Below are 70928 nucleotides of genomic sequence, written 5' to 3'. Positions count from 1 at the left end.
ATAGTGTACCAAGAGGTTACCCTTCGCTTACGGCCATACCAGCCTGAATGCGCATTTCCTGATTGGAGAAGTGACGACAGGTGCGAGTGTCTGAGCTGTGAGTGAGTGTTTGCTGGAGAGTGTTTGCTCGAGAGATATTTTTGTTAATTAATTGGTTTTTGCAATATAATTTATTATTTTCTTCAGTTGAATAGTTTAAAGTTTGGTTAGTCTTCCCCCTTGCAGTTTTTCTGCTTGGGGGAGAGTTTTTTTGGATTCATTTTTTACTATGACGGACAACATGGAAAAGACAAACGGAATGGACAAAGACAACGAAAAGGCGCAACGGAAGAAAAATGAAGATAAAGAAGGAATGAAATATGGAAAAGAATACACGGTGGCAATTGAGTTGGAAGGAGAAGACAAAGTGACGACAATGGAACTACTACGAGCAATTAAGGAGGTGTGTGGAGAGGTGGTGGGATGCCGAATGAAAGGAGAAAAGAAGTATGAAGTTACGATGAGGAATGAAAAAGGAAAAGAACGGCTAATGGATGGAATACGGATAAAGGACACCAAGATACTGGCGAGAGATATTAATGTGAAGGAAGTGGTGGTGTCGTTCATGAATCTCCCAGTATATGTAGAAGACGGTGTGATACTGGGCAAGCTGAGTAGCTGGGGAGTGGCGGCTGTCTCGGAGATAAGGAGGAGAGTTTGGCCAGGAACGGAGGTGGTTGACGGGACACGTTTCTGCAAGGTCAAGTTCACAGAAAAAGTGACATCATTACCTTATTCTACAAGAATTGAGACGTTGGAGGGAGCAGAATATTTCAGAGTCATTCATGACAAACAGGTCAGAGTGTGTCGTATGTGTATTCAACCCGGGCACATAGTTAAAGACTGCCCGGAATTTAAGTGTTTTAAGTGTGGCAATCAAGGACACTATGCGAGAGAATGTGATGGAGAGAAGGAAAGGAATTTTTGTGGTGGATGCAGAAAGAGATTGGCGGAGTGCAACTGTGGAGAGGTTAGGGCTGAAGAGGGGAGACAAACAATATTCGAGGAAGCAGTGGTATTGTCGCAAGAAGGAGAAGAAGATGGAGGAGAGGACGTGGTGGAAGGTGGAGAGACGGAGGAAGGAAGAAGGAAGAAGGACCAGAAGATAAATGAAATTGGGAGCAGTATGGACTCAGAAATAAGAAGAGGGAGTTTTCAGGAGGAGGGGGGGAGTGGACTGGGGGGAAGCAAGGGGGACTCACAGGTTTTGGGGGAAAGCACAGCACTAACAAGTAGCTCGGGGGGTGAAGAAATGGAGGGGGTTATGGAGTTGATGACAATACCAGAGACGGCGATGAGCACGGGGAGCACAACGGATGTGGATGTCAAGAAGGGGAGTTGGCTGGAAAACATGGACTTGGAAGAGATATCGGATACGGATGATGGAGAAAAGATTGAAAGAACGAGGGAAGGATACAGGAAGAGGAAAGCGGGGGGAAGAGGGGGAGAGAAAGGGTGGAAGATTGGACATTCAACAAATAAATGCAACAAAGACTCTGGCTTCATCATACACACATCACATTCCCGCCGTACATCGCGGTTTATCTGATGTAAAATAATATTTGTTGATATCACAAGTTTACTGGAGAACTGAGACGAAGTAGAGACTCTGGACAGGGTGGATATTCGTATAATAAAAAGCAGTTTATTCAGAGGTAAAGATATCTGATACAAGCGTGCACGGACTCGTTCATTCAGCTCGTAAGGAACCTGCAGACAGAGCCCCGAAACATAGTGCAAATGTATTTTATACAGGTAATAAAGTAGGTTGAGTCTGGTAGATCTGGTCTTCTGGTTGCTTCCCTGCCCTGCCCTGATCAAATAAAATAATGGACAGTGCGTTTCCCTCAAAATGTAGGCAGTACATTCAGCATTTGTTTTTAGGCTAGGAGACTGTCAATGTCTGTAGTCCGTTAGGGCCCTGTAAAATCCCTTCAATGTTTTGCCTGACCCCCCCCCCCAAACTCCCCCTTTTCTCCATTTACTTTTCCCCGTTTGTCCCTGTTTCTGCAGGTTTTCGCTCTCAAAATAAACCTTTTTTATTAATAGAAAAACAACACGATTGGATGTCCATGACAATGTTTAAACCCTATCAGGAGACCACTTTTGTAGTTACCCTTAAACGCAAGTGTGCGCCAGGAAGAGACCTTAGTTTGGTTAATTAAAACCTCTAACGCCTCACAAACCCGGATCCGGGATCCCCCCCATCAAAAAAGCTGACTAGCATAGCCTAGCCTAAAGCCACAGGGATATCATATAATAAAATGTTCATGAAATCACAAGTCCAAGACACCAAATGAAAGATACACATCTTGTGAATCCAGCCATCATTTCTGATTTTTAAAATGTTTTACAGGGAAGACACAATATGTAAATCTATTAGCTAACCACGTTAGCAAAAGACACCACTTTTTTACTCCACCCTTTTTTTACTCCATCAGTAGCTATCACAAATTCGACCAAATAAAGATATAAATAGCCACTAACCAAGAAACAACTTCATCAGATGACAGTCTGATAACATATTTATTGTATAGCATATGTTTTGTTAGAAAAATGTGCATATTTCAGGTATAAATCATAGTTTACCATTGCAGCCACCATCACAACTCTCACCAAAGCGACTAGAATAACTACAGAGACCATCGTGTATTACCTAATTACTCATCATAAAACATTTCTTAAAAATACACAGCGTACAGCAAATGAAAGACACAGATCTTGTCCAGCCAATATTTCAGATTTTCTAAGTGTTTTACAGCGAAAACACAATATAGCGTTATATTAGCTTACCACAATAGCAAACATCACAACAGCATTGATTCAAGCCAAAAATAGCGATAACGTATAAACCACCAAAATATATTAATTTTTTCACTAACCTTCTCAGAATTCTTCAGATGACAGTCCTATAACATCATATTACACAATGCATATAGAGTTTGTTCGAAAATGTGCATATTTAGCGGCACAAATCGTGGTTATACAATGAGAAAAGTTGCCAAGCTGCAAAGAAAATGTCAGGAGAAATCTTTGGAGAGGCACCTATTCTAATCAATAAATAATCATAAACTTGACAAAAAAATACAGTTTGGACAGCAAATGAAAGACAAATTAGTTCTTAATGCAATCGCTGTGTTAGATTTTTAAAATTAACGTTACTGCGCAATACAGCGTGCGCTAAAGCGAGGCTACACTGAAATTAATGGCGGCTTATGCATTTAACATTTTTCAACAGAACAACGAATTATCAGCATAAATAGTTCTTACTTTTTGATGAACTCCCATCAGAATCTTGGGAAAGGTGTCCTTTGTCCAAAAGAATCGTTGCTCGGTTGTAGAATGTCGTCTTCAACGTTGCAATTAGCAGTAAACATTAGCGTGTAAGCCAGAGATACCCAACTCCCTAGAACGTCACAAAAATAAATACCCGAAAATCGCAATATACTGACATAAACTGATATAATTCGGTTTAAAATAACAACATTATGATGTCTTTAACACCTATATCGAATAAAAACACAGCCGGATATTTCTAAGAGTTATAACCGAAAGTTCTAGTACGATATGCCAAGCTCCTTCCTGCGCCAGAGCGAAGAGGGAAAAGACCGGTACTTGTCTTTCCAAGCCATTTATAAACTTTCAGATCTGCCTAGAGACTCCATTTCAAGTCTCTCTATTCGCTAACAACCAGGGGAAGGCGTATGCAGTGCATCTCAACCAATAGAAGACAGGCAGATTTATAAACAGATCTGAGAACAGCCAGCAAAATGTTGCATTCTCACATCCACATAGGAAAATTGCTCTAAGTCCAGTTCTGTTTCACTCACAGATATAATTCAAACGGTTTTAGAAACTAGAGAGTGTTTCTATCCAATAGTAATAATAATATGCATATTGTACGAGCAAGAATTGAGTACGAGGCAGTTTAATTTGGGAACGTGTAATAAATACCATTTAAAATAACACAAGCATATTGCTATTACGTTGTTATAACTAACTTCTTTCAAAACAGGGTTTCTCACAAACTCATAAGCAGATACTGAGACCCACACACACCCAAGGACAGAGGGCTGGCACAGACCTTTCATAAACACTGATAAGGCCGGAAAGGCCTTGATCAAAAGGGTGCTTGGGTCTGCATTTCACGAGATACTGAGACACACACACACCCAAGGACAGAGGGCTGACGTAAACCTTTCATAAACACTGATTAAAACAGGAACATCTACGCACACACAAAATCTCCTGTTTTAGCTGAACATTTCTGAAGAAAAAGAACTCTACTTAGAGCCAATGGGACAGTGATATTAGCCTGAAGTGGACCTCGCCCAACTCATCAGGACCAACCAGAAGACCAGATCTACCAGACTCAACCTACTTTATTACCTGTATAAAATACATTTGCACTATGTTTCGGGGCTCTGTCTGCAGGTTCCTTACGAGCTGAATGAACGAGTCCGTGCACGCTTGTATCAGATATCTTTACCTCTGAATAAACTGCTTTTTATTATACGAATATCCACCCTGTCCAGAGTCTCTACTTCGTCTCAGTTCTCCAGTAAACTTGTGATATCAACAAATTGGTAGCAGAGGATGGTTTTCTTCTCTGAATTCGGTCCATAAAAGTTGATAGAGAAGGGAGACAAGTGAGAGACGGATCAGAAAGGAAGGGTGACCTGTCCGAAGGAGCAGCCGGGAATCCAGCTCGCCTCAGGAAACTGATCTAGACGGCCGTCAAAACAAAGGTAAGCAGTACCTGTTAAATCAAAAATCTGCATATTGTATATTAGGAAAATCCAAATTAAAGATCAGAAGTACTGAGGTTGAGTATGGGTTACTGTTAAATTTGTGATAAATGTCTATTGTAAATGTAAAAGTAAACATGTAAAGATATCTGAGATATAGAGAGTCACATAGTCGGGTAGAAGCCGTGAGACTCAGAGTCACATAGTCGGGTAGAAGCCGTGAGACTCTAAAGTAATTAAAAAGAGATTCACATAGTCGGGTAGAAGCCGTGAGAATCCAAATAACTTATAGAGAGTCACATAGTCGGGTAGAAGCCGTGAGACTCAGATTCACATAGTCGGGTAGAAGCCGTGAGAATCCAAGAAATTGTGTTATAATTGTAACTGACTTGATAAAAAGATTCAGATAGTCGGGTTGAGTGAGAATTCCGTGAGAATCCAAGTCTAGAAAAGGTTCCCCAGACTTAACAACATTTGATTGGTTAAAACACTTGGAAGTTACCTAGGGGGAATCAACAAAATAAAAATAAAAATACAAGTTCAGATAGCGGGCAATGGTTGACTTGGCACTTAACTAGATGCACTGTGAAGAACTTAACCTGCGATCAATGTATTAATGTTGTTATGTAATAAAATACAAATGTGGAAATGTTAATTTGAATGTTGTGTAAGATTGGCCTTTTCACGAGACTCACTAGTTGATAACTTTAGGGAGGACAGCTGAGTCTTCTTTTGGCCCGTGGTACAGCCGCCGAGCTGAAAACTGACTTGTATTTTTCCTCTATTGTGATGTTGGTATTTCCATAATTCCTAAAATTGAATTGATAATTATTATAGAAGCGCTTGAGTTTGTTAATATATTGTTCCGGAAGGGCGATTCTGATACCTTCTGGGAAAATATATAACAACTCGAAAAACTGAAAAACGATAATAACTTTTGCAAAATAATTCCTAAAATTGAATTGATAATTATTTTAGAAGCGCTTGAGTTTGTTAATATATTGTTCCGGAAGGGCGATTCTGACACCTTCTGGGAAAATATATAACAACTCGAAAAACTGAAAAACGATAATAACTTTTGCAAAATAATTCCTAAAATTGAATTGATAATTATTTTAGAAGCGCTTGAGTTTGTTAATATATTGTTCCGGAAGGGCGATTCTGACACCTTCTGGGAAAATATATAACAACTCGAAAAACTGAAAAACGATAATAACTTTTGCAAAATAATTCCTAAAATTGAATTGATAATTATTTTAGAAGCGCTTGAGTTTGTTAATATATTGTTCCGGAAGGGCGATTCTGACACCTTCTGGGAAAATATATAACAACTCGAAAAACTGAAAAACGATAATAACTTTTGCAAAATAATTCCTAAAATTGAATTGATAATTATTTTAGAAGCGCTTGAGTTTGTTAATATATTGTTCCGGAAGGGCGATTCTGACACCTTCTGGGAAAATATATAACAACTCGAAAAACTGAAAAACGATAATAACTTTTGCAAAATAATTCCTAAAATTGAATTGATAATTATTTTAGAAGCGCTTGAGTTTGTTAATATATTGTTCCGGAAGGGCGATTCTGACACCTTCTGGGAAAATATATAACAACTCGAAAAACTGAAAAACGATAATAACTTTTGCAAAATAATTCCTAAAATTGAATTGATAATTATTTTAGAAGCGCTTGAGTTTGTTAATATATTGTTCCGGAAGGGCGATTCTGACACCTTCTGGGAAAATATATAACAACTCGAAAAACTGAAAAACGATAATAACTTTTGCAAAATAATTCCTAAAATTGAATTGATAATTATTTTAGAAGCGATTGAGTTTGTTAATATATTGTTCCGGAAGGGCGATTCTGACACCTTCTGGGAAAATATATAACAACTCGAAAAACTGAAAAACGATAATAACTTTTGCAAAATAATTCCTAAAATTGAATTGATAATTATTTTAGAAGCGCTTGAGTTTGTTAATATATTGTTCCGGAAGGGCGATTCTGATACCTTCTGGGAAAATATATAACAACTCGAAAAACTGAAAAACGATAATAACTTTTGCAAAATAATTCCTAAAATTGAATTGATAATTATTTTAGAAGCGCTTGAGTTTGTTAATATATTGTTCCGGAAGGGCGATTCTGATACCTTCTGGGAAAATATATAACAGCTCGAAAAACTGAAAAACGATAATAACTTTTGCAAAATAATTCCTAAAATTGAATTGATAATTATTTTAGAAGCGATTGAGTTTGTTAATATATTGTTCCGGAAGGGCGATTCTGACACCTTCTGGGAAAATATATAACAACTCGAAAAACTGAAAAACGATAATAACTTTTGCAAAATAATTCCTAAAATTGAATTGATAATTATTTTAGAAGCGCTTGAGTTTGTTAATATATTGTTCCGGAAGGGCGATTCTGATACCTTCTGGGAAAATATATAACAACTCGAAAAACTGAAAAACGATAATAACTTTTGCAAAATAATTCCTAAAATTGAATTGATAATTATTTTAGAAGCGCTTGAGTTTGTTAATATATTGTTCCGGAAGGGCGATTCTGATACCTTCTGGGAAAATATATAACAGCTCGAAAAACTGATTAACAGTAATAACTGCTGTAAATAATTCTTTGTGTACGAGTGTGGGGCACCAGAGATAAGTCGGTGTCAGCGCCGAGAATACATTGCTGGCCTCGGCCAGTGACGGGCTAAGTGCACTAAGATAGTCAAACCTGATCCTGAAATTTACCATGGCTGCCGCTAATGCCCCAAAACTAAAGTTCAATGAATACCTAGACAAAAAAAATACAAGACAGGGCAGGGGGTAAAGAACAGTATAAAACAATAAAAAAGGTGTGGGAGGGAGTCAAGCTGAAATGGACACAGGCAGGTTACCTTAGTGGAGGTGCCCCGTCAAAAGGGCAACTCACCACTATGGAGAAAGAGCTAGAGGAGGCAGTAAAGGAAGGAATAGAAAGAGAGGTGGAAAAGAACAAGTCTCACTTATTTAAGAAGGAAGGAACTAAACACAGAGAGAGAGCAGAGGCTGAGCTAAAGATAGGAATGTGGGCAATGGAGGAAACACGACGAGCCCACCCATACAGGAAACCAGACATGATGGGGGTGGTGACTGAATCCACCACTGAAACTACACCAGCAGTGTCCATGAGTGCCACACCAGCGCCAGCTGCCCCAGCACCCACAGCACCACTGTATCCGACCCTGCCACAGGAAGTGAAGAGCACACCACCCGCATATACACCCACTCCTCCAACTAACCCGTATAACCCATTCCTAACTCCTGCAGTTGTTCAAGCACCAGTGTTCGTGGTGCAAGGAGGACATCTGAAGGGTAACATGGCATTGACCCTGGGGGGGGGAGTGATTCAATGTGAAGAAGCTCAACAACAACGACAGGACCCAGGCTATACTACACACACCAGACAGGGACCTTCACCAACAGGGGGAGGTTCCGACCCTGCATCACTGATAAGGAGAACCCCTCCCCCTCAATTGTACGACAGAACATCAACGCAGAGACGAGACGGGGCGGGAGCGACAAGACTCTCGGAATGGTTTTCTAACAACCCGGAAGAGAGCCGGGAAGGAGATGAAGGGGGTAGTGGTCCATGGACGTCGATAGGATCCGGTGCGTGTAGCTCAGTAGGGTCCAGACGCTGCCAACCAAGTGAAAATGAGGAAACCGGAAATTTGATTGGATTTGACGAAGAATGGGATGCCGTTCAGGCAGAGGCCTCTCAAAACTTGGCAATCATAAAGGAAGCAGAAGGGGGAGGAACCTTTCAAATCAGAGGGGTGATGATGGGTGATGTGGTGAATCTGAACGGCCCTGTCCGAGCATCTCAAAGACTCAGAGAAAAGCAAGAAAGAAAAAACAGGGAAGAAGGAAGCAACAATCAACGACACACAACACATGCACAAATGCCACTGAGACCAAACCAGAGGGGAACTCAGGAGGAATATCGACCCTGGAAAATGACAGACTTAACTACTCTAATGGACCAACTGCCGAGTCTCCATGGTGGAGCATCTGCGTGGCTGTTGCAACTACAAACCCTTACATCTGGATTTAGGCTTGCTCTGGCAGACATGAAGGCACTCTTGGCCAGGGCTACGGATCACACCACCATGACAGTACTGATAAGGGATGCAGGTATGGAAAAACACCCAGGTGTGACGCCACCGGAAGATTACAGAACTGTGTTATGGGGAGTTCTGAGAAGGGCATATCCTACCGAACGAAACCATGCAACACTAACCTCGTTTACCATCGCCCCTGGGGAACAGCCAGCTGCCTACCTGGACAGGGCCAAAACCACCTGGAGAACGGTCCATGATGAACCATATGATCACTCCGACACCACCTGCAGCATGTGGAAAGAGATGGTGGTGAGCGGGACCCCGAGCGAAGTTCGAACCAAACTGAGGGGAACAGTGGGACTAATGGCACTCCCCAGGACGCAGTTCAACTCTCATGTCCACCATCACATCACCCAATACCACAAAGACGAAGGAGGGGCAGAAACTCAGGTCCAATCTCTACAGGTGCAGCTTCTTAAACTACAACTCAAGGAGGCGCAGAAGGGAGATAAACCTAAGAAACAGATGGTGACTGAAGACCAACCTGACATCTCTCAAATCATTGAAGAAACTGTCTCACAAATGATACAAACACAGCAGCCGACTCAAACAACACCCTCAACTCCGCCTGGGATATTAGTACCTCAACCATACCAACCGCCAGTCCCACCATACCAACCGCCAGTCCCACCATACCAACCGCCAGTCCCACCATACCAAGCACCAGTCCCACCATACCAAGCACCAGTCCCACAATACCAAGCACCAGTCCCACCATACCAAGCACCAGTCCCACCATACCAAGCACCAGTCCCACCATACCAAGCACCAGTCCCACCATACCAAGCACCAGTGCCACCATATCAGTCACCGGTGCCACCATTCCAGACTCAATGGGGACAGCCAAGGCAACAAGGTAATGGGGGGGCCTGTTACAATTGTCATCAACATGGGCATGCGGCCAGATGGTGTCCGTCACCACCCACTCCACAACAACAACACTGGATGGCGAACAGAGGTAGAGGATATGCTTTCCGAGCAAGAGGAGGCCCAAGACCGATGTACCAGCCGCGTGCTGCCCTACCAGCATATAACCACCCACAACAAGACCCTAACCAACAGCCCAACCAGCAGCCGGCTCCCACCTTCCAGGGCATGTCAGACGAATATCCTCCCTGGCCCTGAAGCTGCCCACCACCACAGAACGGGAATGGGGGTCAGCATTTTCCACTCCACACCGAACCAACTGTCATGTGTGAAGTGGAGGGAGTTACCCACCAATTTTTGGTAGATACAGGATGTACGTACTCTGCCATAAGATCTCGTCAACCACTCTCTTCGGAATCAATACAGGTGGTGGGGGTATCAGGAACACCCGAAGCACAAAACAAGACCATACCATTGCTTTTCCAATGGGGCCCTTCCAATTTGAAGCATCAATTCCTATATTGTCCCAACTGTCCAATCAACCTATTAGGAAGGGACCTACTGTGCAAACTGAAATGTTCAATCTACCTCACCGAAAAGGGTGTGGAGGTTTCCATTGATCCCATTTCCTCCACACCAGTTCATCCAGTTAGGGTGCTGATGCTACCCATCATCCCAACCCCAGTGCTCTCCCTGACCCAGGAAATATACTGGTTGAAGTGCATCGAATCCGGCCAAGGAACCCCAGAGGTTCAATTCAAGTTCAACCAGCTGAGACAACTCATTTACACTTTTCACCCATACAAGACTCCTCAAGCTGAAATCCACTGTACACTTAATGTGACTGACAATGATGTTAACCCATATACCGATGACTGGGATGAAAACATGATGCACCTTACACCAACAATCAGATGTTGTACCATTGTGTGTGGACAGGAAGGAGTGGCCGCTCCGGTTATCCTACCTCCCCATTTGAAATCTTGGTACCTACTGGGCGAAGAATCTGCTCCCCATGTTACACTAGCAGTGGGAAACGGTTTTGAAGCAAGGAGCCTTGGGCCTATGATCAGACGAGCATCCAAACTCCAGTGGGAACCCACCCAAACTCCAGGAATAACCAAAGCCACCACTGAGAACATGTGGAGGTTTATGACAGTTGACACAGAGGAACATTGCCTTCCTGAACGTCTGACTCTCCCCAGACACCATGGTAAACCTTACACCGACCATCCCTCATCACAAGCACTGCTCTCCACCATTGATGAAGGTATATGGACACACACCCCATTCGATGTTGGACAACTACAGGTGGCACCAGTTACCATCACCTTACTTAACCCTGAACAAATTCCTATCTACCGAACACAGTACCGTCTGAAACCTGAACAGACCATGGGGATCAAACCAACCATAAATGGGTTGTTGGGAGCTCGAGTCATTTATCGCACCGTGTCTCCATGGAACACACCAATCCTACCAGTCCTAAAAGCAGGAGGTGAAACATACCGGATGGTACAAGACTTCCGAGCAGTGAATGACGTCACTGCACCAATTGACCTACCTGTCCCTGACCCTCACATCACTCTGAGCAATCTGTCCCCAAAACACCAATATTTCACCGTTGTGGATCTGGCTAATGCCTTCTTTAGCATTCCACTGGATGAGGCTTCACAGCCTCTCTTTGCTTTCACGTATGAACATCAACAATACACGTATTCGGTTCTGCCCCAGGGTTACAGGTGTTCTCCCGGAATCTTCAATCATATCCTGAAGACACACCTGGCCGAATTGAAAATCCCTGAAGGAGTGATACTCATCCAATATGTAGACGACCTTTTGCTGGGGGCTCCCACATCTGATCTCTGTCTACAAATGACAAAAACCCTACTTGACTTCCTGGCTGTCAAAGGCTACAAGGTCAAAATGAGCAAAGTCCAGGCTTGTCGCAGAACTGTCCTTTTCCTTGGCAGAGAAATCTCAGGAGAAGGTGCTGGTCTCTCGAAATCCCACCGAGATTCCATACTCCATCATCCACATCCCATCACAGTGTCAGGCATGTTGTCCTTCCTGGGGTTGACAGGGTACAGCCGTACCCACATCCCTGACTACACATCCAGGACTGAACCACTGAGAGAAATAGTTAGAGAAGTAGGACCAAGAAACTTACACTCCTCACTCACCTGGACACCTGAAGCATCAACAGCATTTGCTCTTTTGAAAACTGATCTCTCGGTGGCAGCAGCTCTGACAGCACCTGACTACAAAAACAAATTTCATCTTGATGTTTCTGAAAAGGAGGGATTCACTTCATCCATCCTATTTCAGAAACAAGAGGGGGAGAGAAGAGTACTGATGTATCATTCCTCCAAGTTGGACCATATTGAAGCAGGTCAGACAACATGTTCCAGGTACGTGGCTGCAGTAGCAAAAGCTATTGAAAAAACCGCCCACCTGGTAATGTGCCACAAATTGGAAATCCATACTCACCATGGGGTTGCAGCATATCTGATGAGCAAGGAATTCACGTTCAGCGCTGAAAGAAAGAACAAAATCCAGAATAAATGCACCCAATCACACATTACTTTTGTCAACACCGACAAAAACATGGCAGACGCACTCAATGCAGAAGAAGGGTTGGCACACTCTTGCGAAGAGAGGGCGGCACAGGAACTAAAACTGCGACCAGACTTGGGAAACGAACCCCTTACCAATCCTGACCTATGGTTGTACACCGATGGATGCTGCTATAGAGGGGAAGAAGGGAACATAGCAGCATATGCAGTGGTACAGCAGCTTCCAGATGGGTCACACGTGACCCTGGAATCAGACATCATCCCACAACCTGCCTCAGCCCAACTAGCTGAGATCATAGGGTTGACTCAAGCCCTGGAAAAGGCTGAAGGAAAGACTGTGAACATTTACACTGATTCAGCATATGCTCATGGAGCAGTCCATACAGATGGACCACAATGGGTCAGACGTAACTTCACCACAACAGGAAACCTTCCGATCAAACACAAGGCACAAATGGAAAGACTGATAAAAGCAGTCTCACTACCAGAGAAAGTGGCCATCATGAAGTGCAAAGGACATCAGCAACTCAAGAACAAAGTCAACGAGGGAAATGACGCAGCTGATAAGGCAGCCAAGAAAGCTGGTGGGTACACTCCGAGACAGATGGTACTACAGACTCAGCCAGCCCGGACTGAACTCACAGACCATCACATAAAAGAACTTCAACTCACCGCAGGCCCCTATGAGCACTCAGTATGGGGACAGAAAGGAGCCACCAAAGGACCGGATGAACTATGGAGATGCCATGATGGCAGGTTGGTGGCCCCGGCAAATCTGTGTCCTGAACTGATACGAGAGGCTCATGGGCCCACCCATGAAGGGAAACTAAAAACTTTGCAGAAGGTTTCCCACATCTGGTGGCACCCTCACATGAAAGACATGACAGATTTGTTTTGTGACGAGTGTAGCATTTGTGGTAGCCACAACCCAAAGAAACCATATCAAACACCCATGGGTTCGTACCCAGTCCCCAATGCATGTTTTCAGGATATTAGCATAGACTATACCGATATGGGGCCAGATAATGTAACACACGGGAAAAGATACCTATTGGTAATGGTAGACAGATTTTCCAAATGGGTTGAGGCAATACCAACAGCACGTGAGGACGCCAGGTCAGTCATTAAGTGGCTGCAGACTGAACTCATACCAAGGTATGGAGTTCCAAGACAAATCCGATCCGACAACGGGTCCCATTTCAGTAACCAGCACCTGAGACAGGTGGAGGAAAGGTTCGGCATTGTGCACAAGTTTGGGTCAGTGTACAGGCCGCAATCTCAAGGCCTCGTGGAACGCGCCAATCAAACTTTGAAGGCTAAGATAGCCAAGGTATGTGCAGGTTCGAAGTTGACATGGGTTGAAGCCCTGCCCCTGGCGTTGATGGCCATGAGAGCCTCTCCAGGTGCAGGCACCCATCTCTCTCCTCATGAGATAATGACTGGAAGAGTCATGCCTGGTCCACCAAGGGAGGGAGGTCATATGCCCGCCCTTGATGTACAACAAATTGTAATGTCTGACTATGTGAGAAAACTGACGGAACTTTCTGCAGCTCTCTCCAAACAGATTCACAAGGTCCAAGAGGGGGAGCTGACGGGAGATCCGGCACCACTGAAGGTAAAAGTTGGTGACTGGGTGAGGGTGAAAGTCCACAAGAGAAAGTGGCTAGAACCCAGGTGGACTGGACCGTACGAAGTGAAGGAGGTTACTTCACACTCAGTCCAGGTCAAAGGTAAATCGGGCGCACCTTGGCACCACCTTACACATTGCACTCCAGCCCCAATCCCTTCTAGAACACTGACAGAAGTCAGAGCTGATTTAAACAGCCTAAATTCGATTCCAAATGAAGACACTCCTGACTCAGGTGATGCGGCATCAAACTCCGCCTCCCCTGAAAAAGGAACCTCGCCCAGTTAGAGGGACATTTCTCCCTCCCTGGGCAAGGCTAGGGATATCTGGCCCATTATTTGTGATATTCCTACTAATATTTGGGGTGTCCATGGGCACTTTCACATGGTTGATAGAACACTTATCACACCCTACCACATCACGCATACATACCCCTACCCATATCCCAACCACCGTCCCTGATATCACTCCCTCCAATTACTCCCGTCCCAAACGAAGTATGGCACGCAGCACTGCACCCACAGACCAACAATGCACTCCAACAAAGGTCAGAAGCACCACCTTATGTGTACCCTCTAATGCGACCACCACCATTACACTGTCTTGGGGGGCATTGGGAAAAGCTAGGAATGGCCTGGGAGGGCATAGTCTGGAGTACACCAGATTCAACTGGTACATGACAAGAGGGGGGTTTCAGGAGTGGTCATGGAAGAACCTGGTCGCTGAGACTGGTCCTGACTGGTCCAGATATTCATCAGGGCAAGAAGTTCTTATCTGGCGACAAAGATTGTCGCTGACTAGGACTGGATTGCATAATTGGGGATTATCACTAATTATCCGACCAGGTACTGGGACGGGTTGTCAGGATTTTATACTAGCACCATATGAAGATTCTAGCAAGGATCTACTCTACTGGCCATTGAAAATCTGCATTACACAGCAGGCTCAGCCCTCTGCTATTTCTGACCGGTTTACTGTTTTAACATCTAAGGGGAAGGGTGATTGGGGTCCTATTATTATGGTCACCACTCCTACCACCCCTGATGATACCATTCATACTGCCACCGGAATCTCAGGTTTCTCTAACAATTGGCTATTATTGACCGAACAAGCAGCTAACACGACCCTGCAAAGCTGCGTCGTTTGCATGGGAGCTAGACCATTGCTCCGCATAGTCCCAGCCGCCATAACAGGAGACTGTCTAATGCCCCTTATGGACAAAGACAACCCACCTGAGAAGTGTTCACAGTGGGACTCTGTTTATCCGGTAGTCACCACTGTGGTCAAGAAACCGATATTCTCCTCTAGCGTGGCTAGAGCTAACTTCACATGCATAAACATGACAGGAGGAGGGACATTGTTGGGTAAGCTCCCTGCTAGTTGGTGCTTGTACACTCACATACTTACGGCCATCTTTGAACCAGTGTCTAGAGCTGATGTGTGGTGGTGGTGTGGGGGTACTCGTTTGTTTGACAAACTTCCCAGTAATGCCACTGGTATCTGTGCACTCATAACTCTTCTGCTGCCCATCTCTGTTTACCCCATAGGTGTCCAAGATTTGCTCACCGGTATACAAGCCCTGGGTCTTGAATATTGGCCTACCAGGACCAAGCGCGCAGTAGGCCCTTCTGCTGGGGACCCAACTTACATTGATGAAATTGGCGTCCCCAGGGGGGTACCAGATGAGTATAAATTGGTTGACCAAGTAGCCGCGGGTTTTGAATCATCATTTTGCTGGTGGTGTACAGTTAATAAAAATGTGGATAGAATTAATTACATTCATTTTAATGTCCAGAAACTGGGCAATTGGACTCAACAAGGCTTCGAGGCGGTCCATGGCCAATTGGAAGCTACTTCCCTGATGGCATTCCAAAATAGAATCGCGGTGGATATGTTGTTGGCTGAACGCGGAGGTGTTTGTGCCATGTTCGGGGAGCAATGTTGTACTTTCATTCCCAATAACACAGCAACTGATGGTAGTCTTACTGTTGCCTTAGAAGGTCTTCGTACTCTTAATGGGAAAATGAAGAGCCACTCAGGAGTGAATACCTCAATGTGGGACTCTTGGATGGATGCGTTTGGTAAATATAAGACGCTTGTTTCTTCCATACTGGTATCTATATCTGTCTTCGCTGCGATACTGGTGCTTTGTGGATGCTGCTGCATTCCATGTATTCGAACGCTGACCACTAGGATCATAACTACTGCTATTGATCCCAACCAGGCAGAGAAGGGACAGATGTTTCCTCTGCTTGCCCTGGAGGATGCTGAGCCAGGCTATTTGACTGATGACTAATTCAACGCCATTTATAGCTTTTGTCACGTCTCTTGTGAGACGTGAAGAGGGGGAATTAAAACTTTATCTTCTGATAAAGTTTGCCCTATTCTGCCATTTATAGCTTTTGTCACATCTCTTGTGAGACGTGAAGAGGGGGAATTAAAACTTTATCTTCTGATAAAGTTTGCCCTATTCTGCCATTTATAGCTTTTGTCACGTCTCTTGTGAGACGTGAAGAAGGGGAATCAAAACTTTATCTTCTGATAAAGTTTACTCTATTTTTGCCATTTATAGCTTTTGTCCTAGCTTTTGTCACGTCTCTTATGAGACGTGAAGAGGGGGATTTGTAATAAATACCATTTAAAATAACACAAGCATATTGCTATTACGTTGTTATAACTAACTTCTTTCAAAACAGGGTTTCTCACAAACTCATAAGCAGATACTGAGACCCACACACACCCAAGGACAGAGGGCTGGCACAGACCTTTCATAAACACTGATAAGGCCGGAAAGGCCTTGATCAAAAGGGTGCTTGGGTCTGCATTTCACGAGATACTGAGACACACACAAACCCAAGGACAGAGGGCTGACGTAAACCTTTCATAAACACTGATTAAAACAGGAACATCTACGCACACACAAAATCTCCTGTTTTAGAATAATTAATTATTCTAAATTATTAATAATTAATAATTATTCCCCCCCCAAGAGTGAAATATATGGCCTGGAAATGTAAACAAGGTTTGAGCTTTTTCAGTGTATTGAGTCACAACGTGGACATTTCATTGTCTCCCGATGAGTGAGCGACACATTGCCTTTATATAGTGTACCAAGAGGTTACCCTTCGCTTACGGCCATACCAGCCTGAATGCGCATTTCCTGATTGGAGAAGTGACGACAGGTGCGAGTGTCTGAGCTGTGAGTGAGTGTTTGCTGGAGAGTGTTTGCTCGAGAGCTATTTTTGTTAATTAATTGGTTTTTGCAATATAATTTATTATTTTCTTCAGTTGAATAGTTTAAAGTTTGGTTAGTCTTCCCCCTTGCAGTTTTTCTGCTTGGGGGAGAGTTTTTTTTTTGGATTCATTTTTTACTATGACGGACAACATGGAAAAGACAAACGGAATGGACAAAGACAACGAAAAGGCGCAACGGAAGAAAAATGAAGATAAAGAAGGAATGAAATATGGAAAAGAATACACGGTGGCAATTGAGTTGGAAGGAGAAGACAAAGTGACGACAATGGAACTACTACGAGCAATTAAGGAGGTGTGTGGAGAGGTGGTGGGATGCCGAATGAAGGGAGAAAAGAAGTATGAAGTTACGATGAGGAATGAAAAAGGAAAAGAATGGCTAATGGATGGAATACGGATAAAGGACACCAAGATACTGGCGAGAGATATTAATGTGAAGGAAGTGGTGGTGTCGTTCATGAATCTCCCAGTATATGTAGAAGATGGTGTGATACTGGGCAAGCTGAGTAGCTGGGGAGTGGCGGCTGTCTCGGAGATAAGGAGGAGAGTTTGGCCAGGAACGGAGGTGGTTGACGGGACACGTTTCTGCAAGGTCAAGTTCACAGAAAAAGTGACATCATTACCTTATTCTACAAGAATTGAGACGTTGGAGGGAGCAGAATATTTCAGAGTCATTCATGACAAACAGGTCAGAGTGTGTCGTATGTGTATTCAACCCGGGCACATAGTTAAAGACTGCCCGGAATTGAAGTGTTTTAAGTGTGGCAATCAAGGACACTATGCGAGAGAATGTGATGGAGAGAAGGAAAGGAATTTTTGTGGTGGATGCAGAAAGAGATTGGCGGAGTGCAACTGTGGAGAGGTTAGGGCTGAAGAGGGGAGTCAAACAATATTCGAGGAAGCAGTGGTTTTGTCGCAAGAAGGAGAAGAAGATGGAGGAGAGGACGTGGTGGAAGGTGGAGAGACGGAGGAAGGAAGAAGGAAGAAGGACCAGAAGATAAATGAAATTGGGAGCAGTATGGACTCAGAAATAAGAAGAGGGAGTTTTCAGGAGGAGGGGGGGAGTGGACTGGGGGGAAGCAAGGGGGACTCACAGGTTTTGGGGGAAAGCACAGCACTAACAAGTAGCTCGGGGGGTGAAGAAATGGAGGGGGTTATGGAGTTGATGACAATACCAGAGACGGCGATGAGCACGGGGAGCACAACGGATGTGGATGTCAAGAAGGGGAGTTGGCTGGAAAACATGGACTTGGAAGAGATATCGGATACGGATGATGGAGAAAAGATTGAAAGAACGAGGGAAGGATACAGGAAGAGGAAAGCGGGGGGAAGAGGGGGAGAGAAAGGGTGGAAGAGGAAAGAAACTGGATAACAGGTAGAGAATAATGAAATTATATTTTATTATTTTTTTATTTATTAGAATGGTTAATATAATGTCAATAAATGCAAATGGTTTGAGGACAATGGGAAAATTTAATAGAATAGTAAAAATGAAGAATTCAGATATTTTATGTATTCAAGAGACGCACTGGGATAATGTATGTGTTTTAGAAGTAAAAAAAATATGGAGGGATTTTATTTATGTAAACAATGGCAGAGGGAATTCAAGTGGGGTTGCTATTTTATTGAGGAAGGATGTGGTGGATAATGTGAAACAGATATATAATGATAATAATGGGAGGATTTTAATTGTAGATTTTGAATATATGAGTATGGTTTTTAGAATTATAAATATTTATGCGCCTAATACTGAAATAGAGCGCAAAGATTTATTTTTAGAAATAGGGAAATGGTGTGAGGGAAACTGTATTGTAGTTGGGGATTTTAATGTTAAAATGGATAGACTGGATATGACAAGAGGAGCTATTTTTAGAAGTGATGTATCTAGGGGGGTTTTAAAGAAGATGATGTTAGAAAAAGGAATAATTGATATATGGAGAGAGGAAAATCCAGAAAAAAGAGAATTTTCTAGAAGGCAGGTGGTTTTAGGGGATTTGAAACAAACGAGGATAGATCTGGTTTTAGTAAAAGAAGGTTTAAGGAATTTTATGAAAGATATTAAGTATGTTTTTACAACTTTTAGTGATCATGCAGGTTTAACATTTTCAGTGGGATTAGATAAGGAAAGAATAGGGGGTGGAATATGGTGTATGAATGCAGGGTATTTGGGAGATGAGGAATATGGGAAACAACTTAAATCTTTGATAGCATGTGAAATGGAGGATAAGCAGAAAGAGAATGATAAGTGTTCATGGTGGGATAAGGTTAAGGAAAAAATAAAAGTTTTTAGTATAGGATATGCAAGGAAAAAGAGAGGTAGGATGAAAAGAGAAGAAAATGAGTTGAGAGCTAAATTGGATAAAGAAATGAGGAAGTGTGACAGTGAACCTAATTATAATATAGGAAAGTTTTTGGAATTAAAAGCACAATTGACTAAATATGAAATAGATAAGTGTAAGGGTGCAATTATAAGAAGTAAGGCAAAGTATGTTTTGGAGGGGGAGAAATGTACTTCATTTTTTCTTGGTTTAGAGAAGAATAAACAGAGGAGAACATATATTAGAGAGATCGAAAATATAAAGGGTGAAGTTGTCAATGATTATGTAGAGGTTTTAGAAACAGTGCAGAATTTTTATAAGGATTTATTTAAGAAAGGGGAGGTGGATGAGGGGTGTGTAAAGGAGATATTGGATAGTGTGGATGTGCAAATTAATGTAGAGGATAAACAAATGTGTGATGGGAAGATAACATTGACTGAAGTTAAAGATGCGATTAAGGGTTTACAAGTAAATAAGAGTCCTGGAGTAGATGGAATAATTGCAGAGTTTTATAAAATATATGCCAGTTTTTTAGCACCTATTTTATTGGAAGTTTATCAATATATGGAGGATAATGATAGTATTTCTGAATCTATGGTGACAGGGCTGATAACGATTTTATATAAAAATAAGGGGAGTAAATTAAAATTGGAGAATTATAGGCCAATTAGTTTATTAAATTCGGATTATAAGATTTTAGCAAAGATACTGGCAAATAGAATGAAGCAAGTTTTAAATGATATTATAGCACCTACACAGAATTATAGTGTGCCTGGTAGAGATATTGCGGATACAATTAATACAATTAGAGATGTGATAAATAAAATGAATCATGATAAGATGGGGGGAATTGTTTTAAGCATAGATTTAAATAAAGCTTTTGATAGGGTGGAACATGATTTTATGTTTAGGGTAATGGATAAATATGGTTTTGGTAATAGAATAATAGGATGGATAAAATTATTATATAAGAAGGCAAAAAGTAGGGTGAAATGTAATGGGGTTTTAACCGATTCTTTTATTCTTGAGAGATCTGTGAGACAGGGGTGTCCTTTATCAGCTTTATTATTCGTTTTATCGGTAGAACCTTTAGCAGCATTTCTTAAAAGAGATAATCTTATAAATTGTGTAGAGACTCCGCAAGGAGGTTTTAGTTTGATACATCAATACGCAGATGATACCACTATAACAGTTAGAGATGAGGGTAGTGTAAAAAGGGTGATGGAGTGTTTTAAAGTATATGGACAAGCATCGGGTGCAAAGGTTAACATGGAGAAGTCAGTAGTAATGTATATTGGGAAGATTAATGAGGGGAATTTTCCTTTTAAAGTGGTTAAAGATTATTCTAAGGTATTAGGAGTGTTTTTAGGGGTGAAAGAAATGGAAGCTAGGGATTTGACATGGAGTGGTGTAATAAATAAAGTTAGAAAGGTGGTAAATATGTGGAGGGGGAGGTCTTTGAAATTAAAAGGGAAAGTAATTGTCATAAATTCATTGTTGATGTCAATATTTATTTATGTAATGAATGTTTTGGATATGCCAGAATGGGTTTTATCTGAAATGAATAAAATTGTAGTTGATTTTTTTATGGGAAGGGAAGGGGGTGAGAATAGCTTTTAAAACTTTGATTGCAGGTTATGAGGAGGGGGGTTTGAAGTTGGTAGATTTAAGTGTAAGGAAAACAGCAATTAGAGTAAAAATGGTACGGAAATATTTATTTGGTGAATTGGATTATGGGTGGAAAAGGTTTTTTAAAGAGTATTTGCAGGAGGTTGGGAGGATGGGGGACAATGGTTTATTGATGAGTATGAAGAAGGAAATGTTAGGTAATATACCTTTGTTTTACAGAGAAGTGTTTGAGGCTTGGGGGCGGTTTTTACCAAATATTTATTATGAATGTACCAGTTTAGAAAATATTTTAAATCAGCCGATATTTTTAAATCCAAAGATAAAGTGCAATAATATGATGTTGTTTTGTAAATATTTTATGAGGGCTGGGATGAGGCAGATAGGTGACATAGCATATGAGGTAATTCCTGGGTTTCTTCCATTTCAGGCTATATATGACAATGTGGTTGAAGTAGATGAAGAAATAAGTAAAACTACTGTGGAGAATATGTACAAGAAAATATTAGGATGTATTCCCGGGGAGTGGGTGATTTTAATAAACAAAGAGGTGGTCAAAAGATCTAGGGCTTTACCAGTTTTATATTATGAAAGTAATGGGGAGAAACATGATTTATCAGGTCTAAAAGTTAAAATGGTTTATAGAAAATGTATTTTAAAAGAGATAAAAAGTCCTGCTGCGGAGAAAGTGTGGTCTAGGGTGTTTCCAAACATGGATGTAAAATCAATATGGAAGAATGTAAATGTAAAATATAATTTTATAGAATGTGAAGACAATGATTTTAAATTGAAACATAATAGGATTTTTACAAATGTGGTTTTGCATCAAATAAATAGGGATATTAAAAGAGAATGTGATATTTGTGGTACGGGGGTGGAAAATTTGATGCACTTTTTTATTGAATGTAGTAGGTTGAAAGATTTTCATGAGTTTTTAAAAGGACTTGTAGTAAAACATTGGGGAGAAGAGATTTTTACTGGGGTGGAGTGGAGGAGGTTGTTTCTTTTTGGTTTAAATGGGAAAAGTAAAGTTTTAAATATTAATTTGGTGAATTTTGTAATAAGTCATGCTAGATATGCGATAAGATTAAGAAGGAATTTAGGTCATTATGAAGGGAAAATTGTGAGTGTGGAAGTTTTTTTTAGGAGCATATTAGAGAGAGATATAGAGATAATATATAGATACGGTGGAGGAAATTTTGAAAAATTGTTTGTGTGGGGGAGTACTCTTATTGAAATTCTGTCAAATGGGAAACTTGTATTTCATTATTAAGTGGATTTAGTGGATGATTGTGTTTTTTAATAGGTTTTATTTTATTTATTTTTTATTTTTTTATTTTGTAAAAGGATGAATTGTTCATCCTTTTTTATTATTGATTGAATGTTGTAAATATTATGTGTTTTTTCATAATAAAAGATAAAAAAAAAAAATACGCCCGATCTCGTCCAATCTCGGAAGCTAAGCAGGGCCGGGCCTGGTTAGTACTTGGATGGGAGACCGCCTGGGAATACCAGGTGCTGTAAGCTTATTGCTCCAGTAGAGGGTTCTCTTGTGTCATGCGTGGAGCAACGTCCTTTTATTTATCGCCCTAATAATATCATCTCTTTTATTGGACTAAATGCAGTTTGTTAGTGCTTCCCTGCCCTGCCCTGCCCTGATCAAATCAAATAATGGACAGTGCGTTTCCCTCAAAATGTAGGCAGTACATTCAGCATTTGTTTTTAGGCTAGGAGACTGTCAATGTCTGTAGTCCGTTAGGGCCCTGTAAAATCCCTTCAATGTTTTGCCTGATTTTGGCCCAGAGTCGTCCGGGTTAGGGGAGAGTTTGCCCGGCAGGGGTGTCCTTGTCCCATCATGCACTAGCGACTCCTGCAGGGCGCAGTGGTCGCTGACACTGTCGCCAGGTGCATGGTGTTTCCCCCGACACGTTGGTGCGGCTGGCTTCCGGGTTAAGTGGGCATTGTGTCAAGAAGCAGTGCGGCTTGGTTGGGTTGAGTTTTGGAGAACGCACGGCTCTCGACCTTCGCCCTCTCCCGAGTCCATACGGGAGTTGCAGCGATGAGACAAGACTGTTACTACCAATTGGATACCATGAACAAAACGGGGTAAAAAAAAAAATTGGGGAAAAAAAATAAATAAATGTTTGCTGATGACACAACAGTGTTAGGCCTGATCACCGACAACGATGAGATAGCCTATAGGGAGGAGGTCAGAGACCTGACCGTGTGGTGCAAGGACAACAACCTGTGTGATCAATGCTCTCAATGTGATCAAGACAGAGGAGATGACCGTGCACGCCCCCATTCTCATAGACGGGGCTGTAGTGGAGCAGGTTGAGAGCTTCAAGTTCCTTGGCGTCCACATCACCAACAAACTAACACGGTCCAAGCACACCAAGACAGTTGTGAAGAGGGCACGACAAAACCTATTCACCCTCAGGAGACTGAAAATATTTGGCATGGGTCCTCAGATACTCAAAAGGTTTTACAGCTGCACCATTCCTTCGCTTATGGCCATACCAGTCTGAATTCGCCTGATCTCGGAAGCTAAGCAGGTTTGGGCTCGGGCCTGGTTAGTACGTGTATGGAAGACTGCCTGGGAATACCAGGTGCTGTAAGCTTTTTGTCCAATGAAATGCACTGCAAGCAAATAGTGTAGTTTGTGTAGGCAATAGCAGCAGGAAATAAATTACACATTTTACCCATTCTATATTGTTTTATTTTCAATACAACTGGACTGAAATTAAAGCGCTCTCATATGCTTCTGAAATAGGCCACATGATAGAACTTGTTGGTGTTTCATTTACTGGAGAGTGAGACCAAATCATGGACACTGGACAGAGTGGATTTCATTTGTAGCAAAATGGCAGGTTTATTGAGTCAAAGATATGTTGTCTTGCAGTTAAACGTGCACGGACCTAGTCATATGGCTCGGAAGGAGTCAGCTGAAAAGGATATCTAATCAAAGATTACAGCAGTTTTTATACATGGAACAATGTAGGTATAGTCTCTTCGGGTTGATCTTCTGACTGGTCCTGAAGAGTCTGCTCTGGCCATAGCAGTAGCCCCATTGGTGCACAGCATGAGTCCTCTGCTCTTGGCACCCGACCAGTAGAGAGGGAGTGAGGTGTGTGTGTTCGTGCGTGATGAAATGTTTGTGTGTGTCCAGGAGTCATGAGATAAGAGGAAACTGTAACTTGCAGTTACTGTCTTGGGGCTAGGGGGTTTCCTGATTGGAGGGATGTGAGCAATTACTTAAGTCAGGAACTGTTTTGTGCGGTCTGCAGTTTTGTAACAATGGGTATCCTGTTCGGTGCATCAGCAGTTTTGTGTTTTAGAAATGGGGTGTGTTGAGCAATCTTTTAATCCTATGGTCACAAGCAGATTCTAAAACCCTATGGCCTCTTAAATAATGCTTAATATATGTGCTTGATATAATGAGCTAGGTATATGAATATATGTATATATGACAAATCCCCCTCTTCACGTCTATTAGACGTGAACAATAAAAGCAACCAAACAATTTGGTAGAAACCACATTTTTGAGTCCCCCTCTTCACGTCTTTTTAGACGTGAAAACTATAGCAGAGACAAGAAGAAGGATATAACGAAAACAAGAAATGCAGCGAGCGAGGGAAATGAGCAAGGACAAAAAGGAGACCACTCCAAGTGCTACACCTGGAGTGGCCAATCACACATTAGTAACCAAAAAACGAGAACATGTTAAACCCTCAGGTCCATCCCTCTATACAACCTGTACCAGGTGGGCTCGTCGCCACCCGGGAACTTCAAACCTTCACAACAGGGAGGACAAACATCACTTTTTATTCATTCGACAACATCAACTACAGCAAACCAAGGGTCCTCCTCTGTCAGGCCCACTCTCCTGCGAAAGCTTGATTCCGTATCAGCCTCTCCAACTGGAGCATCAAGCAACGGCATCATACCAGAGGCCCTTTCCACATCTGTAACAGACTTCTTCAAACAAGGTATGATACAGGCAGCACAGCACATGAGCATAAGAAAAACAACAACTAGGGTCAGAAATCCAGTAATCATCATTGCAGTGTACTTACCAAACCAACCACCCAGCCAGGGGAACAGTCCACTCTCCTCCACACCTGCAAGACCCTCCATCTCCACCGATAACCTTGCCAACCCACTCAGAGCTTTTGAAATGCTCCCATCCGGACTAGTATTGTTAGGGACAAACGTCCAACACTGTTCTCCAAACATTTTACATACACCTCCCTGGTTGGCCAGAATCATGTCCAGTGTTAGTCTATTTTGTCTACTGGTTTGAGAGGTAGCATCCAATTGTTCAGCCATCCCCGTAAGTGCTGTGTGGGTGTATTTAACAAATCATTATTAATTATAGTAGATATAATTGATCCAGGCATTTTGTTTAGCATCAACAATAGCTGGGCCAATGATGGGCATCAGATGCCACAGGCCATCATTCCTGTTTAATGTCTGGAATTCGTGGGGGACCCCTATTGGGACCCCCAACAGGTTGGTGTGGATGTTATCTGTACCCTCGGACCAAGGAGCGTCACGTTTCTGCCGTCTCCTGGGTTGGTCCCGAGCCTCTGTGTCATGTGCAGCTCCCAGAAGTTGGTTAGCTGTAACCTCAATAATAGGCAATGGTGTTATCAGACTGGCCAAAGCACATGTGCCCTGACAATCTCTTTTCAAAATGGGGGTCAACCGCCTGGCAGGTCCACACATCCACCATACATCAGCAACACCTCTAGTTAATAGTGACATTAGTGATGCAGGCAGTAGTAGGGAGCCTCCCATAGTCTATACCTCTACCTGTACCAGTGATACAGCTGTAATATCCCCCATATGCCTTAACCCCCCACGGTGCCTTCTGGGGAGGGACTTCTGGGAACACAAGACTCAGAGTTTTACACGGGGTTGAATTTGGCTTAAACTTTCCAATATGCACATCCAACCTTCCCCATTACTTAGGACAAATGGGTGAGCAGCCAGAATAGGTCTGGCATGTCCACATACGACACAGTCCTTTCTATTAAGTGTTTTGGCTGTGTATCTCATATAGGCCAACCACATATTCTCCCTTTCCTCATAACCAGTTTCAGTCCCCAATTGGTCACTATCTGAGATGTCTTTTACATTTATTACCTGTACCAGATTGGAGAGCTTAGGTGATGGCGTGGGACTTGGTCTTGAAGTGGTGGAGGAGGCCGGCTGAACCCTGGTCCGTTGGAACTGGTGGTGGTTCTGGCAGTATTGTGATGGTAACATCCCCATCGTATCCTAATCAGACAGCTCAGGACTACAAGCAGTCCTGTAAAGCCCCATCCTCTCCCAGAGAACACATCATCAGCCAGAGATCAAGCAACACTTTCACTTCTATGAACGTACACAGTGATGAAAGGTCGGGGTCAGGGATTCTTCATTAAGGAGTTGATCCCCGAGCTCTATTAGCAACGGTTCTTCTCCTTAACTCTGTGATCATTCGGCAGTGTCAGTGTGTCTCACCCTCCAAGTGCGATATGCCCCCAGGTCGAGTGAATCACCTTCTCCTTTAATTCACCTGTAATGCATATAATCTTGGACATACAGGTTTGGTTAACAAACAGTTTCTCATTTGTTCTATCTGATTATATATTTAACTTCTATGCCTATTTGTTAGCTAGATTTAACTTCTATGCCTATTTGTTAGCTAGATTTTTTAAAATTTTAAAATTAGTTTATTATCCAATAGGCCCCATCCTATCCTAGACCACAATGTACCCCTCCCCCGTTTGATACCTGGCTCTGGCCAGGTATCAACCTTACCTACTCTAAATAATGACTTAGGTAAGATTAGTAAAATATTCTTATGTTCTACATTATAATATAGGAACGCACCTTTCATTTTCCACATGTCCAATTCTCCCTTGGGCTTGGGCGTCCATTCATATCTATCTTTTACCAATTATCTGTCAAGTGACTTATCTACTTTAAAATGTATCTGTGCTGCTTATATATGTTAACCCCTTTCTCTCCTATCCTATTTCACAGCCTACCTTGCTCATTTCCTGGTCCACCCTCCCCACTCTGCTCTCAAACCTTCAAGGTCTCAACAGTGCGGGGTAGACCCCTCTGTCTGCCTTTTTCTAATAATAGTCAATAACAACTATGTGTTCCTTTGCAATATTAACTAAGTGTCTCACTGTTTTGACTTTATCTGAAATCATGGATTTAAAATTAACAACATGTCTTATAGTGTCAATCTCTAAAGTCCTTACATAACCTTAATAAACCTATCTCTATCCTATCAATAATCCTAAATCATCACATATGTCATATACCCCTGTCAATTTTAATACTATTTAAATAAAAATCTTCTAATGGCCAAAACAAATGCTAACCATATAAATCCTTTCTTTACTAATAAGCTCTCTCCCCCCAGGATCACTCCTCTAAGAACTGAAACCTATTTCTTTACATTAAGAATTTAAATGCTTATGTATTTTCCTGCCCTATAGGCTTAAAATATCTCCTGTTCAAACCTCAATGTATCATATCTTCCCCCATTTATTATCGATGACAAATGGGATTTTTTTCTGTTGTAATACCAAATCAATAACAGCCCATTCAAAACCGTCATAGCCAATGTTTAAAAACAGAATCCTGACTCCTCTGTGGTTAAAACTACAATTATGGTCAAGAGTTATAAACTCTATTATAATCAATTTACCTCAAAACTAGTATCCCAAATGACCACAAATTCATTATCCTCACTACATTCCCCCGTGGGTGATCAAACCACAGGAAAAATGCAATGAAAATAGGTCAAAAGGTTACACCACCCTTTTACACTCGTGTTCCATACCATGTCTAGACATACTAAAAGAACCCTTTATCTTAAAAAAGTCCCTTGTCTAAATAAAACTCAGAAAATAATCCTCCTAATATATATTGTCTCTCGGAACACGGAAACCCCTTAACCCAAACGTTTACCACAAAAACAAAACCTAATAATTATGATAATACCCTCAAATCATTCGTTTTAAATTTCCCCGATGTTTCATGTAACTCATTCACACAACTGTGATAAACGTGTACTGTCCCTTTAAAAATTCCCAGGCCGCCATTCCACTCTGCGGGCCGGTTATTGTTCACCATAATGAAAACAGATCACATTTAGAATACGTTTACTTATTGTTCGAATTCTCTGGTGTTACCTAAACAAAAACCAATAACTTTTAGCAACTTTTGAAAAGTAACTCAAAGCTATATGCACACATTTTCCCTCTAAATGACACAACCAATTTTCTCTAGCATAATTTAATACGGCCACACCCGGTGGGGAAAGTACAAATTGTATCCCGTTCCTCCTATAATACCCAATGCTAAATTCAAAGTTGTGGTTAAATATATGGATTTGCCAATCATTATCAAATGTTAAATATACAGGTTTAGTAATTTTATCAAATAGATTAGTATAATTCAAATAAAGATATGCGTTTACTAGCGCTCAACCTGGATTCAGAACGCAGCAACTAGCCAATACAATACCAAAAATAACTGTCTTATTCATGCATCTAGGCAAATCATCTAGTTACTCCAACTGAGTTTAGCATCAAAACTATCGTATAAGTAAAATCAACTTCTCAACTTTCTCCACTCCAAAGTGTAAACTTACCATATACTTCGCTAAATTTATATAGTATGTCAGCCAATCCATAACAATAATAACATTAGTCTTTAAATTTAACCTAAATAAGTTATTAACTGTATTCTCTCTACTCCGAATTGGTTTTAAGTTTTCTGTTATGTGACCAGCATTCAAACAGGCTCCCCGTCGACTGGGAGCACGTTGAGTGCTGCAATACTGCCATCTTCTGTCCATTCTCTGCACAGCTCTCCTCTATCGCCCATGTCCCTATCTTTAGCTCCGCTTCTGCTCTCTCTCTCTCTTTTGTGCCCTCGTTTTTAAACATGTGTGTCTTGTTCCTCTCTGTCTCACTTGCTCTTGCTTTCTCCACTGCGTCCTCTAGCCCTTTCTGCATAGATTGGAGTTTCCCCCATGTAGGGGTTCCCCCGCTAAAGTAACCTGCTTGTGTCCATTTTAGTTTTATCCCTAGCCTTGCCCAGGGAGGGAGAAATGTCCCTCTAACTGGGCGAGGTTCCTTTTTCAGGGGAGGCGGAGTTTGATGCCGCATCACCTGAGTCAGGAGTGTCTTCATTTAAAATCGAATTTAGGCCGCTCAAATCAGCTCTGACTTCTGTCAGTGTTCTGGAAGGAATTGGAGCTGGAGTGCAATGTGTGAGGTGGTGCCAAGGTGCGCCTGATCTACCTTTGACCTGAACTGAGTGTGAAGTAACCTCCTTCACTTCGTACGGTCCAGTCCACCTGGGTTCCAGCCACTTTCTCTTGTGGACTTTAACCCTCACCCAGTCACCAACTTTTACCTTTAGTGGTGGCGTGCCTCCCGGCAGCTCCCCCTCTTGGACCTTGCGAACCTGGGTAGAGAGTGCTGCAGAGAGTTCCGTCAGTAGTTTCACATAATCAGACATTTCAAATTGTTGTACATCAAGAGCGGGCATATGACCTCCCTCCCTTGGTGGACCTTAGCTTTCAACGTCTGATTTGCGTGTTCTACCAACCTTGAGACTGGGGCGGTTCACAGATCCAAATCTGTGTGTTATGCCAAATCTCTCTTCCACCTGTCTCAGGTGTTTATTATTCATTTTCGGATCTGATTTGTCGAGGAATGCCATACCCAGGTATTAGTTCTGTTTGTAGCCACTTAATGACTGACTTGCCATCTTCCCTTGCTGTTGGTATTGCCTCTACCCATTTAGAGAACCTATCTACCATAACTAAGAGATATCGTTTCCCTTGGGATACATTTTCGGCGCCCATATCGGTGTAATCTATGCTAATGTCCTGAAAACACGCATTAGGCACTGGGTATGGGCCCATTGGTGTTTGATATGGTTTCTTTGGATTGTGGTATCTGCTATGGTGGTATAAACTAGTGTGTTCGGGCTACTTCCTGTTTTAAATCGCTATTTTCTATCTTTGTATGCTTATCCCGTCCTTGATCGAAATCTAGGATGTATCATCGGTGCCGACACAGGCTTATCTCTTGTGTTTCACCCTCGCACACAAAGAGTTAATGAGTGATATCGTCGGGGGTGTGTTATCGGAATCTGTTCAGTGATTTATATAAGTATTTTCTAAAAATGATTCGGCAATATCCTTTTGGAACAATATATTAGTAAATTCAAGCGGTTCTATAACAATTGTCAGAATAATTTTAGCACTTTGGGAAATACCAACAGCACAAAGAGGGAAAAAGCAAAGTCAGCATTCAGCACGGCGGCTGGGTTAATTCACAGCTCGGCGGCTGGTATGAGCAGTATTTGGGCTCAGCGGCCGTAAATGTTACCCCGTTTATGTATTCTTAGCATGGCATTTATTCCCCAACAAATGTTTTCTCTCTATTTAATCGTCAATATACTCCCAATCTCTGGACAGTAGAACGTCAAAACTGACTATGGTTACAAATAAAAATTTTCCGACTTCACTTCATACATAACCTATTTAAAATAGGACCGTTTTCTATGCAGATTTCAGTCCATTTAACTTCACTTCATACATAACCTGATCAACAGGACGGTTTTCTATGCAGATTTCAGTTCATTTATCATTTAACTTCACTTCATACATAACCTGATCAACAGGACGGTTTTCTATGCAGATTTCAGTTCATTTATCATTTAACTTCACTTCATACATAACCTGATCAACAGGACAGTTTTCTATGCAGATTTCAGTTCATTTAATTCATATGGTCAATACAACAATAAATCATAGAATGTTCTACTCAACACAAGATATATTTTGAAGTATACCCACAACAATTTAGCAACGATTCATACTCACACTCAGTACTACTGATCAAAATTTGGTCGTACTAATATACAATATGCAGATTTTGATTTAACAGGCTCTGCTTACCTTTTGGTTGAGATCTCTGATCAGTTTCCTGAGGCAAGTCGAATGGTTGAAGGTCTCCTGGACTACAGGTCACTCTTCCGTCTGATTTGGACCGTATGACTGGTCTCTCCTCTCACACCAACTTATCGTGGATCTAATTCAGGAAGACAACCATCCTCTGCTACCAAGTTTTGTTGGTGTTTCATTTACTGGAGAGTGAGACCAAATCATGGACACTGGACAGAGTGGATTTCATTTGTAGCAAAATGGCAGGTTTATTGAGTCAAAGATATGTTGTCTTGCAGTTAAACGTGCACGGACCTAGTCATATGGCTCGGAAGGAGTCAGCTGAAAAGGATATCTAATCAAAGATTACAGCAGTTTTTATACATGGAACAATGTAGGTATAGTCTCTTCGGGTTGATCTTCTGACTGGTCCTGAAGAGTTGGAGGCGGGTCTGCTCTGGCCATAGCAGTAGCCCCATTGGTGCACAGCATGAGTCCTCTGCTCTTGGCACCCGACCAGTAGAGAGGGAGTGAGGTGTGTGTGTTCGTGCGTGATGAAATGTTTGTGTGTGTCCAGGAGTCATGAGATAAGAGGAAACTGTAACTTGCAGTTACTGTCTTGGGGCTAGGGGGTTTCCTGATTGGAGGGATGTGAGCAATTACTTAAGTCAGGAACTGTTTTGTGCGGTCTGCAGTTTTGTAACAATGGGTATCCTGTTCGGTGCATCAGCAGTTTTGTGTTTTAGAAATGGGGTGTGTTGAGCAATCTTTTAATCCTATGGTCACAAGCAGATTCTAAAACCCTATGGCCTCTTAAATAATGCTTAATATATGTGCTTGATATAATGAGCTAGGTATATGAATATATGTATATATGACAAACTTGAGATGAAATTCAGTTCTTCAAGATGAGATTACTGTTTCACCATTGTTCCTGCCAATGTGAGTGGCCTTATTGTTGATAGTGGATGAGAATAGATAAACACCAATACCTCAATCAAATCCAAACAATAGGCTATGTCCATAATGTCAAGCTGATCAATAATATATTCTCCCTATCCCAGTCTACTGTCCCCACATGTTTCAAGACGGCCACTATTGTTCCTGTGCCCAAGAAGACAAAGGTAACTGAACTAAATGACTATCGCCCCGTAGCACTCACTTCTGTCATCAGGAAGTGCTTTGAGAGACAAGTCAAGAATCGTATCACCTCCACCTTACCTGTAACCCTAGACCCACTTCAATTTGCTTACCGTCCCAATAGGTCCACAGATGATGCAATCGCCATCACACTGCCCTATCCCATCCGGACAAGAGGAATACCTATGTAAGAATGCTGTTCATTGACTATAGCGCAGTATTCAACACCATAATACCCTCCAAGCTCATCATTAAGCTTGAGGCCCTGGGTCTCAACCCCACCCTGTACAATTGGGTCCTGGACTTACTGACGGACCACCCCCATGTGGTGAAGGTAGGAAACAACATCTCCACTTTGTTGATCCTCAACACTGGGGTCCCACAAGGGTGCGTGCCTAGCCCCCTCCGGTACTCCCTGTTCACCCATGACTGTGTGGCCATGCACTCCTCCAACTCATTCATCAAGTTTGCAGACAACACAACAGTAGTAGGCTTGATTACCAACAACGACGAGACAGCCTACAGGGAGGAGGTGAGGTGTCAAGAAAACAACCTCTCACTCAATGTCAACAAAACAAAGGAGATGATTGTGGACTTCAGGAAACAGCAGAGGGAGCACCCCCCTATCCACATCGACAGGACAGCAGTGGAGAGGGTGGAAAGTTAAGTTCCTTTGCGTACACATCACAGATAAACTTAAATGGTCCACCCACACAGACAGTGTGGTGAAGAAGGTGCAACAGTGCCTCTTCAACCTCAGGAGGCTTAAGAAATTTGTCTTGTCTCCTAAAACCCTCAAACTTTTACAGATGCACAATTGAGAGCATCCTGTCGGGCTGTATCACCGCCTGGTACGGCAACAGCACCGCCCACAACCGCAGGGCTCTCCAGAGGGTGGTGCGGTCTGCACAACGCATCACCAGGGGCAAACTACCTGCCTTCCAGGACACCTACAACACCCGATGTCACAGGAAGACCAAAAAGATCATCAAGGACAACAACCACCCAAGCCACTGCCTGTTCACCCCGCTGCCATCCAGAAGGCAAGGTCAGTACAGGTGCATCAAAGCTGGGACCAAGAGACTGAAAAACAGCTTCGATCTCAAAGCCATCAGACTGTTAAACAGCTATCACTAACACAGAGAGGCTGCTGCCTACATACAGACTTGAAATCATTTGGCCATTTTAATAAATGGATCACTAATCACTTTAATAATGCCACTATAATAATGTTTACATATCTTGCATTACTCATCTCATATGTATATACTGTATTTTATACCATCTATTGCATCTTGCCTATGCCGCTCTGTCATTGCCCATCCATCTTTTATATGTACATATTCTTATTCATTCCTTTACACTTGTGCGTCTAAGGTAGTTGTGGAATTGTTAGATATTACTGCACTGTCGGTACTAGAAGCACAAACATTTCGCTACACTCGCAATAACATCTGCTAACCATGTGTATGTGACCAATAACATTTGATTTGATCTCTATAGATAATTAGAATAGGTAAGCCTACTGTAATGTTATAGGGTTGTCACACAGTGCAGAATTCATTAGAAATTGAAGCATGAATCACAAAAACATGTTCTTTACATTTTCCACAGTCGTGTAAATCTTGAGGACAGGATAACCTCTGAGTGTTGTTGAGTTCCACCTGGCATACGTTTTCTGCTGAGGTCACAGAGCTGAGGAATGCAGTGTGGAGTCTATACAATGAACTGAGACATACAGCTATGCATTTGGGACAGAGGCATGAGGGCGTGCATAACATTCTGACTCCCACACCTCAGTCCAGCGAGCCAAAATATTTGAATGGAGTTCTGGCTCCAAGCTGGAATCTAATAAGACATTTTACATGTATATAGGAGCGCCATTGATAGGCTACAGCCTAGCCTACATTTCAGTCTCCACTTTGTGTTGCATTGAAGTTGTTTTAGGCCTGAAGAGAACATACGTCGCTTTTCCATTACAATCTTTTATCAGCAAGCAATTTCATACGGTCTCCCAACCAAACGTAGGTCTCAATTGCAGGTTGATTTGAAAGCCAACACAAAGTTCTCTCAGTGTCCACAGAGTCCAGAGTCTTTGCAAGACAGTCTCTTTATGGCCGAGATTAGCATGTAATCCCCTTTTGTGGAGGGTTAGTGGATTTGGGGGTTGTTGGGAGTAGGGCAGGAAACTAGTCGTTAAGTAAAAGCTATTAGCGGTCTGGAAGACAAAGTCCTATTATTGGCCTGAGAGGCGATCCCCAAGGACATTTGAGGACTGAGGTGCTCGTTCAGAATTAAGGGGTGGGGGACGAGATTTGTCCCTTGATCAGAATGACTAATTTGTCCTATAATACATGTAAAGTAGGATATGTAATATACTGTATGACACAAAAGTCGTCATACCGGCTGTATTTCTGCCTGCTTGAACGGCGAATAGCTCAGATACACATGAAAACATTAAAATGACCCCGGGAATCGATAGAACATCGCTCAGAGATGCACAAATACGAAATAACATCAAAAATGGGTTTCCTTTAAGAGGAGGCCATTTTAAAGGTACTGTAGGTCTACATGTGTGATGGCTGTCTACCTTGTACCCTTTAGGATAGATTCTCTCGCTATAGTTTGTCAGTTCACATGAATATTGAGAGAGATTAATGTACCCTATTTAATACAACAGACATTAAAACATGGAAGGAGGGCTGGCTGAGACAGCCCTCCCAGTAACTATGCAGTGACACGATGGTATCAATCTATGAAGCCTATTTTATCTAGCCAACATATAACCCACGTTTGCTTGGGCATGTTCTCCATGAGGCTCTTGTATGGGAAAGAATGATAACACCTCTTAAACAATTATTTTTTAATGGTTCACTGTAAGCATGTGTTAGTCATCATGGAGAACACTTGTAATGCTGATCTATGACATCATACTATAGGCTGCATCTGTATATTAATTACAGTTGTATATTACTATGAAATTGTAATTTGTAATAGTTCTCATTTTCATTATATCAAGTATAGAATTAATAAATAGTTCAGCCATATAATATCATTTCAAGTTCTAATTTGATGTAAAACACAAAATGGAAGTCAAGTTGGAGTCTCGGTCCAGGATAAGTAACGTCATAATGGACCCTGGTCATAGAGGGAGAAAGGGCAACTTGAAGATCACCATTGTTGATGTACAGCTGCATTTTGAGCCCAGAGACTGTTATGGGGTTTATTCAAAACAGAACAGTCACAGAGCTAATGTGAATCTACACAACAGGTGAGGTGAAAATAAAGGTGAAATAAATTAAATTAAATAAAAAAACAGAGAACATAGAACTTGTTCTAACTGATCCCCTGGTCTATCTTCCACTGTTCTGAATAAACTCCTGAAACAAAGAAGTAGGCTATAACAGGTAATTCCTCAGCTGACCATTTGGCTACTGATCATCTAATCCAGATTGTATATTCATCTAATACACACAACTCCAGTCCTTGAAGGATGCAGTACTGCTGTTTTTATGCATCTCCTTGTCAAAATATCATTTATTTATATTCCTTATGTCTGCCCTGAGACACCAAGAAGCCAAGTATTTTGAAAGGAGCAAAAAGGATGTCAATATTGACAGGCTTAGTGTTTCTACTTTTCAGTCCATCACAAGTAAGAAACAGTAAACCCATCCGGTAAACCAGACACTGAGAAGCATTGGACTTGAGATGGAAAAGATGTCGATGTATTGATCTGACCTCTTGTTCTTGGTTATCTGAAGTGTCTCAGTGTCTGTATGACCGACTCCACTGCTCCTACCCTCATTTGTTGTGGTCTAAAGGCAGGATATTGCTGAGCAGAGAACCACCAGTCTACCATTCTTAGGGCTTTGAGATTAAGCACCTTTTGTTGAGGGATCCACAAATTAAAAGACAACTCGCTGCAACCTTAATCATATATCTTCTTTTTTCTGTTGTGTTAACACTTCCGCTTACAAAACGTAAGTTTCACATATTCAATTAAGAAGCACCTTAACATACTTTGAACCTCAGTGTCAGTCAAACTCAAAACCACTGAACTCCTCTGAATCAGCATTCGCTACCGCAACAATCACATTATAGATCTGGAATAAAGTGACAAATGACAAATATTAGCATAGGGAAATAAATACCATCTCATCGTCTAAATAATTGTCAAATAAATACATTTTTACAAAGTGTCCATCGGTCAGTGGAAAGTGCAAAGACGCGATGTGTCCTGTTGGCATAGGTAGCTATAGGGACACATTACACAAACAACCATGAAACAGTGAGAACAGACTGGGCCTTTTCCAGTGTTCACTTATGGTTCTCTAGTATTACAGGCCAATCTATCTATAAATCAATGTTGACTACTATAGGCCTAACCTCCATAAATACACTACATGACCAAAAGTCATGGACACCTGCTCGTCAAACATCTCATTCCAAAATCATGGGCATTATATGGAGTTGGTCCCCCCTTTGCTGCTATAACAGCCTCCACTCTTCTGTAAAGGCTTTCCACTAGATGTTAGAACATTGCTGTGGGGACTTGTTTCTATTCAGCCAAAAGAGCATTAGTGAGGTCAGGGACTGATGTTGGGCCTGGCTGTTAGTCGGCATTCTAATTCATCCCAAAGGCGTTCGATGGGGTTGAGTTCAGGGCTCGGTGCAGGCCAGTCAAGTTCTTCCACACTAATCTCGACAAACCCTTTCTGTATGGACCTCACTTTGTGCACTGGGGCATTGTCATGCAGAAACAGGAAAGGGCCTTCCCCAAACTGTTGCCACAAAGTTGGAAGCACCGAATCGTCTAAAATGTAATTGTATGCTGTAGCGTTAAGATGTCCCTTCACTGAAACTGAAGGGTCTAGCCCGAACCTTGAAAACAGCCCCAGAGCATTATTCCTCTTCCAAACTTTACAGTTGGCACTATGCATTGGGGTAGGTAGCGTTCTCCTGGCATCCGCCAAACCCAGATTCGTCCGTCGGACTGCCAGATGGTGAAGCGTGATTCATCACACCAGAGAACGCATTTCCACTGCTCCAGAAACCAATGGGGTCGAGCTTTACACCACTCCAGCCAACGATTGGCAATCTTACGCTCCCGTCATGGAAATTTCATGAAGCTCCCGACGAACAGTTCTTGTGCTGACGTTGCTTCCAGAGGCAGTTTGGAACTCGGTAGTGAGCATTCGCCGTTGCCGTTCTGTGAGCTTGTGTGGCCTACCACTTCGCGGCTGAACCGTGGTTGCTCCTAGATGTTTTCACATCACAATAACAGCACTTACAGTTGACCTGGGCAGCTCCAGGGCAGAAATTTGACAAACTGACCTGTTGGAAAGGTGACATCCTATGACGGTGCCACTTTGAAAGTCACGCAGCTCTTCAGTAAGGCCATTCTACTGCCAATGTGTGTCTATGGAGATTGCATGGCTGTGTGCTCGATTTTATACTGAAATAACCAAATCCACTAATTTGAAGGGGTGTCCTCATACTTTTGTGTGTGTGGAGATTAATATATATATATGTGCACCTATAAAGTACTCCATCTAGTCCAGTACTCTTTAGTTGGCATAATAAAAAGGTACACAAATGTAGTTAAATCTATAATCTGGCAATATGTACAGTGTGCACAAAAGGTATGGCTCCCCCGACAGGCTTAACACTAAGCGGATTGAACACAGACTGCTAGATAGTCTAAGCAAGTTCAAGATCTGTACAGTGGTGGTTCTGTACGTAATATCAGCGTACAAACAAACACAGCGTAGGCCCACTCATTAAGTTGCAAGACCAAATCTATGGTACATACACATACCATTCTAATTGCTATGATTACTTGAATTTAGTAGAAAACAAAAGAATAGAAAAACCCTGGTTGTAACTATTATTGCACCCATTGACTTCAAGTGAAGAGGTGGTGCCATCTAATCGAGCTAAATGAGGCATAAGAGCAGTCAGATGCTAAGAGGTGATAGCATCAGGACTCAAACAATCCAATTATCAACATCTGACCTGGAAATGTTTGCGCCAAAAACAAACTTGTAGATAAGGATGGAAAGTAGTCAAAGTGATGGACGGTAGATAATAGTGCTTATTGATGAAACCATCGGAGCGTGTCGAGGTGATAGCGTTGACAGGATTGAAGGAGACAACAGGGTACATGTTGTATAAGAGGTACAGGTGTTAGTGCACGTGCGCGCACACACACACAGAAAACACCCTTTGGGATCTGCTATTTGAGGCCCTCTCCTATAGCAATATCCTCGAGCAGTCCATTCAAAGGTGCAGAAAGAACAAATACTGCCATCACTGTCCCCAGAGTCAATGACCCTGACTCGGCCACTTGTTCTCACTTAGGTCCTCTTTGGTCTTCTGGATGCAGGTGAAGATCTCCTGGAAAAGGGCCTTGTACTCCGGCTGAGGCCCGTTGTCTTCGGGGACAGCTGGGAGCCCGATGGAGGTGGCCGAGCTTGAGAGGCGCCGTCGAGGGTAACTGACAGTGCCGTGGGAACTGTGGGGTGTCTGCACGGCCTTGTGACTGAGCCCGTCTGCCCCCAGCTGGCAGCGCCGCAGAAGCTCCTCGTATTTGACCTGCAGGAGGCAAACGTTCAGTCACTCATTGGCAATTTTCCACACTGTATAACAAACTCAAATTACTGCATAAAAATGTAATTTGCTTCACTTCCTAGACCTTTCGTTTGTCATTCTTATTCATAGGGCACATCGTAAACAAATTGAAATATTTCACCCTCGGTCTTTGTGTTGATTATGCAATAATGAGAAATGAAACCCTTTACCTGCAGTGCACTATACTGGGCATCCACCTCATTGAGCAGGGAAATTCCTCTCTGTTTCACCGCCTCTGCTCTTCTGATACATGTACGCTCATGCCCCCGCCGGATGTCGTCTGCTAGTGTCCCCTTCAGAACACTTTCGCTGTTGCACCTCTGCAGGCTGCGCCTCCCCTGCTCCCCCACCTCCTTCTCCTCCTCCTTTTGTACCAGACTGGGCTTCTCCTCTGGGGTGAAGAAGATTGTGTCAGGCAGCAGTAGCCGGTCAGGTCTCCTAACGCTGGTGGAGTAGAGTATTGTCTTTATTATGCTGAATATACAAACAACATGTACCAAGTATGAATAGAAAGTGTCATGATCGTACCTGTTGGCGTAGTCGGCCTGCCACAGCTGCCGTAGCTCCTCCACCTCTGCCTCCAGCTCCCTCTGCCTAGCCCGGCAGCCCTCCAGCAGGGCCAGTCGCTGCTCCAGAGCCCCGTTCTCCCTGGCAGTCAGCTCAGTCTCCTGTTCCGCTGCCTCCCGCTTCCCCCGCTCAGAGGCCAGAACAGCCTGCAGGGTCTGGATGGAGCGCTGGAGCACAGAGTTCTCCTCCTCGGGATCTGGGTCCTGACAGGACTCCTTCCTTGCTGTCCAGGAATGCTCCACACGCAGGCTCTCATAGGCCATGTACCTGGGACAGGGAAAAGGACTAAGGTTCAACAAGATGGTGAAAGTGGTTATAGAGGCCTGTTTTTTTATCACGTACAGTACCAGTCAAAAGTTTGGACACCTACTCATTCAAGAGTTTCTTTATTATGACTATTTTCTACATTGTAGAATAGTGAAGACATCAAATCTATGAAATAACACATCTGGAATCATGTATTAACCAACAAAAGTGTTAATCAAATATACAGTGGGGTCAAACCTGGTCAAGAACTACAGGAAACATATGATCTCTGTAATTGCAAACAAAGGTTTCTGTACCAAATATTAAGTTCTGCTTTTCTGATGTATCAAATACTTATGTCATGCAATAAAATGCAAATTAATTACTTAAAAATCATACAATGTGATTTTCTGAATTTTTGTTTTAGATTCCGTCTCTCACAGTTGAAGTGTACCTATGATAAAAATTACAGACCTCTACATGCTTTGTAAGTAGGAAAACCTGCAAAATCGGCAGTGTATCAAATACTTGTTCTCCCCACTGTATATTATATTTAAGATTCTTCAAAGTAGCAACCGTTTGCCTTGACAGCTTTGGACACTCATTCTCTCAACCAGCTTCATGAGGTAGTCACCTGGAATGCATTTAAATTATCAGGTGTACCTAGTTAAAAGTTCATTTGTGGAATTTCTTTCCTTCTTAATTAATGCGTTTGAGCCAATCAGTTGTGTTGTGACAAGGTAGGGGTGGTATACAGAAGATAGCCCTATTTGGTAAAAGACCAAGTCCATATTATGGAAAGAACAGCTCAAATAAGCAAAGAGAAACGACAGTCCATCATTACTTTAAGACATCGGTCAATGTGGAAGGTCAGTCAATGTAGAAAATTAAGAACTTTGAAAGTTTCTTCAAGTGCAGTCGCAAAAACCATCAAGGGCTATGATGAAACTGGCTCTCATGAGGACCGCCACAGGAAAGACCCAGAGCTACCTCTGCTGCAGAGAATAAGTTCATTAGAGTTACCAGCCTCAGAAATTGCAGCCCAAATAAATGCTTCAGAGTTCAGTAACAGACATCTCAACATCAACTGTTCAGAGGAGACTGCGTGAATCAGGCCGTCATGGTCCAATTGCTGCTACGAAACCACTACTAAAGGACACCACTAAGAAGAGACTTGCTTGGGACAAGAAACACGCGCAATGGACATTAGACTGGTGGAAATGTGTCCTTAGGTCTGATGAGTCCATATTTTAGATTTTTGGTTCCAACCGCCTTGTCTTTATGAGATGCAGAATAGGTTAACGGATGATCTCTACATGTGTGGTTCCCAACGTGAAGCATGGAGAAGGAGGTGTGATGCTGCTTTGCTTGTGACACCGTCAGTGATTTATTTAGAATTCAAGGCACACTTAACCAGCATGACTACCACAACATTCTGCAGTGATATGCCATCCCTTCTGGTTTGAGCCTAGTGGGACTATCATTTTTTGTTTTTCAACAGGACAATGACCCAACACACCTCCAGGCCGTGTAAGGGCTATTTGACCAAGAAGGAGAGGGATGGAGTGCTGCATCAGATGACCTGGCCTCCAATCACCCAAGCTCAATCCAATTGAGATGGTTTGGGATGAGTTGGACCGCAGAGTGAAGGAAAAGCAGCCAACAAGTGCTCAGCATATGTGGAAACTTCAAGACTGTTGGAAAAGCATTCCAGGTGAAGCTGGTTGAGAAAATGCCAAGTGTGCAAAGCTGTCATCAAGGCAAAGGGTGGCTACTTTGAAGTATCTCAAATATATTTTGATTTGTTTAACACTTTTTTGTTTACTACATGATTCCCTGTTTGTTATTTCATAGTTTTGATGTTTTCACTATTATTCTACAATGCAGAAAATAGTACAAATAAAGAAAAACCCTTGGATAGTAGGTGTGTCCAAACTTTTGACTGGTACTGTATGTGTTTTATCAGTGGTTTTGTATTGCATGCTAAAACAGGCTACTAAACTATGTGTGTATGTTAGTGTGTGTATACAGGCTAGACTTAACCCCCTCAAAGATTTATCTGCAGGGGATTATGTCCGAAAAGCCTTGGCCCAGATTAGGTGGTGTGTGTGACCTGGGGACACTCAGTCAGCACATGGCTGATAATGGCGGTAATACATAGTCATTACACTATGGACCCATATCAATAGTCAAAGTGTCTCTCTGCCTGTCTCCTTTACTTAATGTGTACTGAAAGGGAATACACAGTAGGCAGATCACTATAAGGGGAAGAGATGAGAAGAGGCTCTATGACTGCTGGTTTGACACCATTGATGATCGATAGTGCAGTTTCTATAAAAACTTTCAGAAGGACCTGTAACTTGGCCAGACACACAGTTCCTGGAATGATGTACTTTAACTTGGCCAGTGACAAACATTCAGGCTAGCTGAAGTAAAACATTCCCCTCAAGGCACATGCTTGTTACTGTACTTTAAAAATAACATTTAAGGTAACTTCCTCTGTTTATTGTTTGTTATTGTGTTCCCTCTCTTAGCATGCACATAATCTCAGTTACTATAATCAGAGTGCAGGAAATTAATGTTGTGACACAAAGTTCACTGTGACCATTCCCACTGCAGAATGAGAAACCAAATTAGCTGGCCTTAGAGTTGGTCTCTTGTCTCCATCTACTCTCTTCTCAGCCTAGTCTTGGTTGGCATGGTTGAGATGAGAATTAAATTGATCAACATTGATTTGAGCTGAATAAAGCTGAACACATCTGGTTCTGTGGTGGAATGGCTATGTTTTAGAGTAACAATAACATAAGCGGTTTGTTGGCACCAGGTTCAATTGCACAGCTGCAGGACACATACATGCACACACTCACTTGTCTTTCTGCAGGTCATACAGTTCTTTGAGGCAGGACACACTCTGTGCTCCGAGGTTGTGTCTCTGTTCGGCCAGTTCTCTCCTGCTCCGGTCAGACTGGGCTGTCCTCAGCTCCTCCACCTGGGTCTGCAAGTCCTCCATGTGGGTCTCAAGACTGTTGATCGTTTCTGTCAGGCTGAGAGAGAGGACAAGCATAGAAGTGGTTCGAATTACTGAGCTTTGCGGAGAAAATTAATTTAGCCAAAACCCTGCCTCTTAGTAAATTTGGGGTCTAAGTATTTATACTGGGGGAAAAAATGTTTGCAGTTACTATTTTCAGAAAGGAATCAAAGTCCTGAGTCTCACCAGTTGATCCTCTGCTGGGCGACACGGTTGTCCAGAATCAGCCTGTGGTTGCCCTGCTCCAGGTCTCTGGCCGCCACATCTAGCTGCTCGTATACCTTAGCATGCTGGTCATTCATGTGCCTCAGCAAATCCACCTGCTTAGTCAGGTACTGGGAGGAGGTCAAAGGTAATTGCCATTGAAATAGGATGGATAAAACAGTTTTTGGGTACACTAATAGGGTCCAGCGTTTGTCAGGTGATAGAGTTTATACTGTATGTAAGTATTGATCAAGCATTTAATTATGGTTCTATTATGACTGTTACAGTATTTCAATTCTCAGAACAATGATCCATTACGAAACAGGTCAGTGCGTCTTCTGAAGAGGACCAGAAGCACCGAACACACTTTTGGACTGGCAAAACACTGTGGCTTTGTGACCGGAATACTTTATGCAAGCATAGGGCTGGGACATATACCACTTAGCATTATCAGGATGGGTCACTGCCACTTGTTAAAGGACTCCTAAGTGATCCCCCTGTGTGCCCTCGAACCATCATGACTAATTCAAATCATTAGATTTTGATATTAACTGACTGGCAGACGAGGCATAGGAGGATAAATCCCTAACCCACATCACTCAGTGATCTCCTTCAGAGAGACACACTTCAGTTGAAAAATACGTCAATGGAACTTTGAGCTGGTTCAATTACATGTGAAAGATACCTTACTGATCTTGCAGTCAAAAATGTACAAAGACCTTAAGAGTCCAAAGTGAAAAAAATAGCAGTGTCACAATACTGTCACAGTAGTTGCATAGGTGACAATAGTACCTTGAACTTTACATATCTATCTAACCGTTACCTGAAAATAAAAAGCATATATTCCTCTGTTAAAGGATCCAACCCTTTTTTTTCAATTTTCACCTAAAATGACATACCCAAATCTAACTGCCTGTAGCTCAGGACCTGAAGCTAGGATATGCATATTCTTGAAACCATTTGAAAGGAAACACTTTAAAGTTTGTGGGAATGTGAAATTAATGTAGGAGAATATAACACATTAGATCTGGTAAAAGATAATACAAATAAAAAAAACATGTGTTTTCTCTTTTTGTTCCATCATCTTTGAAATGCAAGAATAAGGCCATTACATGACTTAGAACTCTAAGCGTAATTTCGATTTTGGCCACTAGATGGCAGCAGTATCTGTGCAAAGTTTTAGACTAATCCAATGAACCGTTGCATTACTGTTCAAAATGTTGTATCAAGTCTGCCCAAATGTCCCTAAATCGGGTTAATTGAAACATTTAAGTTTATAACTGTGCACTCTCCTCAAACAATAGCATGGTATTATTTCACTGTATTAGCTACTGTAAATTGGACAGTGCAGTTGGATTAACAAGAATTTAAGTTTTCTGCCCATATAAGACATAGCTATGTCCTGGAAAATGTTCTTGTTACTTACGTCATGCTAATCACATTAGCGCACGTTAGCTCAACCGTCCAGCGGGGGGACACCGATCCTGTAGAGGTTTTAACCCTCTAGTCTAAGACCTCTGTCTTGACGTTTAACCCCAGGATGTCCGACTATACCAACTGTCCCGTTCTATTTGAATTACTGGAGAGACCATCTAACTGACAGCAGGTCAACAAAGGACCTTAAAATTCTTTACAGTGCTTATTATGAGGCCAATGCCTTCAGTGCTTAGAGTTGTAATCCCATGTATCTGACCATCTCTATATGTGGTGTCTGTACCTGGTCTTAGGCTACTCTTGGGCTATTCCACGGTAACAGAATGATGGTCTGTGCTGTGTGTGCCGTCATTCTGTTACCAAACGTTGCCTCTGCACTGTTCTTCAAGTAAGCGTGTTCTGGGTAAAATTTTCTGTGGAAATTGTTAAAAGTAGTCCTTGTACATGAAGTTGTATGTTTTAATTTTTTCACTTTGCGATCATTGGTTTTTATTTTACGTACATTTGAAAGTGGAAAATTGGGAGTCTCAGCATCATTCTGTTACTGTGGAATTGCCATTTTTCATTAATGTTAAAATCCCCTGTGATTGGTTGTGTGCTGAACGAACACGTTGCGCCTGAACACCGTTTGAATGTATCACCTGTTTGTGTGAACTCGTTGAGACTGCTCACCGGACACATACTGCTTGTTCCACCATGGTCACCCAAAGCTAGCACCTGCGCAGTGCACATATTTGCTAATCTTTGTACAGATCTGTTGTTCATGCTTATTTGTTTGGAAATGAAGTGATTTATTGTACAAATCAGACCTGTTCCGCATGCCCGGCACCTATAGCTCAAGTCAACCCTTGTGAACAAGCAAGGAGTTCATACTTAAGAAGTGGTCACTAGTCAGGATGATGGAGGAAAGGCAGAAAGGTCTGATACGAAAATGTCATGTTGTTTGTACCACTACCCTAACTGAGAACATGTGTGTTTGAGTACTCAGCAAGATACATCCCGTGAATATAGTGAGGGTACTATTAGGGAACCCCAAAATGTTGGTCGTTAAACACACCATCACATATCATGAGGTGCGAGGCAGGAAAGAGCATTTGCACACCAAGTTCTCTTAGGCTATGCTGTCTAAACACAGCCTTAGATACCCTGTGTTGAGTGGCAGGATAACATCAGTAGTAACTATGTGAAAGTTCACTACCTTGACTAAGCCTTTGGCTACTGAAGGAAGCATAAAGCCATTGGCCACTGCTCTCCTTACAGAGAGGTGAAAGGTGTCCTAAAGGTGCCTTAAAGATAGTAAGACAAATACCTGTCCTTGCATTGCACCATGCCAAGGACCAATTAAGTCATGAGCTAATCCAGACAGGCTTTCACTTGATCCCATTTAACGAGAGGAAACTAACGATCGGAAGAGCCTGACAAGAAAAGAGATTTGGGGGAGAGATTAGTCAACGTGGACTTTCGGCTCCCATTGATGGACTTGTTGGTCTGTGCGTAGGTTCTTTTTCCTAATGACGTCATACAGTTGAGCTAAGCTTCTTATTGCTTTTGAACACCGAAGCCCTGTTTTTGTTTACATACAGGACAGGTGCAATTCCTTCGGAAAGTATTCAGACCCCTTGACTTTTTCCACATTTTGTTACGTTACAGCTTTATTCTAAAAAAATTCTCAGCAATCTACACAGAATACCCCATAATGACAAAGTGAAAACAGGTTTAGAAATTTTTGCAAATTGATTCAAATAAAAAAACAGAAATACCTTATTTACATAAGTATTCAGACCCTTTGCTATGAGACTCGAAATTGAGCTCAGGCGCATCCTGTTTTCATTGATCATCCTTGAGATGTTTCTACAACTTGATTGGAGTCCACCTGTGGTAAATTAAATTGATTGGACATGATTTGGAAAGGCACACATCTGTATATATAAAGGTCCCACAGGTGACAGGGCATGTTCGAGGCACAGATCTGGGGAAGGGTACCAAAAACAATTCTGCAGCATTGAAGGTCCCCAAGAAAACGGTGGCCTCCATCCTTAAATGGAAGAAGTTTGGAACCACCAAGACTCTTCCTAGAGCTGGCCGCCCGGCCAAACTGAGCAATCGGGGGGGGAGAAGGGCCTTGGTCAGGGAGGTGACCAAGAACCCAATGGTCACTGACAGTAAAAGGCACATGACAGCTTGCTTAGAGTTTGCCAAAAGGCACCTAAAGGACTCAGACCATGAGAAACAATATTCTCTGGTCTGATGAAACCAAGATTCAACTCTTTGACCTGAATGCCAAGCATCACGTCTGGAGGAAACCTGGCACCATCCCTACGGTGAAGCATGGTGGTGGCAGCATCATGCTGTGGGGGTGTTTTTCAGCAGCAGAGACTGGGAGACTAGTCAGTATCAAGAGAAAGTACAGAGAGATCTGAAACCCTGCTCCAGAGTGCTCTAGCCCGAAGTCCAGCACGCTAGCGACTGTGCCGCAAAAGCATGCTTGTGCGGCAGAGTCGATATCCGTGCTTATAAACCCAGGGTCGTTACACTACTTTCTCCTTTCAAAGAGCGCGTCCTCGCGCTAGCTTGCGACTCTACGTCTTACAGGAACGCGCTCACCGGCCAAGCACACTCACTGCCGTGGATGCAAGGTCCGATCACTTCTGACACCAATGTAATGAAACAGGCAGAGAGCAGGTCTCGAACCCTCGACCTTCTAGCCCAAAGTCCAGTGCGCTATCGACTGTGCCACAAAAGCATGCTCATGCGGAAGAGTCAATATTAGCGCTTATAAACCCAGGGTCGTTACACTACTGTGAAAAGAGTCTGAATACTTATGTAAACGTGATGTTTTTTAGTTTTTTTATTAATTAGCAAAAATTGAAAAAACTGTTTTTGCTGTCATTATGGGGTATTGTGTATAGACTGATGAGGGGGAAAAAAACAATAATACATTTTAGAATAAGGCTGTACCCTAACAAAATGTGTAAAACGTTGTGGGGTCTGAATACTTTCCGAAGGACAGGTTAGCTAAGACTAAGTCAGTTTGGTGAATGAATGTAGGGCTACTCCAGTGGTACAGTATCTGCAAAATTATAATTTATTAATAAGCAATATTCCAGCCATAGTGACCTTCAGAGCAAGGTTTAAAAAGTGATTCATTCATATTACACATCTTATGTTGCCGACTGATTCTAAATCATTGGGGGAAAAAATTAGCCTACAATGTGGTGTGCGTGTTTGTATTTGCTCTCAGTGACCTAGTATGATCATATTTAGACTAGCTACCTCAATCTCCTGCAGCTGCTCCTGGTTGGTGGAGTACATCTGCTGCAGCCCCTGCTCCAACTCATGGTTCCGGTCCAGCAGGGTCTTACCCAGCTGAGCCGCCAAATGGAGATCTGTAAATAGATACACGCAAACAAAACACATTCATTGTATATGTAACAGGGTTGGTTATGTTTCCAACTTGCCTCTAAAGAAAGGTGTATTTAAAGTTCAAGCATTCTTATTGTTTAGTTCAATTCCGATGAAAATAAGGCGTGTTGTTATTGGCCCCGCTTGCAGAAAGGGGGAGATCGCGAACGTCAGTTCTCCCCAGTATGAAAAATGTGACGCAAGGGGTAGGTCACGTTCTGAATACTGTTTTCTGTTTTTATATTTTACAATGTGTACATTGCTGATTTATACATGTGTGGGTATATGGTACCTGTTAGGGATTGAGTGGCTTTCTGGGATATGCTTTGGTATATCATTGCTGTATAGAAGTGTGTTAGCTAGCATGCACCGATGTAATGGTCACATAAGCCCACTGCTAACACAGATGTTTTCATGCTACAGATTTTGCCATCGACAGCCATCAACATCATTAAGCCCTGCACAACTAACGTGCTGTTTCCTATTTAACAAATAATAAATAATGCTCAACTGGGACCACTGGCTGGGGTGATTTATTTGGACAAAACACAGCGCAAGGAGAGTACGATTATCACTGTTGCATATACACACTAAACATGGATCAGTTCACACTTTCACAAATGTGTACACACAGTATGTTAGGCTCATTTAGTCCAATATTGGGCTAACATTACTCCTTTTAGTCCAAGGACCTTACATGTTCTGTTTAAAGGTGAATTGGCTCTGGCAGCCAAAACAGCCAAAAACTCCATCTAAATCGATTCTCAATTGCGGTATGGTTCTAGAAACATAAATCCCTCTACTTTCATATCACATCAATATTATTTCCAAATGCAAAATACACACTTCCTGTACACAGATTTAAGCGGTTTTAACACAGTTGCAGCCGACAGTATTTTTCAGTGACAACACGTTTGTGGCGTCTGACTTTCCGTTTACACACGTGTTCGGAGACGCAGATAGCTAATTTGCACAGGTAGTCAACCTGTTTTCTGGAAACAAGCACTGTAACATGGAAATATGGCTGTGTGGGAACCATAACAAAATAAAGGTGTATCAATTTAACCTTTTGTTTTGTATAACGAGAACGTCTAGCAACCCAAAGGTTGCGAGTTCGAATCGCATTGCGGATAACTTTTGTATTTTAGCAACTTTTTCAACTACTTACTACTTTAAGCTACTTTGCATGTTAGCTAACCCTTAACCTTAACCCTTTTAGCCAACCCTTCCTTTAAACTAACCCCCTAGCCTAGCTAACGCTAGCATCCTAGCCACCTAGCTAGAATTCGTAACATATTATATTGCAAAGTCGTAACATATTGTAAGTTCATTGCGGTTGCAATGTTGGCAATTGCATGTCTGCCACTGAAAATGTAATCAGCCTGAGTGCAATAACCGTGAGGATATTCACTGATTTTGTCTAGGACAGTTTAAAATTACCTTGTAATTATTTTCCAATCTGTAACCTCATATGACTGTATAATAGTGGAGTCGTATTGCAATAAGAGGCTGGTGATTGTTCTCTCTCAGCTGCTGCTGTTTAGGGCGCAACCGAGCTATCCCTCCCTTCAACGCCCGCAACACAAGTATCTTACCGTGCTCAAGGTCCTGTTTGCCATACCATGGCTCCTCATCCTTGAGCTCAAACTCTTCCTCCACTATCATATCGGTCAGCATTTTCCACTTTACAATTGTATCCCAATAGAGAGTGCACGCTCCACCCGGCAGAATCCTAAAACACCGGTGTGATAAACAGCCTGGAGTGACCAGACAATATCCTCTGGTGTCGTAGTCCGGTGTCTTTCTGCGGCAACGTGGCAATCTGCGCAGCCGGAGAACGAACTCAGCCCCTGAGTAAAAAGCAACACTACTTTTTTTAATGACAGTTCATTGACCAATAATTAGAAAGTAGGTGGGACCAGAGCACCTTTTTGTCCAATGTTTGTTTGTTATGGTTCGGTCACATGGATTATTGCCCCGCCTATTTCCGCATTTACAGAAACGGGTTTGATAGCTGCACGCGAGGAGAGGAGCATAATGTTATTATTTTATATTAACATATAGTTGTGATTGTGTATTCGTCAGTGAGGTTATCTTAATTAGTATTTGTAAAGTCTGTTTGCTGACCAAGCCGAAATAGTAGAAATCCTGCGCGCGACTGCAGCACTTTTGCCATGGAATATGAATAGCTGTGAACTCCGTTTCTATAAATCCACCTTTTGCTCAAGTGACACTCGACTCACTTTGCAAATCTGTGGTAATTAGATCAAAGTGAGTAGCCTGGAGAAATTAAACCACCACCAGGCATGACTGTGGAGAAACCAGCCGCAGGTGTTCGCACCTTCGGCGGCCTGAACATCCTGAGGCACCTGGCGAGTCTGGGGGCTCACCCCGCCTCCGTGGCTTACTCCATGACCACGCTGGGAGCAGGCATGATGAACAGCATATTCAGCTTCTACTATGTCAAGCTGTTCCTCAACAAATACAAGATATCAGAGGGAGCTTTCCATCAGTCACAAGTGAGTACTGTACTACAGTAACAGATACTGTAAACTATATAAGAGGCAGGTAGCCCAGTGGTTAGAGTGTTGCGAGAGTAACCGAAACAAATTATTATTTATTAAACAGCGACTGTGGCCTTCGGGCCCTATGACTATGGTGCGCTTGTATAATAATAGGCCTACATTGTGCACTGCCCAATAATAGTATGTCAATTCAAAATGGGAATAACTGGCTTGATATGTCAATGCTCAATGGTAGTGAGGAATGTACATACAATGGTATTATTGGCCATGCAGCTTACTCACACTTTATTAAGTGGAACGAACAACACATGACAACATATACAGTCCTTTGACATGTGTAATTTGTGCAATATTAGCAACTTTGAGATACACGTTTCTATGCAAACAAGACAATAATTATGTCATCCCTCTGTCATCTCTTCATCCTGACAGGTGGTGTACATGGTGTGGAACGCAGTGAACGACCCTCTGTTCGGCTACCTGCAGGATAACTCCCGCGTACCGTGCTGCTCTCAACGTCGTCTCTCCATCCTGTATGGTGCTCCCTTCTACGCAATCGCCTTCCTGCTCGCCTGGTTTCCATGGCGAGAGTACGCCCCCGGCGACTGGATGAGCGGCGTCCACCTGATGGTGGCGTTGTGTGCGTTCGACGGGATGCTGACGTTTGTGTTGCTGGCGCAGTGCGCCCTCTTTGCAGAGATATCAGGCCACCACCAGAGCAGGCTGAGACTCATCAAATACAACCAGGTAGGAAAGGGAGGTGTTTTGTGTAGTGTTTCTTTTTTACCCGTTTCATTTTAGGCTGTATATGGTATTTATTTTGTTGTCTGAAGTCAGTAAAGTGTTCTCACCTTTGTTTCCTCTTCCCCCTCCTCTCCCCAGGTGGCGTCACTTATAGGTTCCTCCAGTGTTCTATTCTGCGGCCTCCTCTCCCAGAACATGGATGACTTCCCATCCTTCCAGGGCTTCACTGTCCTGGTGGCCGTTCTGGCTTGTGGCTGCATGATCTACACAGGCCTACACAGCGAGAGCCGCTTTGACACCAAAGGGTCAGCACCGGGGTCAAACTACCAAGGTTCTGGCCAATCAACTCTTTCCTTCTCCTTGGTGACCTCTATGACCTTGCAGATCCTGACCAATAGGGACTTCCAGCTCTTTGTGCTCATGAACTTCTTTCAGGTCAGAAAAAAAGACTGGGATACAGCCACTCAATGGGGCCACAGAATGTGGTTTGTTCTGTTAATGGGGATATGTGTGTATATGAGTGTGTACCACAGCTGACCATTACATTTATATTTCCTATCCATTGCACTTTTTCCAGGTCTTCATGGTGGCATTCTGTAATAACTTCACTATGATCTTCGCGGAGCATCTGATACCCCCCAACGTGCTTCCGTCACTGGCCAAGAGCTTCATGTATGGAGCTGGATTCATCTGTCCTCAGGTAACATACCGCAGCTCAAAACACTTTATACTGAGTGGAGGGAGTCACTAACCTCACTCTTCATCACCAATGTATTGCATTGAGTGTCTTGCCAAGTGCTGACCACACACTAGACCACCTATTTTATAGCATTGCCTCATTGATTTATTCCCATAGTGTTACTTACTGTATCTTATTGTCATCTCTCTGTGGTGCGTCTCTCTCAGTTGGTTGTGCTGAGCAGTCAGAGCCTGCTCCACGACCTAGGCTACTACAAGATCATCCTGCTCACCTTCTACGTGGAAGCTGGCATGGCTGCCGTCATGCTGGTGCTGGGGCCACATCACTACTACATCCTGGCATTCTTCCTGACCGCTAACATGTAAGAAGTTATGTTATGGTATTGTCATTGTAATGTTATTATATCATCTATTTATATGTTATTGTAGCCACTGGCATTAATGACAGTAAGTTTCCGTTATTTCCGTCAGTTATGTAATTCAGTAACATGATTTGCTCCAGTGCCATTTTACAACTGTTTGCTTTATCATACAAACACTATTTAATTGTAAAAAAAAATATATATATTCTCTTTGTCGCCATTAAGGGTCCTTGTCCAGGCAGCCTTCAGTCTGTTTAACCTGCCTCTGGCTGACATTATCGACTCAGATCTTCAGAGACACAAGCGCAGGTAAACCCAGGTCTGCTGTGTGACAGCACAGTTATAATAGTGCCACATCAGCACACAGTGACCTCCACCCGCCCAGCCATCCATTACAGATAGACAGAAATAGAACACTACTCTCAGGTGTGTTCTGTAGGCTAACACTGAGCTTCATTGGCAGTGCTACAGTACCTAACAGCCTCCCTTGGAAGGGCACCTACCTAACATTACAAAAGCAACAGAGGCTGTATGTACTTTGTAGGGCACATTAAGTATGTATTGATATTAACCCACCAAAGTAAGTGTGGAAGAGGAAGTTATTTGAACTTCAAATGCAAAAGGTTACAATCAATGTGCATCTCTGATGCACAAGTCACGTACAGTACACAGACAGGAATGTAAACACAGTGACGGAGATAAACACTAGCAAGGGTATGGCTAAAAGCGCTTTGAGCCCTTGATGGAAAATATAAATCCAATCCATGATTATTATTGTCATTGTTATATCCTTATGACGTCAAAGTAAGTGGATCAAGTATTAAAGCCTTGTTGTGTCCTTTCCCTCTGTGTCCTCTACAGCTCCCCCCTCTCCTCCATGGTGTTTGGGACCAATGCTCTGTTCACTAAACCAGCCCAGTCTCTGGCTCCTATGCTGGTGGTCTCCATCCTAAACCAGTTTGGCTATGAGAACCTGAAGGACGCTGGGAGGGATGCAAACCCCAGGTAAGGGCTGCTGGGGGGGCTGCAAACCCCAGGTAAGGGCTGCTGGGAGGGCTGCAAACCCCAGGTAAGGGTTGCTGGGAGGGCTGCAAACCCCAGGTAAGGGCTGCTGGGGGGGCTGCAAACCCCAGGTAAGGGCTGCTGGGAGGGCTGCAAACCCCAGGTAAGGGTTGCTGGGAGGGCTGCAAACCCCAGGTAAGGGCTGCTGGGAGGGCTGCAAACCCCAGGTAAGGGCTGCTGTGAGGGATGCAAACCCCAGGTAAGGGCTGCTGGGAGGGATGCAAACCCCAGGTAAGGGCTGCTGGGAGGGATGCAAACCCCAGGTAAGGGCTGCTGGGAGGGATGCAAACTCCAGGTAAGGGCTGCAAACCCCAGGTAAGGGCTGCTGGGAGGGATGCAAACCCCAGGTAAGGGCTGCTGGGAGGGATGCAAACCCCAGGTAAGGGCTGCAAACCCCAGGTAAGGGCTGCTGGGAGGGATGCAAACCCCAGGTAAGGGCTGCTGGGAGGGATGCAAACCCCAGGTAAGGGCTGCTGGGAGGGATGCAAACCCCAGGTAAGGGCTGCTGGGAGGGATGCAAACCCCAGGTAAGGGCTGCTGGGAGGGATGCAAACCCCAGGTAAGGGCTGCTGGGAGGGATGCAAACCCCAGGTAAAGGCTGCTGGGAGGGATGCAAACCCCAGGTAAGGGCTGCTGGGAGGGATGCAAACCCCAGGTAAGGGCTGCTGGGAGGGATGCAAACCCCAGGTAAGGGCTGCTGGGAGGGATGCAAACCCCAGGTAAAGGCTGCTGGGAGGGATGCAAACCCCAGGTAAGGGCTGCTGGGAGGGATGCAAACCCCAGGTAAGGGCTGCTGGGAGGGATGCAAACCCCAGGTAAGGGCTGCTGGGAGGGATGCAAACCCCAGGTAAGGGCTGCTGGGAGGGATGCAAACCCCAGGTAAAGGCTGCTGGGAGGGATGCAAACCCCAGGTAAGGGCTGCTGGGAGGGCTGCAAACCCCAGGTAAGGGCTGCTGGGAGGGATGCAAACCCCAGGTAAGGGCTGCTGGGAGGGATGCAAACCCCAGGTAAAGGCTGCTGGGAGGGATGCAAACCCCAGGTAAGGGCTGCTGGGAGGGATGCAAACCCCAGGTAAGGGCTGCTGGGAGGGATGCAAACCCCAGGTAAGGGCTGCTGGGAGGGATGCAAACCCCAGGTAAGGGCTGCTGGGAGGGCTGCAAACCCCAGGTAAGGGCTGCTGGGAGGGATGCAAACCCCAGGTAAGGGCTGCTGGGAGGGATGCAAACCCCAGGTAAAGGCTGCTGGGAGGGATGCAAACCCCAGGTAAGGGCTGCTGGGAGGGATGCAAACCCCAGGTAAGGGCTGCTGGGAGGGATGCAAACCCCAGGTAAGGGCTGCTGGGAGGGATGCAAACCCCAGGTAAGGGCTGCTGGGAGGGATGCAAACCCCAGGTAAAGGCTGCTGGGAGGGATGCAAACCCCAGGTAAGGGCTGCTGGGAGGGGTGCAAACCCCAGGTAAGGGCTGCTGGGAGGGGTGCAAACCCCAGGTAAGGGCTGCTGGGAGGGGTGCAAACACCAGGTAAGGGCTGCGTCTCAATAGTCTTAAATGTCCACTCCTTATCTCCTTTTTGCTAATTGTATTATTGTGGTGAGTACTGAAAAAGTGAAAGTGAATTCCCTGTAGACATCCATTTTGCTTGTATCTGATCTGTGTCTTCAGATAAGTGAGGCGAGGAAGGCACTTTAGACTATCAAGGACGACCATTTAAGATCCTGTTCTGTGTTTTGCATTATTAGCTATAATCCATGTTTGCTCTGCCAGCATGCAAATTAACTTTAGCCTGACCAAACCAGTCTTACTGTTACGGGCTGTAGGAGTAGGAATGATCTAGGATTGGTTCACTGCCAGCGAGTCACCTGCTGAATTAAAGTAGCATTTGATTCATTTCAGGTGCCGATATCACACATTGTGGTCCATAGATGTAGTGTTTGACAACTTGCTGGGGTTATAGCTTGAACTCTAATGTTACGCTTACTGAGAACTGCTTACTCCCCCTAGTGGTGAAATAGCTGCATTGACATGTTACATTAATTGTGTCAGTGAACCCATGGAAAGCAACTGCATCTATTCTACGACATGGTAGTTAATTATACGTTACTTTAATGCATCTCTATCATAGCATTATTAGATGTCATTTTTATGAATTGTCTTGATACACAGACATACTGGTTGAATTCATGACAACACATTTCCAGTATCTCCTCTATATCTTGTAACATATCCTGTACTGTCTGAATAATGTCCTACTCCTCCCCTGCAGTGACTTGGAGGCCCTCCACACCACCATGTTCTACCTGGTGTGTGTGGTGCCCATGTGTGTCGCCGCCCTGCAAGTCTTCGCCTGGAAGCCCTTCTCAATACGCAACAGTCACACCGTGGACACCATGTATATCGACGGCTGAGTCACTCAATTTATGCTGTTTATGAGTCACTGTCTATGCTGTTTTTTAAGACTTGATAGGTTGCTGCAGCACTCCTAAAGGGAACATGGGGGTGTAATGGCCGGAGGGTACTGCAGAAGAAAACACTCCATCTGCATATGTTTGTCGGTGAACTTGTCTGGTGGTGATGAAGGGAATGGTACTGACCCTAACTCTGGTAGCAGGAGCACAGTACCTGAGTCTGCTATTACTCTATGCAATAATATTATGTTAGTTACTGTGAAAACTGTATGACTTAACCAAGTTTGAGGGATATTGTAGCATCAGATTACTTTCACATAATTTATTAGTTTGCAGACTTTGTTCTCCAAACAAATTGAATGTAAAACAGATATTTTCTTTGACATTGTGTATACTACATACTGTTATCATGGGACCTGAACCATTGTGATGTTGTGCCTTTGTCTAAATAGTTAATACCAAACAAATATGCTGTTCATTCAAATGATTTGCATTAATTTGTTGGGGAATGTTTTCTACAAGTCCTTTTACACTGTTTCCATTTTAATTAAAAAAAATAAGCCTTCATTCAAATAACTTGCACGTGTTATTTACGTTGACTTTTGAACCTGAAACCCGGACTAAAAAAATTGGATATTCAAATAGGTGATCTTCAGATTCAGTAGAGGGACTTTTTCTTTCTGATTAATTTGAAGTTCATCAAATCGGGATTGTCTTTGTCTTGTTACTCTCTTTGGTTAAGGTAAGGGTCAGTTTTAGATTTTGGTTAGTCGTTTTGCAGGTCAGCAGTGTCCTTATAGTTTATAGTCTCTCCCGCCTGAAGATCAGTCCGTGTAGGGAAGTAGCTGTCATTAGCGGTTCTCCTTTTTGTTGAGTCACTGGTTTTGGTAAATGTCCTCTGGATGGTTGGAGTGGGGGCTTTCAACCTGCAAGACGATTCAGTTGAGTTTATCAGCTGTAGAGTCAACATGGTGTAGATTAGATGTGTTGATAGAGAAGAGTTTGCTTAAGAACAAGGTGTGATAATTTAGTCAATTGAAAACAGGTTGATATGAGTCATAACATAAACATAACAAATCTAAGCACTTTCCTAGCCTCTCTTATACTTATTATGAAAGCCAATAAGCCATATTAGGAAAATGCAATGTGACCATCCCGTACCTTGTTTTGAGCAGGGCTACTGTGGTTGGGGGTTTTCTTGTTACTTCGTAAGTTCCTCTTGCCGTACAGCTCTTGCACAACAGCACCAAACTGTACTCGAACTTTATTCTTCTGTAAGAGAGAATGAACAGCAAACAAATTGGTTACATCGCAGTGGTAAATAACTAAAAAGTGTTGTATTTCCTTGTCTTTCTGCAATGTAAACATACATTAAAGTCTCAACATTGTGAGACTGAGGATTATACTAGGAATTTACTGAAGAGGAATACCCCCTCTTACAAAACAATGATAGCAAGGGCTCTAGCTGTTCCTTGTTTAAGACATTGGGCTTTCCACAACATGGTGAAACTAAATATTGTGAACACATTGCACATTGTGGTGGTATCAAGTATTCTTTAAGACATCATGAACAACTTCAGTGAGGCAGTAGAAAAGAGAAGACTGCACCTGGATGTCACCCTTCTGTGTGGCTCTGCAAACGGCAATGTCTTTCCCAGTCTAGTGTAGAATGAGCAGGTTAGAATCCAATGTATACTAGATGATTATGATGGTTGCATGATTGGTCAATATATTTTATGCACTGTTACGTCTCAAACAACAACCAATTCATAATGATCATTATATGTATGTATCTAGAGTAATACAATAGCTTACCTTCTTACGAATGATCAGAATCAGTATTGCCAGACTGTACAAGGCCAACAGGACAAACAGCAGCCACAGCAAAACATGCCAGGCCATCTGCATGCCCCTCTCTGAAAGCACACAGGAGAACTGGCACTTGGTTTTCATATGGTTGTAACGGCAAAACATGAGTAGAACTGAAAAGTCCCCCTTGCTACCCCAAACACTCTTACCCATAGAGATACATTAAATGATGAGTAATAATTTCAAATGACACATGTTCTATTTAATTCTCTTACCTCTCACCACCAGCGTGGTGCCCTGCCCTATCTCCTGTGCCCCGCGGCATACCACGTCTCTAAACAAGGCAGCACAGTGGTACACCCCGCTGTCATTGGCCTGGAGTGAGTTGATATTTAGGCTGTATCTCTCCAGGCTGTATTTGTGTTGCTGGGTCATCAGATCGACCGAGTGGTGAGCGTCCTGCTTGAAGACGAACCAGAGGAAATCAATGTTCCTATTGGTATCATATGCGATGTTACAGGGGAGAGAGGCTGACTGACCCCCTATCCGCCAAATGATATCGTCTGGTTGGTGTAACGATAACCCTGGGGGGCAGTTTTCCCTGTTCTCCATGAAGTCTGGAGTAAAAACAGATACAGGTACAATCATAAAGTTGTACTCTCAATCGTTAAGTGAAGCTAATATGGAATCAAACCAGTTTTAATCTGATATTTGATCATACTGACATAAAGATACATTTAATTTAGCTGATATGTCCTTACCGGCTGTCGAGATGAATTAGCGTGATAGAGGAAAACACTGGTAAATCCGTTCTGATGAAAACAATGTTGTGTGTGTATGCGCGCTGTGATCTCATGACTAAGTGTGCTACAGACAGAACAGGAAGATGGATGTTTTCACTTCTCTCAGTTTTCCATCCTGTTTACCAAGTATCTCATCATTATGTGTTTGGTGTTGTAATCCCAAACAAATTCTCTCACAGTTGTCAGTCAAAGCTGTCTTCTCGTAGTAATGTTGCAACATCAGCGAGATGTGAGAATCAATCTGTTCGCCGTTCTTCAAATTCAAGGGCCTGGCATGACTGTCACATTGCGTATTATTCAACTAGAAATTCTTACCAATGGATGCTGCTGGGCGTGTTTAGCACAGGTCTCACTCAAACCGCTGTATCCAATCCGAACCCAACTTGCTTTGTAATTTACGTTTTTCTTACGCCCCCTTCCACGTCGACTTGCCCTATCGCCATATTTCAACTCGTTGCATCAAAAAAGGGATTTATGAAGCCGGTTAAATAAGTTAGTTTAAACCAGAAAATTTAACAGTAGACTTTAAGTCATTTTCACCGGTGTCAAAAGAAGGCATCAGCTCTAGCAATGAACATCTTCAGGTTAACGGGAGACCTCTCTCACTTGGCAGCTATCATCATTCTCCTGCTCAAAATATGGAAAACCAGGTCGTGTGCTGGTGAGTATATTAGCTACTAAAATGTATATTTCTTCAAATGACTTATTGGCTATGTGCTGTCTACTTATGTATTTAGTTAGCCGTCTGCCCATATTCCAACCCATCTAGTTAGCTGTAGTTTAGATCCCTGTAGACAGCTAGCTAACATGGATAGTTAACGTTAGCGTTATATTCCGAACTCACTCATATTTAGTTACAGAACAAACAAGCAACGAATGGCATTAAGTGTTGATCAGTGTATATATAATGCATCATGAAACAATTATATGCAGATCATGTTGTGTTCGCTAGTTGGTGAGCTTGAATTGGTTGAACGTTCGCTACTTCACCACAGTAGCATGTCAACTTGCTAGCTGTCTATTCTAGAGCGGCAACTTGGATTACTCTGATTTTAAAGTTAACAACTAGTTTAACGGATTACTGTTTAATCAAAGCCTCCATTGAATATCTGGTTTGCCACCTATGTAACTTGTCGCTAGCTAACTTGATATGCAAAACATGTTAGCTACGGTATCAAATTAGCTAGCTACGTGTAACAGCCAAAATAGTCGACGATTTAAAAAAAAATCGATTGCTCATAAAGTGATGCAGGGTTGGACACTCTACCTTGCTTTCAGATGAGGTATTTATTTATAACTTCTGTTTAAACATCCCGTCTAGTGTCACCTTGTTTTCTGCAACAGTCTGGCATGCGAGTTCACTCAATGTAGCCCGGCGTTTGATTGTTAGATCTGGACTCTGACGTGGCATTCTTGAAAGTCTCACGAAATTAAATTAGTTGGCAAGGAATCAATGCATTCTCACTCAAAAGTAGTCGACACTATTACATTTATGTCTCAAATTAGCTGAACACATCCCATATTCTAAACACTCGCACACGTTTCTCTCATTGACCTTGTTTGCATCGGATTAATTTGTCTTTGAGGCATTAGGATCTGCTATCTTTTTCTAATACCAGTCACTGTAATATATGGAATAAATAAGATTTATTGTGCACATTACGATTAGGCCTACATGGAGATGCATTAGTTGCTGGGTGAACACCCTGGTCTTGAGATGCTGCTGCATTTCTTGATGTAGTTTCAGCAAACAGATACAGTTCATTTACCCTCTAGTCAGACATGGGTTTCTCTCATTCAAATTTCTGTTAATAAGATACTATCACACTTGCAGCTCTGACTGGGCAGGGGCTTGCAAAGGAAGACTATTTCAGAAGTTGTGAAGGACTTGCCTTTCTTCCAGAACTTGTTCTTGAAGTGATGCAAAACTAGAAGAAGAATTTCTTATTTCATTCCCAGGTATTATCTGTCCTACTGTTGTAAAACTGGTTGTCCCTTCCAGGTATCTCCGGGAAGAGCCAGATCCTATTTGCTTTGGTCTTCACTACTCGCTACCTGGACCTCCTCACCTCCTTCATTTCCCTCTACAACACCACCATGAAGGTAAGAGGATGGCTGGGCCTTAATAATGAGCCTTCCTTTCCTTCTCTCCATACCTCCAAACCACTGATAGTATTGATTAAGTGTTATGAGTTAGACCAGGCGGAATCTGTGGAATCCCTTAGAGTTGTCTGCATAAGCAATTGACAACGTCCTCACCAAATCTCTCTGGGGCTTCAGATAAGTTCTATCTGTAGATTTCTTCTGGCACAAGTCCTTATGAGAGACGGTCTAGACTGCGCTACTATTTTCTTCTCAGCACCATTAATATGGGATATACGTTAATTTTCTCCCTCTACTCTTCCCTGCAGGTTATCTACATTGGTTGTGCCTACGCCACTGTCTACCTGATCTACATGAAGTTCAAGGCCACCTATGATGGGAACCATGACAGCTTCCGAATGGAGTTCCTGGTGGTTCCTGTAGGGGGCCTCGCCTGCCTGGTCAACCATGACTTCTCTTTCCTAGAGGTTAGAGACATTTACATTACATATGAAGGAGAAACCCTTAGTTGATGGCTACTTAACCTATTCCGCATGGTCAGTTGTGAGAGAGTTGGCGGATGAGATTAATGGCTAATATACATTGTTTGTCTTTCTATCAGATCCTGTGGACATTCTCCATCTACCTGGAGTCGGTGGCCATCCTGCCCCAGCTCTTCATGATCAGTAAGACGGGCGAGGCGGAGACAATCACCACCCACTACCTGTTCTTCCTGGGTCTCTACCGGGCCCTGTACCTCTTCAACTGGATCTGGCGCTTTTACTTCGAGGGTTTCTTTGACATGATCGCCATCGTGGCCGGCATGGTGCAGACCATCCTCTACTGCGACTTCTTCTACCTTTATGTCACCAAAGGTGAGTGTCCACCTAAATGCCCACCTCTGATTTATGTTCTGCCATCTGTATATTCGCTGTTTGACCTTCTGGTACTTTATGTATGCGTAAGTAAGTATTGTTGGAGTAATTGATGGTTGAGTTTGTAGGACTACATCATATTCTAAATGAGTTATACTCTATCTAGATACAGTTTGAATGTTGTAGTGCACAGGAGTCAGCACATTGCAAGGGAAATGCATTAAAAAGAAATCATTGGACCTTCTGACATGTATCTCAATAATCCTCAGTGCTGAAAGGAAAGAAGCTGAGCCTGCCAGCATGAGAGGTTCAGACGGAGACCCCGTGTCTCCCAGCAGACTCAGGGTGCGTGGAGATGACATCACGGAACCCCGCCGAGCGAGCACAAGATGCCTGAGAGACAGAGCGACTCAAGGGGGGAAACACTAGTCTTCTTCATGAATAACTTTGAACTGGTAAACAACGGCTCCAAAACTGAATGAGAGGTCATCCCAGGTCTTCACGCAGTCTTCAGATATCTATTTTTAGCATCTTGCCTTACCTTTTCTCATTGCTGTTCAAAATAGAAAGAAAACATGTTTGTTTTTCGACATGTGAGGTGTGCTCTTTGATGGCTCAATATGCATTGTATTGATTAGGGTTGACTCAATACAAGTACCATGCCAAACTTCAAAATGAAATGCAAAAATGTAGTCTTTGATTAAGATGGAAACGATGTGTCAAGGAGTATTATGTAATGATTTGATGTCTTGTTTTTTACATGACTGTACCCCCTTGGCCAATTTTATTATTCACAACTACATTTACTTCTGTTTTGTAGGTGCTCTTTCATTTTGATATCCCAGTTTGCACTCCTCTCTTGAAAAAGTGATCCTGCAAAGCCCACTTCTGGGTTCTTGTGTTTATAGAACCCTTTGCCCAATATATTTTTTTCCAGTTGCCCTTTTGACATTTTTGGTAAGATTTGCTTCAATGCAGTTGTCAAATTTGAAAAGCATAAATTCTTCATCTTGGTGTCCTCCATTTATGTACATACTTGTCATTCTAAGATGACGTTCCCCTCTTAACATGATACATATCACCGTTCACATCACCAACCAAAATAAGAGTTTATTGCATTACTTAGGCCCAGCATCAGCTTGTTCAACATTGGATGATTGTAAGTAATTCAGGGGTCCATATCAGTAAATGTGCTTCCCGATAGGGCTATTTGGTTTGTTTTCAATGCAGTCATAGACTAAGGTTAATTTGATTGAATACTGTAATCGCCTTACATGGTCAGTTTGTTTAGCTGTTTAAATAAAGATGCAGTCATTTGTCACAGAGGTAAAAGACCCATTGAAATATACATGATATTCTAGAACAGGGTTGAGGAGGAATGTGTGAGATATGGTGTTTGGTATGTATGCATTTGAGTAACATGTTGAGATTTGACCCATTTTCCCAGCTAAGTAAACCTCCATAGTCTTTTAATTTGAGTCATTCCTATAGCTTCTTTTGTTTTACGTTGCATGATAACTGTGATACCACCTCACCTCCAATAAACTTTTTATGAAAAAGCACAATTTTACCTTGTTAATGTGAAAAAACACCTATGTACAGACAGCTAGAAAAAGATTAGCCAAAAAATGGTAAGTACTTAGAATTACTTGTATTTTATTAGAATCCCCATTAGCTTTTGCGAAAGCATCAGCTGCTATTCCTGGGGTCCACCTTTAAACATGACAATACAGAACATTTAACAATAACTGCTCAAGGCCAGAACTACAAATCTGTGAAGGGTCAATCATTACAAATGGGCACACTTTTGTACATTAGAAAAATGTCTTACAATACTGAGACACTGGCTTTCTAGAGCAAATCAATTTAGTGCAGTTTAAGTGATTTACTTGAAACATTCCATCAAAGTAACATCTCACCACTAACCTTCAGAGAAAAGGTACATTCAATTGAATACATATAAAAACACTTTATTTTTGATACAAATCATCAGTCACTATCATCTCTATTAGTGCATACTTTACATTTCTGGTTTACAAAAACAGACATGACCTTAGTCACAGAAACTAGCTCCCACTGTTCAAATGGACCACAGATTTTAAACGTAAAAGACTGACCTGTTATTAATCCTATGTGGATCAAAACTAGATTAACACATTTAATGAAATCTTTGGCAAATGTACACATTGTTTACAGAATACACAGATTGTCAAATACAATGTAGTAGTAACATGTATATTATTTGCACTGCTACCTGGTCATCTCATGTTCTAAATGGGCTTTGTTTAACAAATCATTTCTACCATTACAGGTTCTTAGTCCCCTCTCCATTGCAAATGATGAGGACAATAAAAACCAAGGTACATTCATTGCATGTAACATCTGACAATCAGACTAGCAACTGATAGCAGCTTGAATTTCAACTATGTTTATGTATAAAATATACATATTTGTACTCTTAACCCTTAGAAAGATCAAGAAAATAGAGATATTAGTACAAATGCTATAATGCAATAAAAGAAATCAACAATCAATGTGCCTAGATTCAGTCAGGTGAAATTATACAACCTCCAGAATCATATAAAGAAATATTAATACTTGTATCAATGGTGATGATTCCATTGGGCTGTTTGGATAATAGATTTTTCTAGTTAAAGGCCCAGGGCAGTCAAAGACATGATTTTTCTGTTTTATAAATATTTCCAGACTATGATGTTGGAATAATACTGTGCAATTGTGAAAATGATGCCCTTTCAGTGTAAGAGCTGTTTGAAAAGACCACCTGAAATTTCAGCCTGCTTTGGTGGGCTGCCTGTTGACATCACCTGGCGGTAAATTAGTTAATAGACCAATAAGAAAGTGAGTTCCAAACATCTCTGACAATAACAGATATTGTTCAGTTTTTCCCTCCCAACTTAGACCTAAACAATTATTGCTTGAGAACATGCTCTTTGCTAAGAAGCAATTTTTGTTTGTTTTAATTTAAAACAAATCACAGTAAGGTACTTAATTATTAGCCAGAAATGATTTGATATTGAGATAAAAACAGCTGCATTGGGCCTTTAATGAAAAGTCAACCTGAGGTTTTACTCTATCTAGTTCTCGAGTCTAGAGGAACCCCTATCTGCCAGTTTGAGGACTGCAGTGCAGTGATCAGTATACGATTGTGTCTGTAGAAGGCCATCTCCATCACTGACGCTGCAGCTCCTTATACCTCCGGCTTCCCATAGGCTTCTTCATCTTCTTCTCTGCCAGATTTTAAAGTAGGGGAGAGAACAAACAACTTGAGTATTAAATTAAAGGGACACTTTAAACTTATGAGAAACAACATTGTATGATACAGTTAAAGTACACCTTAGCCAAATACCTTTAAACTCAGTATTTCACAATTCCTGACATTTAATCCTAGTAAAAATTCCCTGTCTTAGGTCAGTTAGGATCACCACTTTATTTTAAGAATGTGAAATGTCAGAATAATAGTAGAGAGAATGATTTATTTCAGCTTTTATTTCTTTCATCACATTCCCATTTGGTCCTAAGTTTACATACACTCAATTCGTATTTGGTAGCATTGCCTTTAAATTGTAAAACTTGGGTCAAACGTTTTGGGTAGCTTTCCACAAGCTTCCCACAATAAGTTGGGTGAATTTTGGCCTATTCCTCCTGACAGAGCTGGTGTAACCGAGACCATCTTCACATGGTCCTCTGCTGTTGTTCTGGGATTGATTTGCACTTTTTGCACCAAAGTACGTTCATCTCTAGGAGACAGAACGTGTCTCCTTCCTGAGCGGTATGACCGCTGCGTGGTCCCATGGTGTCTATACTTGCATACTATTGTTTGTACAGATGAACGTGGTACCTTCAGGCGTTTGGAAATTGCTCCCGAGAATGAACCAGACTTGTGGCAGTCTACAAAAAAAATTCTGAGGTCTTGGCTGATTTCTTTAGATTTTCCCATGATGTCAAGCAAAGAGGCACTGAGTTTGAAGGTAGGCCTTGAAATACATCCACAGGTACCCCTCCAATTGACTCAAATTATGTCAACTAGCCTACTAGCCAGAAGCTTCTAAAGCCATGACATAATTTTCTGGAATTTCCAAGCTGTGCAAAGGCACAGTCAATTTAGTGTATGTAAACTTCTGATCCACTGGAATTGTGATACAGTGAATTATAAGTGAAATAATCTGTCTGTAAACAATTGTTGGAAAAATGACTTGTGTCATGCACAAAGTAGATGTCCTAACTGACTTGCCAAAACCATAGTTTGTTAACAAGAAATTTGTGGAGTGGTTGAAAAACGAGTTTTAATGACTCCAACCTAAGTGTATGTAAACTTCCGACTTCAACTGTATATCTAGAAAGGCGTTTTTGTTCATCAACCAAATAATGTGTTAAGTTGAACACACCCATCTTGTTCCATGACTGTTATATTTGTCGCAGGCTCCAACCTAGTGGCTCGGTACCTACTGACACTGGGTGAAAGAGAAAGAAAGAGGGAGAGAATGAGAATCTCAAATGAAGGGCCTCTGTGTGTGTGTGTGTGTGTGTGTGTTCACTCCAGGCTGTGTGTTTTGATACCGCTGGCTGTAGTAGAAGTTGAGCACATTGTAAGAGGTAATGTAACAGGCACCGAGGACCAAGGAGACCAGGATGGAGAGGATGGCCAGAGCAGAGAGCACACACAGCAGACTGACCCCTCCCAGGGATAGCAGAAACACTGGAGGGAGAGGGAGGAGGTAGGAATAATGAGGAAAAACAAGAGAGTGAGAAAGGGTTTCAGTATTAGCCACCATCATTGTCCCTGATAGACAGGCATTCAGGCTAGTTGTTATACTACACAGCTGGGAAGAGTGTATTGGCACTGTAGTAGTGGACAGTAGGTATTGTATAGGTAGTGTAGGGACTTACCCTCCAATAAAACTAAACCCACAGTGGCACCAATGAATGTAACAGTGGCAAAGGTCAGAAAAATCCCAATGGGTACAGTGGCCATGGCGCCAAATACCAACACAGCCATGGCTAAGAATGGGTGGCCATTGAGGTACTGCCCCATTGATGTGTTCATCAACTCTGCCACCTAGTGAGGAGAGAGAAGGGTCGTGAACATGCTTCACATGACCTATTAAGAAGTAATAGGTCCCTACATGCCTGTTACTGTTAGACCAAGAGTTTGTAACAGTGTTGCTGAAGAGGAGACAGGGTGCAATGTTACCTTGGGGTCATAGTACAGGCTGTCCATCATGCTACTCAAACTGCCTCGAAGCTGCAGTAGCCCTTTGGGGATAGCTGTCACATTGTTGCACTGCATTGTTTGGTTTCTGTCATGCACAGAAGAAGTGGAAGAAGAGGAGATAAGGGGAGGGGATGAGGGATACATTTACAAATAAATAAATGTTGCTATGTCACATAGTTTAGCTACCTCTCATGGAGACACACATATGAATACCGATTACCTAGCTAGCTCACTTATAAGTCTATTTCAGCAAAGCGCCTTGATGACACATCAGCTAACGTTTGTAGTAACAGTTAGCTGGGTTTCTTGGTTTGTTTACTTTCACTAACGTTAGCCTAGCTGAATAGCTAAAGCTATTTCCAACGACTTGCTAGCTAACAAAGCAAGCAACACATTGAGTTATTCCTCAATTCCACACGACTTTAATTTTAACACAGCAAATCGTGTAGTTCGCTACTAATCCAAACGTTTTGCAAAACTGTTCGTTACCTTCTTCTTCTATAATATTATGGCGGTCCGCAAACAAACGTTAATGTTGAATGCCGCCACCTACTGTACTGGAGTGTCTAGTCAATCATAGTTTACGGACTAAAGAACCAAACATTAAGAACAACTAAACCCTCCTATCTAATCCTGTACTACTCTGTTCGTTACCTACCTGTCAGTAAGTGTGCCGACTGGTTTGAAGCTGCGTGTGAACTATCGCGATGTTAACAAAAAGGTGTTAAATGCATAGAACAAAAATTACTAGGACTGAAAAGCATATCTGACTGATACATAGAAATAGAACCTATAGAACAAACAACCCATTCAAGAAGTTTGCATCCAAATTATCTACCCTTCTCCCCAAGTGTACACAGAGAGGAATAGGCAGTGGTCAGTCTAAAAAAATACAACAAAAAAATCTTATACAAAGGACAACAGACAGAATCAAGGCTTGGACTGGCAACCCTGCAGTCTCGAGGCAAATTCTACATCCCTTTCTTCACAGATAAAATTACATAACTGTTGATGAGAACTGCACCTGTTTCTGGGAAATCATATGATACTGTAATACGAAAGTAGAATATCTAGGTTATGTAAGAGCCCAGGCAGCCAATAGATAACAACATGGAAGATCTCTATGCTGACTGTGTTCACTCTGTGTGATATATCCCCTTCAGTGAGAGTGAGGGTAGTCTGGACACAAAAATTATTCTAACATTTCCCTAGGTGTGGGCGGTGGGCTGTGCCTTCTCAAAAAGTAATCTGCAATAGTTTGGATCTCAGTACAATATGTGAGACACATTGAAATATAATTAATAGAACTGAAAAAACACATAGACGCATAGAAGACACATAGAAATTGAATATAACTGGCATCCCCATTCAAGAAGGTTGCGTTCCAATTCTCTACCCTTCCCCCCAAGTGTACACAGAGACAGATAGGCAGTGGTCAGTCAAATAAATATTTGCTTACTGGTCATGAAAAACTAAAACAGAAAAGCAACAAAACAAGATGATGCAAAATAACTTGTCTGTACTTCATGACAGAGAAAATAACCAAAGCCTGCCCACTGGTCATTCTCAAGCATGCCTCTCTTCTTTGCGCTCTTGCGAGCAGGGCAACACTGTGAGACATCTCACTCCTATTATCATAGCATCGGGGTTACACAAGTAGCCCTAAGTTCTATTTCAAATACTTGTTTCGATGTCTCACATTGGGATATAGCCAAGTCCCATATCGCAGACATGCTATCTGAAGCCAGGGTAGTCCCAACAGTATCACCCCTCAAAGGCTCCGACACTGAGAACAGTATGTGCCAATGAAGTTGTAATGACTTCCAGTCGGTAAAACCTCAAAAGTATGAGTGGTGGCCCAACATGCCATCTCACAAATCTCTTATAAAGAGATGCCTTTGAACAGAGTTGACCCGCCTTACAGGAGGGCACCCAAGACACTAAAGAGTTGGTCACTGTTACGTCATGCGCAAAGCACGTACTGTACAAAAAAAGTGGAGACACTTCTTCCGTAGAAGTGAAGGGAGGCGGTTGTAAAGCCATAAACTTTAAGGCGAGTCAATTGTAATTGCAGCTGACCATAGGCATAAATGCTGGGTTGGGTAACAATGTTACCTTGGATAACAACAGGTCAAACTGTAGGCATAACTGGTGGACTTTATTCAGAAAAGCCACCCTTAAGGAGGGATATTTCAACTCCACACTTTCCAGCGGCTCAAAAGGTTGCTGTGAAATCACCTCAAGCACAATAGACATATACCAAGATGGGGCTAAAGGCTTGGAGACTGGGCGTAAGCAACGCGCTCCCTTCATGAAACGACATAACAGAGGGTGTTTCCTTACTGTGTTGTTAAACCCTATCGACAGGCCGGCTAGATAGACCTTAACAGTGGAGAAAGCCTTCCCTCTGTCCAAAAGGTCCTGTAAAAACCATACAAATTTGGATACAGAGCGATTGGTAAGGAATGATCTATTTTAGATCACACCATGTCTCAAAACACACCACTTGTTTCCATACAGTGAGCCTGTAGAAGGGGCTCTGGCACTTTGGATAGTCTCAATGACTCCAAGAAGCAAGCCTGTCGCATTTATCTTCTCAAGAGCCAGGCCAAGAGGGCCATGGTTAATGTGTGAGGGTGGAACCTCTCTCTATTCACCTGGGTCAAGAGATCCCTGCGTAGCACTAGTTGCCAAGGCTCGTTGTAAAGGAGGAGAATCTCCACTGACAAGAGTGTAGAGAGGTGTAGGCAGGAGGCAGTTGCAGGTTTGGAACTAGTGAATTTATTAAAGCACCATAAGCAAAACCCAAAGTGCAAAATAATAAAGTACTCAGGAAATAGGAGATTCCTCTCAGGAAAACAAGCAACATTTACAATGAACGACAAAGACAAATGACAGAGGGAGTGTATATACAGTGATAGGGTGGGGATTGAAACCAGGTGTGTGTAATGATGACAAGACAAGTCCAGGGTTGATGAGTGAAGGGTGTTTGCCAGCAGCAGGTTCGGCAGCAGCTAGAAGGCCGGCGATGGCGAACGCCGGAGCTGGACAGGAGGGGGAGCAAAAGCGAAGGATGGTGTGAAAAAGAGCTCCCCTGGCCATCAAGGGGCTACAAAAATGAGAAATAATCCTACCCACATCCATATATTTTTTATTTAACTAGGCAAGTCAGTTAAGAACAAATTCTTATTTACAATGATGGCCTACCAAAAGCCAAAAGGCCTCCTGCGGGGACGGGGCCTGGGATTAAAAAAATAAATTCATACAATATGAATATAGGACAAAACACACATCACAACAAGAGAGACACAACACTACATAAAGAGAGACCTAACACGGAACCCAAACCGGCTGCGCGCGTGCGCCATCGTGCGCTATCGTGCATAAATGTATTTTGCCCCCCCACACCAAACGCAATCACGACACGCAGGTTAAAATATCAAAACAAACTCTGAACCAATGACATTAATTTGGGGACAGGTCGAAAAGCATTAAACATATATGCCAATTTAGCTTGCACTTGCTAGCTAACGTTAATTAGTCCTATTTAGCTAGCTTGCTGTTGCTAGCTAATCTGTCCTGGGATATAAACATTGAGTTGTTATTTTACCTGAAATGCACAAGGACCTCTACGCCGACAATTAATCCACACATAAAACGGCCAACCGAATCGTTTCTAGTCATCTCTCCTCCTTCCAGGCTTTTTCATCTTTGAACTTATATGGTGATCACATCTAAACTTTCATTGTATTACCACGACAACCGGCAACAAAGTTAATCTTTCAATCACCCACGTGTGTATAACCAATGAGGAAATGGCACGTGGGTACCTGCTTCTATAAACCAATGAGGAGATGACTTTCAGCGTGATCTGCGTCAGAAATAGGAACGACTTCTATTTTAGCCCTATTCTATTTTAGCAGACGCTCGTTGGCGCGCGCGAGCAGTGTGGGTGCAATAATTGAATAACATGGATTTCTAAATTTATTTAGGCGACGCTCGCGCACGCGACGTGTCTGGTCAGCATGTTAGACAACAACATAACAAGGCAGCAAAACATGAAAACACAGCATGGTAGCAACACAACATGACAACAACATGGTAGCAACACAACATGGTAGAAGCACAAAAACATGGTACAAACATTATTGGGCAAAGTCAACAGCACGAAGGTCAAGAAGGTAGAGACAACAATACATAATATAAAGCAGCCACAACTGTCTGTAAGAGTGTTCATGATTGAGGCTTTGAATGAAGATATTGAGACAAAACTGTCCAGTTTGAGTGTTTGTTGCAGCTCTTTCCAGTCGCTAGCTGCAGCGAACTGAAAAGAGGAGCGATCCAGGGATGTGTGTGCTTTGGGGACGTTTAACAGAATGTGACTGGCAGAACGGGTGTTGTATGTAGAGAATGAGGGCTGCAGTAGATATCTCAGATAGGGGGGAGTGAGGCCTAAGAGGGTTTTATAAATAAGCATCAACCA

The 70928-nt window shown here is 42.5% G+C and overlaps 5 protein-coding genes across 8 annotated transcripts; 2 read left to right on the top strand and 3 right to left on the bottom strand.

Annotated features, from left to right (window-relative positions):
• Positions 1–37780: 37780 nt before the first annotated feature.
• On the bottom strand, positions 37781–49659 carry LOC120044721 (cerebellar degeneration-related protein 2-like). Its single transcript, XM_038989400.1, has 7 exons — positions 49444–49659; positions 47720–47832; positions 42995–43143; positions 42648–42824; positions 39496–39801; positions 39138–39411; positions 37781–38931 (listed from the first exon to the last, which is right to left on the bottom strand). The coding sequence occupies exons 1-7, from the start codon at positions 49523–49525 to the stop codon at positions 38662–38664; spliced, it is 1371 nt and encodes a 456-aa protein (XP_038845328.1). The 5' UTR covers positions 49526–49659; the 3' UTR covers positions 37781–38661.
• Positions 49660–49850: 191 nt separating this feature from the next.
• On the top strand, positions 49851–56307 carry LOC120043469 (transmembrane protein 180-like). The gene is made up of 8 exons (XM_038988065.1): positions 49851–50367; positions 50806–51120; positions 51256–51552; positions 51695–51817; positions 52024–52178; positions 52404–52487; positions 53040–53183; positions 55502–56307. The coding sequence occupies exons 1-8, from the start codon at positions 50155–50157 to the stop codon at positions 55641–55643; spliced, it is 1473 nt and encodes a 490-aa protein (XP_038843993.1). The 5' UTR covers positions 49851–50154; the 3' UTR covers positions 55644–56307.
• LOC120043479 (immunoglobulin superfamily member 6-like) lies at positions 55951–59648 on the bottom strand. Of its 2 annotated transcripts, none has more exons than XM_038988081.1 (6): positions 59523–59648; positions 57728–58069; positions 57459–57559; positions 57252–57302; positions 56805–56915; positions 55951–56569 (listed from the first exon to the last, which is right to left on the bottom strand). In XM_038988081.1, exons 2-6 carry the CDS (start codon positions 58062–58064, stop codon positions 56519–56521), a joined length of 651 nt encoding a protein of 216 aa, XP_038844009.1. In that variant the 5' UTR covers positions 58065–58069; positions 59523–59648; the 3' UTR covers positions 55951–56518. The 2 variants fall into 2 exon arrangements, with proteins under 2 accessions (XP_038844009.1, XP_038844000.1); XM_038988072.1 differs by lacking the exon at positions 59523–59648 and adding an exon at positions 58214–59462.
• LOC120043494 (ER lumen protein-retaining receptor 2-like) lies at positions 58660–62777 on the top strand. Its single transcript, XM_038988090.1, has 5 exons — positions 58660–58916; positions 60258–60358; positions 60667–60825; positions 60960–61212; positions 61482–62777. Exons 1-5 carry the CDS (start codon positions 58826–58828, stop codon positions 61514–61516), a joined length of 639 nt encoding a protein of 212 aa, XP_038844018.1. The 5' UTR covers positions 58660–58825; the 3' UTR covers positions 61517–62777.
• Positions 62778–62848: 71 nt separating this feature from the next.
• LOC120043451 (lipid droplet assembly factor 1-like) lies at positions 62849–66974 on the bottom strand. 3 transcript variants are annotated; one of them, XM_038988053.1, is made up of 6 exons: positions 66935–66974; positions 66425–66530; positions 66121–66289; positions 65791–65929; positions 65619–65684; positions 62849–64460 (listed from the first exon to the last, which is right to left on the bottom strand). In XM_038988053.1, the coding sequence occupies exons 2-6, from the start codon at positions 66518–66520 to the stop codon at positions 64421–64423; spliced, it is 510 nt and encodes a 169-aa protein (XP_038843981.1). In that variant the 5' UTR covers positions 66521–66530; positions 66935–66974; the 3' UTR covers positions 62849–64420. The 3 variants fall into 3 exon arrangements, with proteins under 3 accessions (XP_038843981.1, XP_038843972.1, XP_038843974.1); XM_038988044.1 differs by lacking the exon at positions 66935–66974 and adding an exon at positions 66632–66928; XM_038988046.1 differs by lacking the exon at positions 66935–66974 and adding an exon at positions 66666–66928.
• Between the last annotated feature and the right edge of the window lie 3954 nt (positions 66975–70928).

This window comes from Salvelinus namaycush, chromosome 3, assembly GCF_016432855.1.
Source record: "Salvelinus namaycush isolate Seneca chromosome 3, SaNama_1.0, whole genome shotgun sequence".
NCBI lineage: Eukaryota > Metazoa > Chordata > Actinopteri > Salmoniformes > Salmonidae > Salvelinus > Salvelinus namaycush.
This window is presented reverse-complemented; position numbering and strand designations above follow the sequence as displayed.

What these genes read in the sequence shown, in the direction of transcription:
- LOC120043494 (XM_038988090.1), top strand. Translation starts at nt 58,826, where the DNA reads ATGAACATCTTCAGGTTAACGGGAGACCTCTCTCACTTGGCAGCTATC. An exon ending in TCTACAACACCACCATGAAG is followed by an intron (nt 60,359 to 60,666) that starts GTAAGAGGATGG and finishes TCTTCCCTGCAG; the next exon opens with GTTATCTACATTGGTTGTGC. An exon ending in CTACCTTTATGTCACCAAAG is followed by an intron (nt 61,213 to 61,481) that starts GTGAGTGTCCAC and finishes AATAATCCTCAG; the next exon opens with TGCTGAAAGGAAAGAAGCTG.
- LOC120043451 (XM_038988053.1), bottom strand. Translation starts at nt 66,520, where the DNA reads ATGCAGTGCAACAATGTGACAGCTATCCCCAAAGGGCTACTGCAGCTT. An exon ending in GCCTGTACTATGACCCCAAG is followed by an intron (nt 66,290 to 66,424) that starts GTAACATTGCAC and finishes TCTCCTCACTAG; the next exon opens with GTGGCAGAGTTGATGAACAC. An exon ending in GGGTTTAGTTTTATTGGAGG is followed by an intron (nt 65,930 to 66,120) that starts GTAAGTCCCTAC and finishes CTCTCCCTCCAG; the next exon opens with TGTTTCTGCTATCCCTGGGA.
- LOC120044721 (XM_038989400.1), bottom strand. Translation starts at nt 49,525, where the DNA reads ATGCTGACCGATATGATAGTGGAGGAAGAGTTTGAGCTCAAGGATGAG. An exon ending in AGCAGCTGCAGGAGATTGAG is followed by an intron (nt 43,144 to 47,719) that starts GTAGCTAGTCTA and finishes ACCTCCTCCCAG; the next exon opens with TACCTGACTAAGCAGGTGGA. An exon ending in CCCAGTATAGTGCACTGCAG is followed by an intron (nt 38,932 to 39,137) that starts GTAAAGGGTTTC and finishes TGCCTCCTGCAG; the next exon opens with GTCAAATACGAGGAGCTTCT.
- LOC120043479 (XM_038988081.1), bottom strand. Translation starts at nt 58,064, where the DNA reads ATGGAGAACAGGGAAAACTGCCCCCCAGGGTTATCGTTACACCAACCA. An exon ending in CACAGAAGGGTGACATCCAG is followed by an intron (nt 56,916 to 57,251) that starts GTGCAGTCTTCT and finishes TCTCTCTTACAG; the next exon opens with AAGAATAAAGTTCGAGTACA. An exon ending in GTAGCCCTGCTCAAAACAAG is followed by an intron (nt 56,570 to 56,804) that starts GTACGGGATGGT and finishes ATCGTCTTGCAG; the next exon opens with GTTGAAAGCCCCCACTCCAA.
- LOC120043469 (XM_038988065.1), top strand. Translation starts at nt 50,155, where the DNA reads ATGACTGTGGAGAAACCAGCCGCAGGTGTTCGCACCTTCGGCGGCCTG. An exon ending in GAGCTTTCCATCAGTCACAA is followed by an intron (nt 50,368 to 50,805) that starts GTGAGTACTGTA and finishes TCATCCTGACAG; the next exon opens with GTGGTGTACATGGTGTGGAA. An exon ending in GGGAGGGATGCAAACCCCAG is followed by an intron (nt 53,184 to 55,501) that starts GTAAGGGCTGCT and finishes CCTCCCCTGCAG; the next exon opens with TGACTTGGAGGCCCTCCACA.